General features: G+C 47.3%; 1 protein-coding gene across 1 annotated transcript; it reads left to right on the top strand.

The window, feature by feature from the left end:
* Positions 1-13,898: 13,898 nt before the first annotated feature.
* LOC139011548 (streptococcal hemagglutinin-like) lies at positions 13,899-50,926 on the top strand. Its single transcript, XM_070417044.1, has 5 exons — positions 13,899-13,950; positions 18,265-18,366; positions 18,525-18,748; positions 49,351-50,244; positions 50,888-50,926. Exons 1-5 carry the CDS (start codon positions 13,899-13,901, stop codon positions 50,924-50,926), a joined length of 1,311 nt encoding a protein of 436 aa, XP_070273145.1.
* Positions 50,927-72,089: the final 21,163 nt, after the last annotated feature.

The raw sequence follows: 72,089 nt of genomic DNA on the forward strand, positions 1-72,089 counted from the left end.
ATATTTTTATTGATTTCAGAGAAGAAGGGAGAAGGAGAGAGAGATAGAAACATCAATGATGAGAGAGAATCATTGATTGGCTGCCTCCTGCAAGCCCTACACTGGGGATCAAGCCGGCAACCCAGGCATGTGCCCTTGACTGGAGTCAATCCCAGGACCCTTCAGCCCACAGGCTTAAAAAAAGTTAGATGGCAACCTAATGCATAGGTCAACCTTTCTTACTAGTGAGCTATCACTTTATATCTATCCGTTTGATGGTTATCCCAGCTAGCACAGACCCTCACTAGTGAGAGACCACAGCTCCAAAGATGGCTTATAGCATGTGTGCACAGCAAGTTCAATATCCCCCTTCAAATTCATTCAAATATGCTTTACATCGATTTGTATTTACCTTTTAAAAGAAGGAGTAAATAAAATGCGAATAGTTTTATTTTGCATTTCAATGTGGAATTGGCATGTTGACACATCCCTATGTGCTAGGAATTTATGTCTAAACATAAAGAGGAAGTTTGGTGGAATACTTTATGCAAATGCCAGTAAAGGTAAAATATACCTAACAATCAGGTCAAATATTTAGGTGATATCTGACTTATTAGAGCAGAAAGTTGCCAATTAAGGTTTTAATTTTTTTTTCTATTTTGTTAATCTTCACCCAAGGATGTGTTTCCATTGATTTTTAGAGAGAGGGGAAGGGAGAGGGAGAGACACAGAGAGAGAAACATCGATGTGAGAAAGACACACCCATTGGTTGCCTCCCACATGTGCCCTGACCAGGGACTGACAGGGATGGTGTTTATAACTGGGGCATGTGCCCCTGACGGGAATCCAACCTGGGACCCTTCAGTCTGCAGGCTGATGCTCTATCCACAGAGCCAAACAGCTAGGCCAAGGTTTTGACCTTTTAACATAATAATCAACTCTAACTTATTATGTCAGATTCCCAAAGTTCAGTCTTCCAGTCATTTTATTTATTTATTTTTTAAATATATTTTTATTGATTTTTTACAGAGAGGAAGGGAGAGGGATAGAGAGTTAGAAACATCCATGAGAGAGAAACTTCCATCAGCTGCCTCCTGCACACCCCCTACTGGGGATGTGCTTACAACCAAGGTACATGCCCTTGACCAGAATCGAACCTGGGACTCTTCAGTCCACAGGCCAAACTGGTCAGGGCTCTTCCAGTCATTTTAAACAATTTGCAGATGCAGATTTATATGCAAGTTATAAAACAGTATTAAAGATTAGTTCAGAGATCAAATAATTAAATAGTATCCTACTAACGGTACTCAATATATATTTCAAAGTTTTTTTGCTCAGAAGATTAGAATATATGACTTATTTGTTACTACAAAGGCATACATTTAAAAATAAGATAACCTAATTCTATGAGGTGGTCAAAAATACTTTAGGGAAGTCATCTGAAATGCCTACAATAAATAAATAGCCTAAAACATATGTTATTTACAGTTATTTACAAGAAGATATAAGAAGAATCAACTGAGACCTATTGAAGGGAGTTGCCACGGGAATACAGAAACTGTCTTGCAGAGGACTTGAGTTAATTTTTGTTGCAATGTCACAATTATCACACACTGAATAGCTTAAACACCCTTAATCACAATTTTCTGAGGCCAGAATTCTGGTCACGACATAGTTGGGTTCTCTGCTCAGTGCCCTCAGAGCTGCAGTCCAGGCTGCCCCTGCGCTGCATTCCCATTGGCCCTCAGTCTAAGTCATCCAGGTTGTTGGCAGAATTCAGGTCCTTGTGGCTGCAGGACTGCGAACCCTGTCTCCTTGTTGGCTCTTGGCAAGGGGTGGCCGGTGGTGACATGTCCCCTAAGGAGGGTGGTAGTGAAGGCACACATGTCCACTGTAGCCCTGGGCCCAGGGCCCAAATGGAAGTTTTTTTGTGAAAGACAGCTGCCCACAACCACTTCTATCAAACACTGAATGGGCTTGAAAATTAGCTTTTGCCGCAGATTTGATGATGTTCTTGAGATATGGTCAACCTAACATCGCAGGCCAACGAGTGCGGCTATGCCAAACGCGTGCCTCTCTGAAGTCCTTGAATCACCAGGGATGTTTGAATCACCAGGGATGTCCGACCGCTTTACACACTGGCCGCCCTGTCCCGGGTTAGAGAGAAAAATGAGCTCCCGTCCCCCTCACCCCCGATGGGCAGCAAATCTGCTTCTCTGAGCTCAAGCTCCAATCCTCACAGCTTTCTCAGAGCCTCGTGCAAGTGCAGAGGGAATTACCATCTTTCAAAAGCATTTCAGGGGCCATAGAAGAGCTGCCACCTCACCTGCAGGTGGAGGGGATGAATCTGAAACATCGCTACGTGCAAAGAAGCACATGGCAGTAGAGAACCTAAGGGGATTCAGTGAGTGCCTGCGGGGCCTGAGGAGTGCCACTAACATCGTGTGCTCCCTGACCGATGTCAGCATGGACAGCGCCCAGCTTGTGCAAGGACATTCCCACAGATGGAACAGGAAACCACCTCACCCCGCGTGCGTCGTCACTGACAGCAGAGCAGCCGGAGTATTTGTGGTGAAAGGGAATCGAGCTGTCATGGCGCGACAGCTTCCTCTGTTTGGGTTGTCCAGGGCAGCCATACCACCTGCCACCAACTGAGACTCTACACAGCAGTTTAGGGTCTCCAGTTCTGGGGACTGGGAATTCAGGACCCAGTCTTTGCTGGGTTGGTCCTGTAGGAGCCCAGAGGAAGAATGCTCCAGGCCCTCCTCCCCGTGGTTGCCGCCAGCTGTGGTCCCTCTGCTGGTCCATGCTGATGCCACCCCATCTCCCAGGGATGGTCATGAGCCTGCTCCCTGGGCGTGTCTATCCCCAGAGATCCCCTTAGGTGAGGGCATCATTCCCTCCAGGCCAAGCCCCAGTGACCGCATTTAGTTAATGACTTCTGGAGAGATGCCACCCTCCAACGAGGTCACAGGTCAGGTACCGATGTCAGGGCCTCCCCCTAGGAACTTTCGGGGGACACTATCCAACCCCCAGATCCTTCTCCAGAAAAGGAACTTCATTCTAGTTAGTGGGGCTGCAGCACACAGCTGATCCGAGATGATGAAGGTGCTGCATCCATGCAATTGACAAGTTAGTGTGTACATGTTAGTGCTGGCCCCTCTCCCTGCTCGCTCTGGGATTCATGTCCCGGCGACTCTCTGTTTCAGTTTATCCACATCTGCAGGAAAGAATGAACGCCAGGCCAGGTTTTGCGGAGAAGGCGTGATGGGCTTGCTGTTCCCCGATGCTCCTCATTTTCTCAGATTTGAACTAAGTTACAGTTTCCAACGACTATCCTTGGGAATTGTGATTCTGGAGATTTTCTTGGGTTCTTATACACACACTAGAGGCCGGGTGCATGAAATTTATACACTGTGGGTGGGTTGGGGGGCGGTCCCCTCAGCTCAGCCTGCACCCTCTCCAATCCAGGACCCCTCAGGGGATGTCTGACTGCTGGTTTAAGCCGGATCCCACAGGGATCCCACAGCCTGCACCTTCTCACAATCCTGGACTGCTGGCTCCTAATCGCTCACCTGCCTGCCTGCCTGGTTGCCCCCAACTTCCCCCTCCCTGCCAGCCTGGTCACTCCTAACTGCCCCTCTTGTCAGCCTGGTTGACCCCAACTGCCCCCCCACTGGCCTAGTTTCCCTCACTGCCCCCCCTGCCAGCCTGGTCATCCCTCACTGTCCGCCCCCCCTCTCTGGCCTGGTCACCCCACACAACATGCTGTTCAGTCATTTGGTTGTCCCTCACTAACCCCCCTGCCAGCCTGGTCATAGGCAGCCATCTTGTGAGGGTGTGAGGGTTAATTTGCATATTACCTCTTTATTTTATTGGACTGCATCCACAGTTAGTTTTCAAAAACATTTTTTTCCCAAATATGTCATTCTGGAAAGGGCAAAAACTATGGAGATGATGCAAGGATTCATGGATTCCATGGGCCAGGGGGAGGGGCCAGAGAGAGGGGCCAGAGAGGGATGCATAGGCAGGGTGTGGGGGATTTTCAGGGCAGTGAAACCACATTGTACAGAACCAGAGTGATGGGCCCAGGTCATAGTGTGTTTACCCAAAACCATAGAATGTGCAGCAGCGAGCCTGACGGGTAGGGTAGACTGGGCCTTGGGAGATAACGACTTGTCAATGCAGGTGTATCATGTGACCACGGTCCCATCGGGTGAGGGTGCTGATGATGGAGGAGGTTGTGCGGGTGTGGGGGCGGGGGCTTAGGGGCATCTGTGTACCTTCCCTTCAGTTTTCTTGTGAACTTAACGCTGCTCTAGTTTTTTACATAAGAGTAAGAAATGTATTTCTTTTTTAAAAAAATATAAATGTTTATTGATTTCAGAGAGGAAGGGAGAGGGAGAAAGAGAGAAGTATCAATGATGAGAGAGGAACATCATTAATCCACTGCCTCCTGCACACCCCACACTGGGGATCAATTCTGCAACCCAGGCATGTGCCCTGACTGGGAATCGAACTGTGACCTCCTGCTTCATAGGTCAACACTCAACCCCTGAGCCATGCTGGCCTGGTGAGTCCTCATTTTATTTTTTATCACTGAACAATATTTCGTTGTGTAGATAGATCTACAACATTTTGTTCACCTACTGAAGGACATCTGGTCACTTCCAGTTTGGGGCACTTATACACAAACTAGAAGCCCAGTGCACGAAATTCATGCATTCGGGGTGGGGGGTCCTTCAGCCTGGCCTGAGCCCTCTTCCAGTCTGGGAGCCCTCAGGGGATGTCCCATTAAGCCAGCAGTTGGACATCCTTAGTGCTGCTGCGGAGGTGGGAGAGGCTCCCCCCACCGCCGCTGCACTTGCCAGCTGTGAGCCTGTCTTCTGGCTCAGCAGTGTTCCCCCTGTGGGAGCGCAATGACCACCAGGGGGCAGCTCCTGCATGGAGTCTCTTCCCCCTGGTGGTCAGTGTGCATCATAGCGACCAGTCATTCTGCCATTCGGTCGATTTGCATATTAGCCTTTTATTATATAGGATGTGCTCTAACGTGCAGCTGTCAGATACTGCGCACTGGCCTCCCAAGTGGCCACCCGCGTGCACCCAGCAGCTGCGCATGGGGCTCCCTGGCTCCCATCCTGCCAGACCGGTTGGGTTTGGGGGTGTTAGCGAGTCCAGATGTTAATATATGCGGCCTTTTATGTGCATCTTGGTTTTAATTTTCACTTTCCCGATGGCATCGCACAGTCAGCGTCCTTTAACAAGCTCATGTGTTACCCACTTATCTTCTTTGGCGAAGGCTCCGTTCAGAGGGATTGCCGAGTGTTTGTGGGATTGCTTTCGATTGTTAAGTTTTAGGAGTTCTTTGTATATTTTGGTGAGAAGTCTTTGTCCCCTGTGTCTTTTGCCAATGTCTTCTCCCTGTCTGTGCTCTGTCTTCTCATCCTCTTATGTCATGTTTAGCAAAGCAGATGCTTTCCTTTTAATCAAGTTCCATGCAGCTATTCTTGTCTCCGGTGTTTGTAGAAAAACTCATCAGATCTCCTCCTATGACTTATAGAAACTATCACTTTACATGTAGATTCACGTTTAGTTAATTTCTGTAGAAGATGTGAGATGTGTGTCGAGGCTTTTTTACATGTCATGTCCTGCCCGGCCAGCTTGCCTCAGTGGTGGAGTGTTGACCTATGAACCAGGAGGTCCCGGTTAGATTCCCGGTCAGGGCACGTGCCCGGGGTATAGGCTCGATCCCCAATAGAGAGCATGCAGGAGGCAGCCGATCCATGATTCGCTCTCATCATTGATGTTTCTACCTCTCTCTCTCTCCCTTCCTCTCTGAAACCAGTAAAAGTATGTTTAAAAAATAAAGTTTCCCTGCACCAACCGCCCTGACTCCTTTACTTACAGATCCTAAATTTATGCTTTTGCAGCAAATACCATTGACATATCTTTGTAATTCTTACTAACTCATGTGTTAAACCATTGCTCCTATATTCATGTTCTCTATTGTATCATTATTTATAACAGCAGGAGGCCCCCGAGTGTCGATTTTCTGTTCACGGTCTTGTTTGTGAGCAAATAGAAACCCAGCACGCGGTTGCATACATCACTCCTGTCGTGCGGAACTGCTTCGCGAGGCCTGGTGCAGTGCTCTCTGGACACATATTTAAGAAGACGTTAATATATGCGGCCTTTTATGTGCATCTTCGGTGAATCATTCATCAAATGATTGTGTGCACCTTCATAGAATCAAGAATCAGCATAAATTACAAAAAAAAAAACCAAAAAAAAAAACAACTGTTGACTAAGTCAACTTTACTTTGTGTTTTAAGCGCCGTGACCCATGACGGGAATAAACACGTCATAGTGGGCCCACTGTGGACGCCGGTGAGGTGGTGTTTGCAGCATCTGGCCTCGGCTGCGAACCCGGGCACCTCCGCATTGCGCTCCGGGCCCCCACTGAGCCCAACTCCCCGCATTTGCTGTTTCCTGTGGGTGCTGGTCACTGTCACCCTTTGAGCGGAGGGCCTCTGAGCTATTGTAGAGAGAGTTTTGACAAATAGGTGCATTGACGTGAAATAATCCGAAACGGACAGCTTGTCTATAAACAACTCCATCACTTCTGGGAGGAGGCAGCATGCCATCCTGCTAGCGCCAGCGCCACCCATTTCACAAGAAATGCCACAGTGTCCCCGCGATGAAGGGTGAGGTGCACTCTTCCACCTTGAAGGCCATCAGAAATGGTTTATATCCTCAGCGAGGTGAAAACAAGAGAGAGAAGATTAAAAACGGATTTACGGCCCTAGTTTGGCTCAGTGGATAGACGCAGCCGCCGGCAAGCCTGCAGGCCAGATCCAGCCCGTTTGAAATGAATAAAACTAAAAAAAAAAAAAAAAAAAAAAAGACCGTACCCTTTTATGTAATGATGTTTACTTTGAATTTATATTAGTTCACACAAACACTCCATCCATGCTTTTGTTCCGGCCCTCCGGTCCAGTTTAAGAACCCATTGTGGCCCTCGAGTCAAAAAGTTTGCCCACCCCTGGATAAAGCGTCGGCCTGCAGACGGAAGAGTTCCGGGTTCAATTCCATTCAAGGGCACATGCCCGGGTTTCAGGCTCTATCCCCAGTAGGGGGCATGCAGGAGGCAGCAGATCCATGATTCTCTCTCATCATTGATGTTTCTACCTCTCTCCCTTTCTCTCTGAAATCAATAAAAAATAATAAAGATAAATATGGACATGAGTCCCCTCCTATGCTGTTCCCACCTTCAAACTGAAGCCGTGACCTCCTGGGGCGCCGTGTGGCACCTCTGTCCTTGGTTCAGATATGGACATCCCATCGCCAGGGCTCCACCGAAAGCTGCAGGTCCACCCACATCCCAGGTGAAGGCCCACGGAGCCCTCTCGTTCTCGTTTGTATGAGGCTGACCTTGTGCGAATGGCCCAAGGCGTGGCCCAGCTGGGGTCTTGCTGAACTCTCAGACGCTGCTGTTCCTCGTTGCCCGACCCCCCGGGACATTGCGCACCTGCTCTGAGTGTTTCCCGCTCCCCGAGGCGTCACTGACCAGCGAGACGCATGAGTACAAAGTGTCCCCCATGGCGTTCTGATAGGTACATCGTCGCGCTAACAACACGTCCGTCACCTCCCACGGGGGAAAACGCTGTTCTCTTAGCGAATGGTCCACCCAGCGGCCTCCAGCCCTCTAACTTCTGTTTCCTAAGAGCTCCCCCCCGCCTCCCCACCCCGGCCCAGCCTCCCCACCCACATGCTCCCTGTACTTTCCGGCCCTCGGAGATGCGCCGTGGCCAGACCCCACCCGACCCCCGTGTCCTCCTTCTCGCTCCCCATCACCATTCTCAGCAGACAGATCACATGAGTTTCGTGTCCACTGTTGTCATTTAATAATTCATCAGCTTGATCTTAATCCGTGTGCTCGTTATCGGAGTAAGAGTTCAGTACGTTATTGCATCCGCTCATGGGCAGGCTCATGTGTTCACAGGATTGCAGAAGATTAATCCGTCCCTCTCGTACCATGAATACATGCTTTTGGAGAATTCAGATTCTAAAGAGCTAGTCACTGTCAAAATAAAGTCAACACAATGACACTGATAGAAATACTCGTTTGCATGACAAAGCAGTGTTTAATTAGCATAATGAGTTCCAGTCATTAGCACTGGTGGAAACATTTACTCGTGAGGGTTCCCCTCTCCTGTGGCTACTTATGCACGCAGCTGTGTAGTCTAATCCAGTCAATACTCACTCAGGGGCGGGGTGTGAAGATGGGCGGACCGGTCCTCCCAGCCACAACTGACCACCAATCGGGGGAGCACACATGGAGGCAGAACCCACACCCACAAAATACTACACCACCAGGTGCCGGGGCCACCCAGCAGGCCGGCTGCACCCAGGCGCTGCCCCCAGGGCTGAGGAACATCACACTGTGAAGGTTTCCCCAACGTAGCATCATAGTCCGCACGGGAGGCTGCCAGCTGGTGCCAGGCACCGAGACAGCTCTCAGAAAAAGGTTAGCCATCATCCATACTGTTCTTGCAAGCTCAGCAATGTGGGGGTTCAGGGAGCCCTCCCGGACATCGGAACGGGCATTGGGAACAAGTGCTGAGCGCGGTAAGCGTTTGTGAGGGGAGCCGACTGGGAGACTGAGAGATGCGGTTGCTGCCGGGAATGTGGCAAAGGCTGAGACGCCGAGTGCTATTTCTAATCCGGATGCGTGTCCTCATTAGAATTATGTCTGAGGACTTTAAATTGGATGCTGCTCTTAGAAATTGATGGAAGAGGAGAGACAGGAAATATGAGATGACCGCACACCGCGATTTCTACATCAGTCCAGGCGAAAGCGATGTGTCTGCTAGTAATGGAGAGAGAGAGGATGCCCAGAGAAAGTGTGAAAAGAAAGTGGTACCACACGGAGGCTGGGCCTTAGGAGGAAAGGATACATTCACACACATGTGCACACACGCACATGCACACACATGCACACACATTTATACACACGCACACACGTGTGTGCACACACACAAACACACACACAAACTAAGCCGATCCACAGTTGATGAAATAGTGAATAATGGAAAGAGGTGCTTCTAAGAAAAAAAGAAATGGGTGTACAGAACATCCATTATTTATTCCTTCTTAGGATGAATCTCCAAACTGAAGCTGTTTTTTCTATGACATTTCCTTTATAATGTTTTATGCTTCAGATAATTACACTGTAAATAGATGCCCTGTGGTATCTGCTACGAGGAATGTTGTGAGTGAGTGAACAAGTGGGTGTCGGGGTCTCTGTGCTCAGACTCATCCCTTGGTAAACGATGTCACTAATTTAGTTTCGAGTGCATTCTGTTTAAAATGTACGTGTTACTGCCTTGTCTCTGCCCTGGACTTTGTGCTGTCTACAACGTCTTCTCAGCAACTCTGTTTGGATGTCACAGACATCAGAGCGAGTCAGAAATCACCCTGTCGATGCCCTCATCTCAGTTGCTCTCCGTAAGAGGCTCTGTGTCTCAAGCCAGAGCATTAAATTAACTTCCAACTCTTTCTTTCCCGGACAACAGCTGGCCCGTGAACTCCATCCACTCCACCTTCAAAACCCCCCCCCCCCCCCCCCCCCTGCCGTGCGCCCTCCTTCCAAACCTTCACAATCCCTGCCCCGGCCTCACCTGCAGCCCAGAGGAGGGCATGGCCAGTGCAGTCTTCCTCTCGTCTTCTTGTCTCCTGTGGCTTATTTTGCACAAAAGAGAGAATGGGTTTTTCAAATATATTGCATCCTAAGCCCGTCAGCTCTTTTCTAAGACTCTTGTGGCTTCCGATAGCCACTGCACGGAGGCGCGTTTAATAGAAAAGACTTTGTATTTCCATGTGGTGTGACTCTGACTTCAGTTTTCCAACTAAGATCCAACACATTCCAGAGCATGGACAATGACATGACAACAGATAAGATGTCCTGCAGACAAGATAAACTCATGATCAAAGGAATCATCAATGTGAGTTTGCAATACGAAGATTCATAAGAATCTTAAAACTCAAAATACACAGCAGAAAGAGCAATGTTAAATACACATAACCCAGACATTTTAATATTAAGCTAGAGGCCCAGCACACGAAATTCATGCACAAGTACGGTCCCTAGGCCTAGCCTGTGATCAGGGCCATCTTCCCCGACTGCCCTCAGCCATCCCTTTCCCCGGTTCCCCATCCGCCACCAGGCGATCTGAGCCTGCTGGCTGGGGGAAGGGACGGAGATGTTGGCCACTCCCACCCACTCACCAGCCCCGCCCCCGCCACAGGTCACCTTCTATGTATGGGGCAACTGGCAGGACAGGGGCCTTGACCTGGTGCCACCCGCATACCCCGCCACACACCCCCGGTTCCCTATTCACCATCGGACATTAGAGTCAATTTGCATATTACCCTTTTATTATATAGGATAGAAAACCGGCACATGGATGGGGGCTGGCCGGGCTGCCCTGATGGGGGCCCCGGATCGGGGTGCGGGTCCCTGCTGGGGGGCAGGGCCAGTCTGGCCACAGTTGTTCCGGTCTCTGGTGATTCCAGTCATTCCGCCATTTCGGTCGCTGGGCTTTTATTATATAGGATGACCCAAAAGTGGTATAAACGTTCCACAAGAATCTTTGGGCACAAATACATATCCTGTAAGAGAAGAGTGTGCATGCAATTTTGCCTATTGCTGAAAAGTAAAGTCATTCCATATCTAGGTGTGCACACATTTCCTGCTGGGTGTGTGTGTGTGTGCGCACATGTGCATGAGTGAGTGTGTGTGTGTCTGTGTATGTGTTTGGGGAAACTCAGTTGAAAAGCAGAGACTCCTGAGGTATGTGAACGGAACCGAGCTTTATTTAACTTCTCCTGAGAGAACGTTTACTATTAACTTTCAGAGAGTGAAGTGCGGTGCACGCCGAGAATTGGGGCAGGTCTGAGACGTCCCCCACTTGGAAGCGGACAAGCCAACCGGCACCTGCCCTAAATGTGGGCAGAGGACAGAAACCCTGTGTCAGAGGCAGGATGTTTTGTGCTCACTGTCCGGCCACCAACACCATCTTCACGGCCACAGGGCTCCTGGGCCACCTGCGCCCCCAGGGTGACCCAGAGAGGACCTGGGGCTCTGAACACAGTGGCGTGGGTTTTGGCTGCTAATTCCTTGCCTGAGGAACCACCACACCTATGAGACAGCCGCCAGCCAGGCTGTGTGAACACACCTCCTCGGAGATACTCTATTTCTGGTCAGGAAACCACCTGCCCTGTCCCTCCAGGAGGGCCCTACATGATACATGCCACACCCGTGTGCTATTCAAACGCCCTTGGAACTGCAGGCAGGACCAAAGCTATTATAACTCAAACGTCATGGAGAAAGGCCTTCCAACAACTCAAAACGTTTTCTTCTTTCTTGACAGCCATTGGGAAACATCTTGGCAGTTGTTTCTAGGAAAGAACGCATCTCTAGTCTAAGCTACAATTCAAGTCATGTCGCCCCCTGGTGGCCCCCGCTGTTTGATGCGTTGATCACTACTTTGTTGCATAGAACGCCACGTGTGTGCCACAGAAAGAGGGGGTGACCTAGTGATTAAAAATGCATGTTTACATTTGCAGCTATAGGCCTATGGCAGTGGCCGGCAAACCGCGGCTCTCTAGCCACATGCGGCTCTTTGGCCCCTTGAGTGTGACTCTTCCACAAAATACCACGTGCGGATGCGCATGTACAGTGCAAAGTCGACTTAAAACTTTAACTAAAGTTTATTAAGTTAATTTTAGGGAAAGTTGTGGAGTGAAAGAAGATGTAGTGTCAAGGATTGAGGAAGGTACATTGAGATGGTTTAGACATATAGAGAGGATGAACGAAAGGAGATAGACGAAACAAGTATACAAGACGCATGTGGATGGGAGAGTTGGAAGGGGTCGACCACGGCGAACTTACCTCCATCAGATTGAGGACGTTTTTAGCAAAGGCCAGCTTAGGAGCACCCTAATTAAGTTAATAACAATGTACTTACCTATATAGTTTAAGTTTAAAAAATTTGGCTCTCAAAAGAAATTTCAATCGTTGTACTGTTGGTATTTGGCTCTGTTGACTAATGAGTTTGCCGACCACGGGCCTATGGGAACAGGAAGCCCAGTTTCCCGTGAAATAGGACATTCTGTGGCAGCGGTTCTCAACCTGTGGGTCAAGACCCCTGTGGCAGTCAAACGACCCTTTCACAGGGGTCTAAGACCATCCTGCATATCCGATATTTACATGACGATTCATAACAGTAGCAACATTACAGTTATGAAATAGCAACAAAAATAATTTTAGGGTTGGGGGTCACCACAACATGAGGAACTGTATTTAAAGAGCCAGAAGGTTGAGAACCAATGTGGGAAAAGGCCCTGAAAGCATTTAGTTGACAGGTTGCTTCTATAGCCTTTGTTCTTGTTGGGGAGAAAGGTGTACATGGCGAGGTTTCTAAACTCTGCAAACCAGTATGCGCACACCCAATCAACATGAGCAAGACAGACTGGTCTTCGTAACCAGTGGCGTGCTCATGCACTGTCGATTCTTCCTCGGCTGCTTCGCTGCAAATCATCGTGCAAACAGCAGGGAGCCCTTTCCTGGCTGATGCAGAGAAACACGATGGTGAGGCAGCGAACACAGAAACTTCTCAAGCAGGTTTCCACGTAAAATGTACATATTTAAAACCATGTGTTTGACAGGTTCAGTAAGTGGTTTTAAGGACGAGACTGACTGTGGGAGAATTACAAGGCGAGTTTCGGTGTGGATCTTCCCCTGCAGGATCAGGGACGTACCCTTCATATCAGGCCAACCAGTGAAAGCATTTTGAATTTTCTCTTCTTATCCTAAAGCAGCGGTTCTCAACCTGTGAGTCGCAACCCCTTTGGGGGTCAAATGACCCTTTCCGATCGCCTAAGACCATCGGAAAACACATCTATAATTACATATTGTGTTTGTGATTAATCACTATGCTTTAATGATGTTCAATTTGTAACAGTGAAATTGGGGGTCACCACAACATGAGAAACTATATTAAAGGGTCACGGCATTAGGAAGGTTGAGAACCACTGTCCTAAAGTGTTCCAAGTCTGTTACAAAATGTTTACATTGGCTTCTTAGAGACGGATAAGATATGGGGAAAATAAAGTTCTCCCAACCACAGTGCAATCATGTATGTAGTAGTGCTACAATCCTGGTATCCGGTGTAATGACTTTATTCACATTTGCCTACTGTTCAATGATGTTACTCATCGGCAAAGGATAAAAAAAAATCTGGTCCCAGATCCGACCCAGGATTTTGCATTGCATTGAGTGATTTGTCTTTACTCTCCCTTAATCTGATGGTTCTTCAGTCTTGCTTTTTTTTTTTTAACGTATTTTATTGATTTTTTACAGAGAGGAAATGAGAGGGATAGAGAGTTAGAAACATCGATGAGAGAGAAACAACAGTCAGCTGCCTCCTCCATACTCCCTACTGGGGATGTGCCCGCAACCAGGGTACATGCCCTTGACCAGAATCGAACCTGGGACCCTTCAGTACCGCCACTCTATCCACTGAGCCAAACCGGCCAGGGCCTCCGTCTTGCTTTTGATGCCATTGGTATTTGGGAGTGTCCCTCCATTTACACGTGTCTGACCTTTCTCGTGGTTGGATTCAGGTTAGGTTTTGGGGCGGGACCACCCGAGGTGTGAGGTTTTGTCCCCTGTGAACGCAATCGCAGGGAGAGCAGGGTTCCCGTGTGTCCCCCTCCTGAGGGTGACTTTTCCTCTTAGTTGAGATGGTGTCTGTCTGGCTCCTACTCTGTCTTTCTCCTTCTAATCAGCCCCTGTTTGGGGGAAGCTCGGTCGTGAACGTGTGACCAAGAAGCCCATTACACAGTTATCCGCGGAGATGCCGAGCCGCGTGCTGAGGAGAGACGAAGAGGAATCTGAGACGAGTGCGAGTGGGTCGGCAGCTCTTCGGAAGAAAATGCGTTTGTTTTCCTCTGTTAGTCTCTTGCTGTAAAATAGAGGCAGGACATCAGCTTGATAAAGGAAGGGAGGAGACGTTGGAAATTGAATGGGAGGAAGTGGCTGCCCTGGACATTTTTGAGGTTCACTGACTGGGGAATCATTCGTCGGGCTGCCCACCCTCTGAGATGCCTCTATTCACTTAGAACAAGAAGAGTGCGCAGAGCTGATGTATTTTTTTTCTCCAATCACATTCTTTTCCGTGGGTATGATAACTGAGTATGAAATGATGTGCTGTCCATCAGAGTTCGGAACTGGACAGTCAGGTGTGGAAAATGTGGGGAAGGGCAGGAGAATTGTGCACCCCTGTCTCTATGCTGCTTGATGAGAAAGGGAGGGACAGACAGGACAGGTGAGCAAAGAGGGGAAGGCGGTGGTGACAGTGACGCTGACGCTCCCGAGTAGCGGTGGGACAATATCCAGAGAACGAGGACTAGAGGATAGATGAAGTGACGGTGAACAATGAAAGAAGGGAGTCAGTACCTAAATGTTTTAAGTAATGGCCTTGAAAGTGATACAGTTATTGACCTAATATGCTAAGTGTCTGACCATTCGACCGTTCGACCAGTCGCTATCATGCTCACTGACCACCAGGGTGCAGATGTTCCAACCGGTAAGTTAGCTTGCTGCTGGAGTCCAGCCAATCGGGACGAGGCGAGATGGGCTGGACATGCCCTGGAGCCCTCCCAAGGTCCTTCTCAGACCCCAATCATGCACCAGTGGGATGCCTCAGCCTGGCCTGTGCCTTCTCACAATCCGTGACCCCTCAGGGCAGCGGTTCTCAACCTGTGGGTTGCGACCCCTTTGGTGGTCTAAGACCATCCTGCATATCAGATATTTACATGACGATTCATAACAGTTGCAACATTAGAGTTATGAAGTAGCAACGAAAATAATTTTATGTCCTGCTCACACCCGCTGCTGGTGCCGGCCCCAATTGCTCTGCGCTGTCAGCAAGTGGAAGCAGCGGAGGGGAGAGAGGGGCTGCTGGCAGACAGGGGACCAGGGTCCTCCGCAGGAGGGGCCAGACAGGGGTGCAGAGGATGGGCTGAGACCTGCCCCTGTGCCCACCACAGCTTTGCGACCCACAGTTTCTTTCAAGGTGCACAAATTCGTGCACTGGGCCCCTAGTGTATATATATAATGGATTGCATATGCACACACATCCATATAGATACACACACATGCACTTCACTACCGTGTGTCAGCAGTAAACACTCAGCCTGGCCGTCTCCGTGAGGAGGAAAAGGAAGCAAGTAGGAAACTACCCTCACTAGCACCTGCAGGTCCTGTGTTCAACAGGGTGGGTACATACACCCAACATTTTAGAGGCATTTCCTGCTTATTTTTGTTTTGCCTTTGTTTTCAGTATCAAATCCAAAAATAAAAAACCATGCCAAGACCAATGTCAAGGTGTTTACCCAGGTTTTCTTCCAGGAGGTGGAGGGTTTCATGTCTTCCCTTCAAGCCTTTTTTTAAAAATATATTTTATTGATTTTTTTACAGAGAGACATGGAGAGGGATAGAGAGTTAGAAACATCAATGAGAGAAAAACTTCGATCAACCCGCAACCAAGGTACATACCCTTGACCAGAATTGAACCTGGGACCCTTCAGTCTGCAGGCCAACACTCTATTCACTGAGCCAAACCAGTTAGGGACCCTTCAAGCCTTTGATGGATATTCTCTTAACTTTGGGGTGTGGTGTAAGATATGGGCCCGGCCGCGTTTCTCGGCATGTGGCCGTGCAGTTTTCCCAGCAGCACTTGCTGCAGAGGCTGTAAGTTCCCCAGGGTGTCTATCTACCTTTTTTGTCAGAGTGACTGACTGCATTCAGGTGCGTTATTCCTGGGCTCTCTGCTGTGCCTCCATGGGTCGACGTGCTGGTTTTGGTGCCAGCCCCACACTGTGCTGATTACTATCCTATATAATAAAACCCTAATATGCAAATGAACTGAATGGTGGAAGGACCGGCCGCTATGGTGCACACTGACCACCAGGGGGCAGACACTCAACACAGGAGCTTCCCACAGCGGGAGCATCGCTCGGCCAGAAGCCGGGCTCACAGCTGGTGAGTGCAGTGGCAGTGGCGGGAGCCTCTCCTGCCTCCACTGCAGGAAGGCAGTAAGGAGCAAGGGGTCCCGGTTTGCTAGAGGGCGCAGGCTGGGCTGAGGGACTCCCCGCCCCCAGTGCACAAATTTCGTGCACCGGGCCGCAAGTAGCTTTATACTATAGTTTGAAATCAGGAAGTGTGATGCCTCCGGCCTTGTTCCTCTTTTTCAAGATTGCTTTGGCTATTGTTTGGGTCCTCTGTGGCTCTATATAAATGTTAGGATTTTTTTTTTTCTTTTCTGTGAAAGATGCCATAGGAGTTTTGGCAGGGATGACACTGAATCTACAGATCACCTTGGGTGGTGTAGGCATTTGAATTGCATGGAAGATAAAAGAAAACTTGTTGTTAGGAGGCCTAGTTTGTAGTTTGGAAACAATTATAATTCAGACATATTAACTTTTTTAGGCCTCTTTTCTTTTACAGTAAAATAGACTTTAAAAAACCACAGGTTTGAGTTGGAGAGCCTTTGGAGTTCTTGAACCATCTGCACTGGTGTCCACTGGGGATGCAAGAAACACAGAGTCTAGAACCCCACGCAGTTCTATGGAAACAGAGCCCCTCCCCTCCCCAATCCGTGTCTCACCAAGCTCCCAGGTGGTTCTGATGTTGCTAGAATATAAGTACTAAGCAAAGTAATCTCAAAGTTTTCTTTTTAAAAAAATATATTTTATTGATTTTTTACAGAGAGGAAGGGAGAGGGATAGAGAGTTAGAAACATCGATGAGAGAGAAACACCAATCAGCCGCCTCCTGCACACTCCCCACCGGGGATGCGCCCTCAACCAAGGTACATGCCCTTGACCGGAATCGAACCTGGGACCCTTGAGTCCGCAGGCCAATGCTCTATCCACTGAGCCAAACCGTTCAGGGCCACAAAGTTTTCTTTAAAAAATAGGTACCTAAAATCATATAATATGTAAATACACGTATCAGTTCATATAAAATGTATTATGTATATTATTATAATATTTAAATGGAATTGACAGTTGATTTTATTTACTGAATTCAATGTTTAGCTCTTACTAGTGGTCTAATATGTGGTCTAATAAATATATTCTATAACTTTATTTTGCTGATCATTTTGATAAAATGAGGTGTATGTTAATAAAACAAGAAAATATATGTGCTATACATATTTTATTGTTGGTTCTAAGCCATAAATATGTCTCCAATACAAAATTAAATAACAGGAAGCTGAAATACACCCAAACAAAAGATTCCCCAGTGTTTTGTGGGGCACAATCTTAGAAATGAATTGGAATTGGTCTCTTTTTCCGTTTTTATTTTTCAAAAGAACGGGATGCAGTATACAGATGATATATCATGGAACTGTACCCTTGGCATCAATATCACTTCATGAACCCATGTCACCCTGACACATTTGATTTAAACAGAAGGCAGGCCTCTGTGCGAGAGGGCGTGGCCTACGCCAGACGTGAAGGAGTGAGGCTGAGACAGAGCGGGGTGTGCAGACAGCAGGAGGCCTCCGGGGCTGCCCCGGGCGTGGTCACACGTTTGGGGAGGGTTGTCCTCTTACCACTTCCGGTCCCGTTAGCACCTTTCTACGGCATCAGCCTTCGCCATGCAGCTGGGTGTGCGATGCCTGCCAGCCGTGTGAGTACCCACGCTGCAGGTTATTCAGCGTCTGTGAACACGTGCAGCTCATCCTGCTGGCCGTGCAGGCAGCGGTCCCTGGAGGGAGGTGCTCAGGGTGCCTGTGAGGCACTGTGTGAAGAGCTCGGTGCATTCACGTCCGCCCTGGGAAAGGCTGAATAGCAGGACCTCAAAACCCTCAGGGCTTGAACGCTGGGACTGGCTGCGGGTCCCCCCTGCTCTGCTCAGCTCACCCGGTCCTCTCCTCAGTCTCCTGCCTAAAGGAGGAGCAGCCCTGAGTCACAGGTAAAAGGTGGGAGATGGCAGAAACACGCCCTGGCTGGGGGAGCTGTTGTCTTTATCCCCTCTGCTTCCCTGCCATTGGCCAGGTCAGGTCACATGGCCACACCCACCACAAATGCAGGAAGGAAGCTGAGTCACATGATGACAGACAGGAGGCTCAGCCTTCTGTAGAGACGTAAGTGGGAACAATAATACAGTTCACCTTCCACAGTGACCTGACCACGCCCCCTACACTCTCAGCTGTGATGCTGACCAAGACCCTCACACTGTCAGCTGTGATGCTGACCAAGACCCTCACACTGTCAGCTGTGATGCTGACCACACCCCCCCACACTGTCAGCTGTGATGCTGACCACACCCCTCCCACTCTCTGCTGTGATGCTGACCATGCCCCACACTGTCGGCTGTGATGCTGACCACACCCCCACACTGTCAGCTGTGATGCTGACCACACCCCCACACTGTCAGCTATGATGCTGACCACGCCCCCACATTCTCAGCTGTGATGCTGACCATGCCCCCCACTGTCAGCCGTGATGCTGACCACGCCCCCCACACTGTCAGCTGTAATGCTGACCACACCCACCACACTGTCAGCTGTGATGATGACCACACCCACCACACTGTCAGCTGTGATGCTGACCACACCCACCACACTGTCAGCTGTGATGCTGACCACACCCACCACACTGTCAGCTGTGATGATGACCACGCCCCCCACACTGTCAGCTGTGATGCTGACCACACCCACCACACTGTCAGCTGTGACCCTGACCACCCCCCCCACACAGTCAGCTGTGATGCTGACCACGCCCCCCACACTGTCAGCTGTGACACTGACCACCCCCCCCACACAGTCAGCTGTGATGCTGACCACGCCCCCCACACTGTCAGCTGTGACACTGACCACCCCCCCACACAGTCAGCTGTGATGCTGACCATGCCCACCTTGTTATCACCAGTGACTTTTACCACGTCGGCATGGCAGTTCAAATGCTTCACATGTGTTTGGAGGAGGTCTTTCCCTTGTCAGAGTAAGGTATAATTTAAGATAATTATTCCTGAATTATTATTATTTTTTTAAATATTTATTGATTTCAGAGAGGAAGGAAGAAGGATAGAGGGAAACATCAATGATGATAGAGAATCATTGATCAGCTGCCTCCTGCACACCCTCTCCTGGGGATTGAGCCTGCAACCCAGGCATGTGCCCTGACTGGGAATCGAACCATGCTAGCCAGGCATTCCTGAATTATTTTATTAATTTAACTTGTGCCCGAGATTATTGTTTATATCAGCAATTTGCACCATAAAATGCATAAACTACTTAGAGATTTTCAAATATGTGCATTCACCAGGGAAGCTCATACTTATTACAGTTCTGCTAAGATTCTTGCTCCCACCTTTAATATCCTGACATTGACATGATATACATCAATGACAAAATAAACCAAAAGTCTTGGGATTCCAGTAGGTGTGGTGGCCTATGGGAATGAATAAGGATGCTGAAGTTTGTAAGATGTCCTATTTCCTTTATGAATCCACATTTGCACTATTACTACAGTAACATAAAGGAACATTAACAGAATCATCAGATGACATATCATAATACATTTATACTTAAATGTCTGATAATATAATCTGATTATCTATACCAATAAAAGGGTAATATGCTAATTAGACCAGGAGACCTTCTGGGATACCTTCCGGATGTCCTTCTGGACAAAGCTGTGGTGGCGGGGCCGGGGCAGAGGCAGTTAGGGGCTATCAGACCAGGAGGGGAGGGCAGCTGGGGGTGATCAGGTCCGCAGGTGGGGCAGTTGGGGCTGAGCAGGCCAGCGGGGGGGGGGGCCAGTTGGGGGCGAGCAGCCTGGCAGGCAGAGTGGTTAGGGGCAATCAGGCAGGCAGGCAGGTGAGTGGTTAGGAGCCAGCAGTCCTGTATTGCAAGGGGGCTGTCCGACTGCCGGTTTGGGCCTGATCCACAGGGATTGGGCCTAAACCGGCAGTCGGACATCCCCTGAGAGGTCCCAGATTGGAGGGGGTGCATGCCGGGCTGAGGGACACCGCCCCGTGCACGAATTTTGTGCACCGGGCCACTAGTGTATGAATAACAGAGGATTTTTCTTCTCTTTCTGTGGATTTTTTCCTATCACTCTGCACCCACATTGATGATTCCAATTCCACCAACCCTTCCATCGAGTCAAATTAACTTCACTGTGGCTCAAGGTGAGCATTTGTCTGAATGTTCTCTACTGGAGAAGGTTCCTACGTCTGGCAGCTTCTAACTTAACTCCTAAGTAACCCCCGGATTCTCCTGATCCAAGAAAAATATCCTGCGTGATAAGGGTCACTCTCCGATGGCTTCAGAGCGGTCTGTCTCGGTCAAATCAGGTCCCTCTGCTTTCAGAATCACACCTGGACGTGGCTGGCGGGGAGAAGGGGTCACCGTTGGTCTATGGCCCTGAGTTTCACGAGGATGAATCCGTTCGGGGGACTATGACAGCCGAGGCAGCCCGCAGCAGGACGCTCTGCCAGGCTCTGATAAGAGGCTAATTATAACATCAGCCGGCATCTTGGTTTTCTTGGATGAGCCTGGAACCATGTTATAGGCACGTGAACAGAGTCTGCGCAGCAGCAAGGCAGGCAGAAGTCAGGAGACAGGAAGGCAGCCTGAGCAACACACACAGGACTCTTGTCAGGCCATGTCCCACGCTGACCCAGATCCTCAACAACACTCACGTTAACCATGACCTGACGTCCTCTCGGGGAGCTGAGGCGACGGCCGTCCTTCTCTGAGGGCCCCCGATGTGAACGTGAGCAGGGAGCGTGTCCTTCGCTGCACATAGGGCTTCGGGCAGCCACATTTTTAATCTTGAAACACTGGCCAAGAAAACACCAGGGAAAGGAAAGTGAGCCCGAATGCAGGAGGAGCAGGGAGAAAAGTGAGCCAATAGCTCCGTAGTCACCGCTTACCAAGTCGCTCCGTCCATTGCAAACACTGCACCGCAGGCCTGTGTCCGCTGCCTCAGGAATGACCACTCGGGGAAGATGAACTCCGAGGACTGAAGACGACACGCATGTCTGTGGGCATGCTCAGCCTGGCGGAGGCCACGGTGCAGAGCTGGCAAGGTTGCCCGGTCACCGAGTGGTGACCAGCGTGCGGTCAGCGGCGACCCAAGAAAAGACTTGATGAAGCAGAAGACACTGCACTCCTCTTTAGAATGAGCCGAAACGCGTGCATCTTTTTAAATGTTTGACGTTTGGGATTCCATCATTTGCTTCCCGCCTTTGATCCCTGCAGCAGCCGTTTAGCCGGGAGCCCTGCTGGGCGCTGCTTCTGCAGGGAGAGGCGGCTTCGAAGAGAAAGGACTTTTCCCAAGTTCATTGTTGGGAACATGCTCTACCAAGGCCGCAGGAGCACCGACTACGGTTTTACATTTTATGCAAAATGAGTATGTTTGGAGAGTCAGCCCTTGAATCTCAGTACCAATCCCACCTTGCCCGCTGTGGCCGTGCCCACGGTGGCCGTGCCCGCAGTGGCTGTGCCCGGGGAAGACATCCGAGAGGATGCATCTTCCTGGCAAAGACACAGGGACTGATGTGCTCCAGACAGATGCTGCCCCAGATGGTGGGCGGGACTGGGGGTGCGCTCTGGCCCGGCCACACAAATTATTCTCGTGGGCGATAAGCTCGTAGACCAAGCCCAGGCACGGCCTCGTATTTCTGTGTAACAGATCGTGGAAAGCCATCTGCCGTTGCTGGCATCGCCAGGGGATACATCGCTGCCCTGTAGTTAAAAATGAAAAGAGCAGTGCTTCTTCCCAAGGTCTGTGTTTTCCAGTGAGAACCTGGGGAAGCCGAGATGCGCTGTGTGCGAGGCCTGTCTGTGGACTTGAAACCCATGAGGGTGAAGGGTGGTGTGAGCTGGGTCCACGAACACCCTCTGTGCTGGTCATGCTTTGCCTTTCATTAATGTCCAGATGGCTTTGTAATGAAGATGGAGCGTGGACATATCGGGTACATGATCAACAATCACATTTGATTTATGTGACGGTTACTATTACGCCACTTGGCTGGGCCGTGGGGCCCAGATACGTGGTCAAACATGATTTTGGACGTCCCCGAGAGGGTGTTTTTGACTGGGATTCGTGTGGAAAGTAAGTCTGTGGACTGTGAGAGAGCAGTGTGGCCTCCACAATGTGGGGGGCCTCATCCAGCAGCCGAACCCCAGAACAGAACAAGACTGACCTCCCTGAGCAGAGGGGCTTCTGCGGGCAGGTGACCTTCTGTGACCTGCGGCACCGGCTCGTCCCCACGTCTCCAGCCTTCTGGCCTTTGGACCTGAATTGCAGATGTTGATCCTGGCAACTCCATGATCATGCCCGCCAATCCCTGCAAATACACCTTTATTTACAGCCACATCCTGGTGGGGTTGCTTCTGGGGAGAACCCAGACAGATACAACTTGTATTTACAAATTAACTAGAGGCCCGATGCACGAAATTCATGCAAGGGACGGCTGCCTCATGGCCCTGCCCCCCTGCCCCCACCTGCCTTGGCCTGGTGCTGCCAGCACCCCCACCACACCCCTCTGGTTCCCCAATTCTGCAAAGTGTCCCCCCAATCAATTGCTCCTCAGAGGGTGGCCTGGGCCTCTGTCTTTGGGGCCATCATGGGGCAATGCAGCCCCCCCACCCCGACCAATCACATTGCACCTGCCTTGGCTGGCCTGGCGCCAGTGCATATCATAGTGTGGTTGTCTGGACGTTCCGCTGTTCAGCAATTTGGTCAATTTGCATATTACACTTTTATTATGTAGGATTCCATAGTGCCCTGCATTATACCATACGTCATGGTTCTTTCTATCAGTAACGGCTGATTGGTAGGTGCTAGTAATGTCATGTGAGAGGGTAGTTCTTGTTTTTATTGAAAGACTCCCAGCTCTTGTCCAAATGCAATGGGATGTCACCTTTAAAACGTCAAAGTGCTTAAAATGTGCACTGCACTGTAGTCCTTGAGGGTCGCACTGTGGGCAGATGGAGATGTTGGCGATGGAAGGTCAGAAGTTTCTGGACTGGGCCATGGAGCTGGATTTTGCTACTTATAGTTTGAGTTCACACCCCTGCCTTCCAGGTCATGGGTCTGTCCACGTGGTGGTATTGTCTCTTTGTTTAACTCCAGTAGAGAAATGGGATGTAAAAACTATTCCCTGTGGGGAAATGCCTGTGCTGTTTAATCTTGGCGTCTATTTTGCCTATTTTTAGAGAATCGCCTGAAGGTACTAGGTTTCCTCACATGATATTTCCTTAAAATGAAATGTGCCTTTCAGAAATGTCCTATAATCTCTAATATTCTATTTAGTGTATTCATGAGCACTTTCATCATGCAATTTTAATTCTTTTCAACTCTGGTGGTGACCTTATTACCTGTATTCATATTCTTGGATCCCTCTCTTTTAATCACCTATGTATGGACCATTTACAGGTAAGAATAGAGAATATGATTTTGACATGTCATTATGCAGTGCTCCCAAGGTGTTCATAATACATCAATTCATCCAGCTGCACTAGTTAACCTTTGAATTGGTTCTCAAAAGTTTTGTAGGGGAGTGACGACAAGGTAATCATTTTTTATGACATTACAATATATTTCTCTGAAACCAGCAAAGTACTGTTTTCTCTGTCTATTTACAAAGGTAATGCTTTTCCTCCCAGAATGCACAGGGATCGACACGGGTTTACACTAGCGGCAGCAACGAGTAGTAAGAGGTGTTCTTCCAAGCGTGTATCATTTTTATTTAATATCTTATACTTTATTGAATTACATTTACCTAATTGTTAGCTGTAAGACAAGACACATAATACAAGACAAGGGAGAATGTATTGCTACCCTAAGCATTACATTGATACAGGGTGCGTGGGATTGATAGGTAGCCAATTATGTTCCTTTGTATGAATGCCCAAGACTTTAAGGGTGTTTGTAGTTGATTTACATTCTGGCATATAGTCATTGATATAACTCATGACTCAATAACGTGTATATTTCATGCTGAGCCAGTGGTTGGGCTGGGCGGAACGGAAAGTGTCGGGGGATTGGCAACATTTTCACCCAAAATAGTGTGTCTTTGGCCAGAGATATGAAAGGCTAAGTATAATCCCTTCCTCTTAGGAGAGTCCCATGTGTGTAAATCTGTGAAGCCCAAGGGAGGAGATAGAAATTTCACCTAGAGTTTGGGCAATCCTGTATAATGGCTAATATGCAAATTGTCCCCTCAGGAGTTCTACCAACAGGGTGTTCGACCGCTGGCTATGACATGCGCTGACCACCAGGCAGCCATGTGGAATGAAGGAAGGCCCCAATCGGCCCTGATCGCTGGCCTAGGGACCCTGCCCCTGCACAGATTTCGTGCACCGGGCCTCTAGTAGTATATAATTATACACCTTTTCATCCAAAGAAGACTTCCTGCGTATCTCACCTGAAAGCTCCATTCTTCTTTGATGAACCTGTGCAGCTTAATCCTCCCTCTTCTGTGGTCAGAGTCAGCTCAGCCTTCCCTCCAGTCACGACCTGTTGACCTCTCACCGGTCGGGGCACCTGACTGCGTCTGTTCAGGCCTGGGCGCATCCAGTCTCACTAACTCACTAGAGTTTACGCATGACTGTTTATATTATCTTCTGCCCCAACCCTACGGTACTTGTATCCATGGTAATGGGCTGAAACAAAATACATTTGTGTTTTTTTTCTTTTAATTTTTATTGATTTCAGAGAGGAAGGGAGAGGGAGAGAGAGAAAAAAAACACATCAATAATAAGAGAGAATCATGGATTGGCTGCCTCCTGCACGCTCCACACTGGGGACCAAGCCCGCAACCTGGGCCTGGGCCCTGACTGGGAATCAAACCATGTAGACAAATTTTCATATAAAAATTAATATAAACATTTGTACTAAGTACAAAAAACAAACTACTAGAGTAAATATTTTGAGATTGCTTTTTAAGAGTTTAAGATGCACCAAGTCTTTTTCACGTTTTAAAGGAATTTCTTTTACCTTTTTGGGGGGGTGCCATCTGAGTTTTCAGCCAGGAGGTTAACTTGGATAGTTTTTTTTTCTTTTTTCCCCAAATCAGGTTGATCCTTTTGCAAACCGAGATTTCAATTTATTGGCTGAAAGTTCCAGGATGTTTCTGTGGCACCTCAGGAGCTGGAGGCAAAGAGCCTTTGATGAAGAATAAGGTGAATGTCAGGCCTCACCTCTGCTCTCTCACCAGAGATCCCCCCCCCCCCCCCCCCCCCGCTCCCTCAGAACTTCCCCTGGCCTCCTCTGCCCACTGTCGTCCTCTTCCTTTTCTGTAATTGTGCCTAACTCCCATTTATTCTTGAAAATAGAATGACTTAGGCCAGTGACGGCGAACCTATGACACGCGTGTCAGAGGTGACACGCGAACTCATTTTTTTGGTTGATTTTTCTTTGTTAAATGGCATTTAAACATATAAAATAAATATCAAAAATATAAATCTTTGTTTTACTATGGTTGCAAATATCAAAAAATTTCTCTATGTGACAGGGCACCAGAGTTAGGTTAGGGTTTTTCAAAATGCTGACAGGCCAAGCTCAAAAGGTTCACCATTACAGTCTTAGGCACATTGCACGCTCCTTGCATATTTTAATGTGGAAAACAACAGAGGAAAAAAGATGAAAGCTGGCCACGGCATAGGAGAAAGTTACACATAGGGTGTCCCCCCAAAATGTGTACCCACTTTGAATGATTATAAAATCAGTGTTTACTAATAGACGGCTCATTTCCAGAATTTAAAAGAATCTACAGAAATGAATACTCTTTTTGTCAACGCCTGTTTTAAAACGGACGACGTTCTGGTCCAGGCCCCGCTTATAACCCGAAGCGATGGAATCGCAAACATCAAGAATCATTCTGTTCGGTATTTGTGTGTCTTCAGTTCTTCAGCTGTTGCCGGTTTTGTGCCGTAAGCATTACCTTTTGTGCACCCTCATAAAAACATCCAGTGGGTAAATCTTTGTTTAAAGCATAGTCTGGCTTCACACATTAGTTCAAATCAGTTAAACCTGAAGAGGAGTGAAAAATTAAGTTAGTTATCAGCTGTTAAAGTGTGTATACATTTTTCAGGTCATCCTATATATAAGTTTCTTCCATGCCTTGGCCAACTGTCATCTTTTTCCATTGTCTCCCACATTAAAATGTATAATAATTTTTTTTTAAAAAGAATAATTTGTAAAACAGGGTTTGTACTTCAGCTGTGTTTTCAAATTTCCAGGAGCGCTTTAGGATGAATTTCCTGTGTTCTAAGCTTAGTCTGGCTGAAAAGAAATATCAACTGAGCCATCAGCTCTTAAAGTGTGTAGACATGTTTGGGGGACAGCCTGTATTTACAAATGTGTAATTAAATAAGAAAAAGCATCGCATATGATATTAAATGTCAAATAATTGAACATTTAAAACAAAGACCCTGGTTCTTTTATCCTATACCAGCGCAAACATATGACGCAATAAACTAAACATTCAGCTTCCTTGTATTTTTTTAGGTGGTCTCTCTCTCTCTCTCTCTCTCTCTCTCTCTCTCTCTCTTGTCCAGCCATGAAGAATGGCCACATAACCCAATGTAAAGGAAATCGATGAGTCCAGATTGCTCATTTTTTAAAGTAGAATAAGTTTTGGAAACTAATCAAGGGCATAAATCATCAGGGAATAAATATTTAACAACTATTCATCACCCTGAGAATTTAAAGTACAAAGTATTAGCCCCATAATTTCCATATCACCATATTGATTCCTTAGATGCAATGCCTAGCTTGTTTTAAGGGTCTATAAATAACATATTGAAAAAGTCTTACCATATCAATATTCATTTATTTCATATCGATTAGTTGTCACTACTTAGTCCTGGAACCAAATTAACGTATGCAGGGTCATACTTTAAATTCGAGCATTCAAAATTATTTTTGTGAAATACACCAGGACTTGTTTCTACAACCCTGGGGGACAACTCATATTTTTCATCACCCCTATTAATAATGCAGTGTATTTCTACTCTCCCAATGGAGATTTAAAATATTAATGTACCACAATGATTCTATTTCAACATATTCAATTTTAATCCACTCTCATAATTCCATACAAAATTATCTGGTGGGATCAAATAAATTATTTTTATACTCACTCACAGTCACCTCTCTCAGTAAGAAAAACACTTCCATAAGCAATATGGTTGAAGATCGCCATGGCTGTCTGTTCGCTGCTGATGTGAGAGTGTCGTGGGTGTGTGTGTGTGTGTGTGTGTGTGTGTGTGTGTGTGTTTCCCGTGGAGCTCGGAGTGGCGGGTACGGAGCCAGCCTCTACCCCCTCTCTCCCTGAGATCCTTCCTCCTCTGATAAAAGCTGTTTTTGCTAAGACTGGTTTTCTTTTTGAAAGCTGTGTACCCTCTCTGGCTCTGCATTGCACCCACCAGGGTGTCCCTCGCTGTGGCTCTGGCCCGGGGTGTTGAAAGGAGGTGGGAATGGAATACCCTGAGCTCTGACTCTCCCTCCGAGGCAGGGGGTTCTTTCACGATCCCCGGGACAGAGCTGGGCTGGAGGCCCTGCTGTCGGGGAGAAACTCAGACCTGGGTACCTGCCCATGGTCTGCGTTTGGGAACCTAAGTCACCGTGGCTAAGGCCCAACTGTGAACTCACATGGTCTCCACTGACGTAGACATGGGGCATAAGAGGACACTTCTCAGAATATTCTTTTTTTTAAATATATTTTTATTGATTTCAGAGAGAAAGGGAGAGGGAGAGAGAGATAGAAACATCAATGATGAGAAAGAATCATGGATTGGCTGCCTCCTGCATGCCCCACGCTGGGGTTGGAGCCCACAAACAGGGCTTGTGCCCTGACCAGGAATTGAACCCTGACCTTCTGGTTCATAGGTCGACGTTCAACCACTGAGCCACGCCGGCCGGGCTAGAATATTCTTGTGAGAATATGTGTGTCACAATCTCAAGTGTATCCAAACTTTTCTTCTCAAGGGCCCCCCGAGTAGGTGAGCTCCCCCCATTTCGGAAGCCGTGAGAGACCTGATTCCCATCCTCAGTCCCGGGTCAGGTGCCTGGAACGTGGCTGCACGGCTTTTCATTTTAGGGAGGAAAACAGCACCAGGAGGTTTCCCCATGTACCTCTGTCCCGGGCCCCGGGCACAGCTAAGTGACACACACTCCCTTCGGGGCGGCCCCGTGCGGTGACTGCCGGCCTGGTTCTCATGGGACATTTTGGGGTGACGCTGCTTAGTGAAACCTACAGGTTTCAGGGGAACAATTTGCAGGCCTCATCCACATGTGGGGGGCGACTGGGCTCTCAGGCCCCCATGGGCCCCGCTGCCAGGCCAGCGCCCCCTGACCTGGGAGCAGATGCAACTACCGCCCCCCACAGCACTGGCCCACAGAGAGGCGTAGAGGTGGCAGGTGGGGAGCAGGGCACCTGGGGGGAAAGCCCTGTGTGGTGGTCGAGCCTGTCTGGCCCCGTGTGGTCGTGTAGCACCTCCTGGGCTGGGCCCCCCCAGAGCATGGCCTGTGCACAGGTGGCTCTGTTCACACATCTTGTCTTCTTTCCTCTCGTTATTTTTTCCTGTTCCTGTCACCTCCTTTCTTCCCTGAGGCCACGCCCCAGGTACCCAATCGTGGGAAGGTGGGACCAGGGACCCACATGCTAGAGACCCCGGGGCCCCCTGAACCACGTGGTGGGAAACGCCCTCCTTGTAAACACTCACGTCATCGAAAAATCATCCCATCCTTCGTTTCTCCTGGCTTCCTCGGTGTTTATTGACGCAGTTATTCATGTTCTAAGGTTTGTTTGACCTCCCTGTGCTCGTACCCCTGGCAGAGGCCTTGGGTCCCTGACTGATGGTGGCCAGAGGCCCTGGGGGGGGGCCGGAGGAGGACCCATGGCCCTGAGGGGGCCTCCCGGTGGGGAACTGCACCCTTACAGCCACACCTGGGCTTCCTTCTAGGGGACGCAGCTGCCCCTCCTGGGATGAGCTCCACAGGCGGTGGCTGAGGCTCAGGGCGTCTCCCAGGTCCCCCCACAAGGCCTGTCCTGGGAGCCGCCCTCCGGATCGCAGTGATCGGGCCACACGGGCTGTCTCCTGGGGTCCTGGCTCCCTGACATCTCACATCAGGCACCAGCGTGCATGTCACTCAGTGCCCCGGCCCCCAGGGTCAGACACCCCCAAATCTGACCTGCACGCAGAGCTGACAACCAAGCGAGCTGTGCTTGGGACCAGCCTCCCAATGTCCCTCATGTCCTCCCTCGTTATTAACTGGTCCTGGGAATCTCTTTGCTCCCAGCAGCGCCACTGGCTGTATGAAATCTGTGTTGCAAACCGTTGTTCATTCTAGGAGCAGACGGAGTGTCGAGTTTTGCTGTGTCATCCCGCTCCCTCCGGCCTTCCGGAAGCCGAGAGGTCTGGGGTGGCTCCTGGCCACGGGGTGGCCTGGTGGGTATGGTGGCCCATGCTTCCCACGCGGCTCCCTCCCGTGCCTCATGGGCCTTTGCCCCCCGGGTGGCCTCGGGAACGGTTCTACTCGCAGTTCACGGCGAAGTCGGGGCCTTGCTCCGCGGCTTCTGCAGGGCTCTGCGTGGAAGCCGAGATGTGTAAGACCCGGGACCCCAAGGGTGCTGCCTGGCCTGGTTCCCAAGGCACGTGTCCTGAGGGGCGTCAGCGTGTTATTTTTGTCCCGTTCATCTGCTTTCAGACAGGAGATGGTGTTGGAAATGTCTTCATTTTATTACTTTACTCAGAAATACTTTTGACTTGCAGTTTTGAACAGAGCAATGAACGCATTTAAAAATAGCGGTAAAATTCTGTAATGGTTTCCTGCTCATGTACGTTGAATAGGAATGCTGATTATCCAGGTATCTTTTCTTTTTTTTATTTTAGGCATCAAGACAGGCAAGCAATGAAACATCATTTATAACGTATTTTTAGAAATGAACAATGAAATTTATTGTAAAATGCATGCGTATCTATTGTCAGCTTGACAGCTAACTAACCCGTATTCTTCTCACAATTCAACACAGTTTACTTAAATTTTGACAGACTATTATTGCTATTTCATATTAGAGAATTTAATGATCTTCTCCATCAATATGTACTTCCAACCTTAATCTAAATGCAGCGTTTTATTCTGGATACAATACAAGATGTTTCTTTCGAATGCATAGTTGAGTTGTTGTCCATTCATCATCATTAAAGTGAAATTTTCTAGTTGGCAGACATTAAACGGGGAGAATGAAACACCTTAGATTTTCAAACTTACTTGTAGTTGAAACAAACATTGTTAATATGAAACCATATTGTTAGCAATTTAAAATCAATGCTCAATAATACCCCAGAAAACCTATTATCCTTGGAGAGTGTATTTTTCAAAATAAGATTCAGTTAACATGTTGCAAAAATAATATTTGCCAGTGCTTACAAGGGATTTAAAGCACACTTACTTTTTTTTTACTTCAAGTTAATGACTTTTTGTTACTATTGAAACCTACAAAAGGCAAATAAATTACCAGTAGAGTTGTTGTGAAATTTAAATAATCCAACACATTCTTAAGCCAGAACAACAATATCACAACTAAAATAGGCCCTAATTCCTAATCAGTGATTCGAAAGTAATAATTTTAAACTGAACACTGCATTTACTCATAAAAATTAGTTAGTAGATGCTGGGCCATCTCAAAATCTATTGTTTTTAAGCCTTTAATGTACACGGTTTCCATTATACTCTTAAGGCCATCTTAATCATAATTTAACAATAATGCCCCTTATTAATCATATTGATTTTAATAAATACCTAAAGTAGCCACTATACCTGGAGTGGAATCTCAGAATGCGATTGTGCGCTGCATGTCCCTGGATTTCCCACTAGAAACATGATGAAATTATTGTGTATCACAGTATTGGTCTAGATCTACCCAGCGGCAGCTTAAGTATCTTATTTTTATATTTCTAGAGTGTTCTTAGATGCCTGGTATGTAACAAGATCTCATAAAAAGGGCTTTTTTTTTGGTAAGTGAAATAATGAAAAAAATAATTGCTCAATTGTCTAATCATTTTTTCAGGCTCATGATAGGTGGTTTAGCTCCAAATTGGTGCAGATGGCTGCACAACCTCCCCTTTATTTATTTAATTTTTAAGTATGTGCTTATGTATTTTAGAGAGAGGAAGGGAGAGGGGGAGAGAAAGAGAAACATCGGTCGGCTGCCTCCTGCATGCCTCCTACCAGGGCTCCAGCCCCAAACCCACGCGTGCCTTGACCAGGAATCGAACCAGTGACACACAACCAGTGGAGCCACCTGGTCAGGGCTTCCCCTTGTTCCTTATCTTGTGTTTTCCTGTGTCCTTGCAGCATTGTGTACCCTCTCTGTGCCGTTACCTTTCATCCCCCCTCTCTGCCTTTGGCTACTAAGAGCGCCACGTCTGAGCAGTCTCTCTGGTGAAGAACCTATGTGTGCAAGACGCCTCTACAATCGCCACGTGTAAGTCATCACCAACGCCGCTTCATTTCCCTGTCTCTTACCGCGCTTTTCTTTCTCTCTTCTATTTTATCCATTTTTTTACACTATCAACCTTCACATCTTTTTAATTTTTAAGCACATGCACTTTAAATATCATATGGACAAGGCCTGCCCCCTTCCCCAGCTGCTGGGATCCATCCTGGGTCCTGCAGCTTCTCTCCCGTGGGGCTTAGTGGGGGGTGGGCCGCGCAGGGTTGCTCAGGCGCAGGACTGGTCTCCGGAGCAGCCCTCCCAGAGCCCACACGCGTGTCCAACTCTACGGCGTCGTCCTCTTACCGGGAGAGGCTGTCCATGCTCATCTCACGGCCTCTGTGCTGACCCCTCACCCCGGATCCAGGGCTTCCGGAAGGCCCAGCCACCAGACATGATGCGCTGCATTCTGTAGAAGTGAGTTCATCATTGACTCATCACTTCACCGGAGAAAAATTATGGGAATCGATCAGATCTCATTACATAGCAACTCTGAACTTCACCAAGCAACCTTTTTACGGTTCAGCACTTTGTAAAACCAAATTCTTGAGTGTGCCTGGGGAGAGGGGGCCCATCGTATTGGTGGGGATGGCTTTTAAAAGTCTTAATGGGGTCTAGTCAATATAAATCATCTTTTTCCTACTTCTCTTAAATGCACTGGGTTACCTCAGATGATGGCATCATCTACTGGCACAACAGTTTCTGGCCATTTACATTGATTTTTTTTTTTTTGTATAATAGAAACTTTACTATTAATAGCAAACGTCTTTATAGCCCTTAGTCATTTTCAGGGGCATTCAGCATAATCCATCTCGTTTTATTCTCAGCATGATATGCATAGCCGTAATGCATGATTACACACACGGAGACTGACCTTCATACTGTTTAAGGTCAGAATTGAACATTTTAGTCCAACCAGCAGACGATCCGTAAATGAGAGGTAGGGTCTTTAACTGAGAGAACTTCTTGCTTTCTGCAACACTGGTCTTATGACTTTAAGGATTTAGATTACTTGAATATAAATAAACTATATGTATTAAAACATTTTTCTTGGGTACCACAAAATTACTTATAAAGAAGAAATGCCAAGAGACAAAAATCAACCTTTCTTCATAGAATTTAACATACGTCGTTGCATAATTATTTGTTCATTCAAGAACCTAGATTTCGCTCATTTGTCAGAACGGTCATCAGCATGAGCAGCATTTTTTTTTTAAAAAAAGATGAGTTACAGCCTCAGGCGTCCCTCATAGGATCAGGCGAAACATGTGTTTAGGGGAAAGGAAGCAGGTTATAATAGTGGGCTAGGTCCATGGACTTCACTGGCTGTTCAATAACAGGAACTTTCCCTTAAAAACTTCGCTGGTGGAGCGCAGATTTGGGCGAAGAGGAAAGCGCTCACACAGAGGGGGCGGCTGGGGAAGCAGCGATGGGACAACGCCTTCAGGCTGTGGGAACACGGCTCCCTCGTCTCCGCCTTAGACTTTACATCACGATGCTTTCAGCTCAGCCTGGCGAAAACCAAGGGTGCTCATCTGACACAGGCGGCAGTATCCATCCCTAAGTTATAACATTGCGAGTGGGCCTTCTAACATGTGGTGAGGTCTGCGGTTAAATCAGTGGCTGGGATGTCATTATACCCGGTTCTCTTTACTTTTACTTCTCGGTCAACTGTGTTCGATCAGTGTCTCCTTAGGCGATGAAAACTCTACATTTTTATTTTTTTAAAAAATTTTGTTTTGTTTTGTTTTATTTCAGAGAGGAAGGGACAGAGAGTAGAGATAGAAACATCAGTGATGAGAGAGAATCATGGGTTGTCTGCCTCCTGTACACCCCCTACTGGGGATCCAGCCCACAAACTGGGCATATTGCCTGACCAGGAATCGAACCGGTGACCTCTTGGTTCCTGGGTGAAAGCTCAACCGCTAGGCCACACCCGGGTGGGCGAAAACTCCCCGTTTTCAGACATCGCATCCATAAAAGGCAAGAAGACTAAAGGCTGTCCGCCTCCTGTGTCTGCCCCAGAAGGAAGGGACTCCTTTCCCAGAAACAGAGGCTCCTTCGTCACTAATGCGCTTCGGATCCAGAGCAGATGCAGATCCCAGTGGGCTGACGGCACCGCTCCATTGAGCTCCATCAGCCGGGACCTGCGCTCTGGGGACCTGGGCGGGGGAGCCTCCCTAAAGCACATGGTCCCGGGGAGGCGGGCAGGCATCTTAATAAATCAACACTATATTCAGGAGAGAGAGGGGATTTTAAAAATATATATTTTATTGATTTCAAAGAGGAAAGGAGAGGGAGAGAGAGAGAGAGAGAGAGAGAGAGAGAGAGAGAAAATTCAGTGATGAGAGAGAATCATCATGGATCGGCTGCCTCCTGCACGCCCCACACTGGGGATGGAGCCCACAGCCTGGGCACATCCGGGAATCGAACCATGACCTCCTGGTTCATAGGCTGACGCTCAACCACTGAGCCACGCCAGCTGGGTGAACAGGAATTTCTTTAAAGCAGTGGTTCTCAACCATGGCTGCACATTAGAATCACCTGGGAATCTTTTTAAAATCCTGATTTCTTGGCCTCATCCTCCGGAAATTCTGTTTCTTTGTTACTCATGTTGTGGCCTCACCCCATCACAAAGAAACAGAATTTCCGGAGGATGAGGCCCAGAAATCAGGATTTTATTTATTTATTTTTTAAAAGGAGGAGGAGGTAATTTTTTTTTTAAATATTTTATTGATTTTTTACAGAGAGGAAGGGAGAGAGATAGAGAGTCAGAAACATCGATGAGAGAGAAACATCGATCAGCCGCCTCCCGCACATCCCCCGCAACCCAGGCACATGCCCTTGACCGGAATCGAACCTGGGACCTTTCAGTCCGCAGGCCGACGCTCTATCCACTGAGCCAAACCGGCTTCGGCCAGAAATCAGGATTTTAAAAAGATTCCCAGGTGATTTTAATGTGCAGCCAAGGTTGAGAACCACTGCTTTAAAGGATGTTTTGTAGCCGATCCATAAGGTCCCCTTATCAAACCACTTGTCGACGGTGCTGCTGTTTTTGACACGTGTGGCTGGTTTTGAAGGCGAGGATGGTAACTTGTGGTCTGAGAAGGTGGGTATTCAGCTTTCTAACAGTTTGCAAGGGAGTGCAAAGCGGGTCTGGAACTCTAGGACGTGGTTTGGTTTAGCTACAGAGATGTTCGGTGAAGCCATAATCATCAACTATTCACCCGAGGAGAGTGGAGAGGGCAGGGGGAGAGGACGGGACGTAGTGACGTAGGAACAGGAGCCCTTACATGAGAGGACGCCGGGGAGGATTCTGGGAAGCAGCCAGAAAAGAAACAGACGGGCCTCAGGACTGTTCTGTTCCTATGACTTCGGGAGCTTGGTGGGGAGGCACAAGGGCTGATGGACTAGCACCACTTTTTAATGTTGAAACGGGAAGTTACAAGACACTGTATTATCCTAATTAAACTAAGTAAAGTAGTGAAACATATGGACTTCTTCCTCCTGTGATGCATGGTGATCTGAAAGCTAGCCAGTCCCCGGCCGCAGGGGGAAGACAACCCGGTTGTAGCTCATCCGTTCTGACTCCTGCGCAGACTCTCTGCTCGGTAACCGACAGGGACATCCCAGTCGGGGTCCTGGCTGTGTTAAGCGTCCATAAGTGATGAACTGGAGTCTTCCATGAAGAGAGAAATGGTACGTGGGCATCACCCCTTGTTTGCAGATTGTTAGATGATATAATCACATTGAGTATCCTTTACAGAAAAACGCTTACAAATCAGTTATAAAGACAAAAATAATCCTGGAACTAACCTAGTTTATCAGCGTTATGTGCATCAACCCTGCCAGCTGCTAAGGGACGGCCATTGAGCTGTTGGTGCCCCGCTGGCCCATGGGAAGTTCAGCTTGCATGACTCTGTGATTAAACCATCGAGCCTCTGACCTTCACATTCCTGCAGGAACCATGTGGAATGGCGAATGTGTTCCTCGGTTTGGGTGTATTTTACATTAAAAAGATTTATGCGGCATCAGCTGCAATCTTCACGTGACTATTTTCCTATTGGCCGGGATCTGTGGTTCTACATTACCCTTTGTCCCATGTCACCCTGTCTCTGAGATGTCGTCATATTTACCGCCTGTACCAGCTCCCGGAGGCCCTGCCCCGTCTGAGGGCAAGTGTTGGATCTGCGCTCAGTGATTGTGAAAAACAGAGAGAAGATGTAGACACGTTAGAACACAAGGTTTTCCTGCCAACACCGCAGCGCTCGGTAATGGAAACACGGGAGAGACACGATATCTTGTCAGCCACCAGGATTTCACGCGTGACCTGCACCTGGTGGCTGGAGGGGGTGGGACTCCTCTGTGTGGCTTGGGCGTGGCAGCGGTGGCAGTTTCTCAGGTTTCCATGGGAACCGTGAACACCAGGGCATCTGCGGGGAGCACCTCACACAAGGGGCAAGGCGGAGACAGAGAACCGCTATTGGAAAGTGGCTCATCAGGTGAACGTAAGGGACTGTCCAGGATCACCATGGTCTTGTGTGACGGATGTAACATAGATGGCATGGGATGGACAGCGTGGCTAACTCCTCGGCAGTGGTGGAGAGGTGGGAGGTCTGTGGGGACCGTCGCACTATGCCCCCCACACGGGAGGAGCACAGCCAGTCTGGGGATGGAAGCGGAAGTGAGGGTGCAGGAACCTGAAGTTGGAGTATTTGACTCCATGACATGTTTGTCTCTGAAATTCTGCACTAACCAAAGAAACTGCTAGAACTAAGTGAGTCTAATGACGCGAGTGCAGATTTAATCAACCCCCTGCGTGCGTCTGCGCCATCAAGAGCGAGAGCATTATTCGAAGGAAAACAAACCCAAACCAAAAGTGCATGGACATCCCTCCAGCGACTCATCATTAGAGTCCTTTCCATAACGGGGGGCCAGGGACCCTGCGGGGACAGGCCCACAGCCCAGAGCCCTGACCCAGCAGGCAGGACCCCCAAAGACCCAGGCCCTGACCCCCAAACCCGTGATCACGGTATCTCCTGGCGAGAGAGTCTTTGGGGATGCGATGAGGTCGAGGCTGTTGGGATGGAGAGGTGTCCCTGCCTCACCCCCCAGGTCCCTTGGAGAGAGGCGGGTGGCCAGGCCAGAGCTCAGGCCTGGATGGGAAGGCGCAGTGGATGCCTTGGAGCTGGAGGGAAGCAACTTCAGAACAGACAACGGAATCATTTTGGTTTTTTCCTCCAGAAGGAGCACGGCCCTGGGAACACATTCTAGCCTTCAGTCTCCACAGCGTAAGTGATGCACGTGTAGCGCGTTGTGATTAAGTCTGTGGCCATGTGTTTCGGTAGCCATAGGCACCGACACAACAGGTCTAGAGATAGTTTTCAGTTCCTATCTGAGCCACACAGAGGGCACAGCTAGGGGTCAGGGGTCAGGGGTCAAGACAAGGGGCAAAAAATTATATTTCACATATTATTCCACCAGCAACATATGCCGATCGCTTGGATTTATAGTGATTTAACTGTTGGACCGTGTTTATAAAACTCTCGTAGATGACTTCAGTTGTGACTGGCATATGATTGACAGTTGTTCCCTGCCTCTGAAAATGTCTAATTTGTAACAGCATTTTAACAAGCATCTGGACATGAAAGAGGGGCCTGGGTCCGCGATCCCAGTCCGCCACGTGCCGTTTCATCCTGATTAGCGGGGTCGTGCTTCCTCAGAGAAAAAGCGGGACCTACGGTGTTGGAAAGTGTAAACCAGATCTTAAGCAAAACCGTGTCCAAAAATACCGGTTATTCACTTTTATATATTTAAGGAAAAAAAAAAAACAGTTTCTGCTGGTAAAGTTAGAAAACAAGTTTGTCACATGCCCCATTGACCTGCTTTGTGTTCTAACCACCACGTTTTGGCTGAGTGGTTGGTGCTGATGCCGCTAACACAGGGTTTGAGTCTGAGCATTTAACTTACTCCCTGGTCTTTCATTCCTGAGTCATGTACATGTGCAGGTTGGCATCTATATATATAAAAGCCTAAGCAACCACCCAACCGTCTGAACAGTAGCTATGATGAGCAATGACCACCAGGGGGCGGACACTCCAACTCGTAGCTATGATGCACACTGACCATCAGGGGGCAGACGCTCAACAGAGGAGCTGCTGAGCTGTGGTGACTTGGCAGCTGCGGTTCTTGGGTGTCGCACCCAGAACCAGAGAGGAAGGAGCCCGATTCCAGGGTGTATTACCAGAGAACCACCCTCTCACAATCCAGGACCACTTGGGGGATGTTGGAGAGCTGGTTTCAGCCCGATCCCTACAGGCCAGACTGAGGGACCCCACCGGTGCACGAATTCGTGCACTGGGCCTCTAGTTATAAAATGATCCATAGATCATATTCAATGCTCTTAGAAGTATTCCAAGAAATTTATTTTTCCAAAATAGGGACATTTGTATCCATACACATATGCAAATATGCACATTTCCGTATGACTTTCCCTGTAATGTTTCAATGCTTGGAAATAATACATCTGTAGAGTAAATGTATGTGACTTTTTCACGCAAGTGCATTTGTAACAGTGAGGCAAAATCACTGTTTTGCAACCGTAAAGATATAATTTACACTTTTGCTCTAGAAAGTAATACACGATATTTACTATAATGTGAAGTCCTTAGGGGGAAAAAGAAATCAGAGGAGATCAATCATTTTTTAAGCAAACCCACGTTTAAAAGACAAAGGGACTTACTATAACGTCACTCCGTGCCACCTTGTGACTGAGGGTTGTCAGTGGTGTTTACGTCGCTGAGCGTAACCCTCTGTCCAGGTGTCTGAATCCCTCGCAGGCCATTTCCATGAGCTCTGACATCCCTGCCAACTTTAAGAGAATGTCAGTGATTAAAAAGTAAGATGGCTTGTTTTCCCTCTACTTACATATGCATAAATTTTAAATCAAATGCAGCTTTGCACACTAGAGAAGCTGTTAGAGACTTTTGGAACTTTTATACACAGATGTGTTGCAGTTTTAAAGCACCTGTACCCGTGTGCTGCAGACCGACGCTGGGTCACGCACAGACCACGCATCCAGGCGGTCCCAGGAGATGACCACGGAGTGGGAAACTCCTCCGGCCTGGAGACGTCACAGCTGCCCAGCCTGTGGTGGTCCCAGCATCGTAGCTCAATGCATCGCTCTCGTGTTGTGTGATGCTGCTGTGAGCAAACCCGTGTGAGGCCGTGTATAACAGTACAGCACGTGCAGCTATGCACAGCACACAGAGCTTGCTGATGATACTGCGAGCCTGTGCCTCTGGTCAGTGTGTCCTAGGCTGTAATGTCACCGTTATTCTAGTGCACGCTTCCTACTTATAAGAGAGTTTGCTGTGAGGCAGCCTCGCACATCTCCTCTCTGAGTCTTGTTCTGGCACCGCTTTCTCCTGCGGGAGTTACTCTGTGTTGTCTGGGACAGTGAGGAGCTGTGCAGGCTGCAGCCTGGAGCCATCGGCTGCACCATGTGACCTGGGCGGTGGCTGCACCAGTGAGGTCTGTGTCCTTACACTCTGATGTACACACAGCAGCGAGCTCGCGTAACAACACGTCCTCAGAACTGCGTCCCCGTGGTGAAGCTGTGGTGACTGTCGGTAAAAATTCCTCAATAACAAAGCGTCCCAAACAGGAACATTTAGAATTAAATCACTCAGTCTGAATTATTACTTGCCTACAATGTACTTGTTTATATGACGTAAATAAATATAGCTCTGGCCAGCTAGCTCATAACTTAGAGTCTCATCCTGATACGCCAAGGTTGCGGGTTTGATCACCAGTCAGGGCACATGCAAGAACCACCCAAGGTAAGCAGACCAACAAACAATCTTTCTTTCTCTCTCTCTTTCTCTGTCTCTCTCTCTCTCCATTCTTTTCTTTTTCAAATCAATAAAAATTTAAAAATAATAACGCCCTGACTGGTGTTGCTAAGTGGTTAGAGTGCCAGCTGGCCCAATAAAGGGTAACGGGTTCAATTCTTGGTCTGGGGCATGTATCTGGGTTGCAGGTTTGCTCCCTGCTCCTGGTCAGGGCACATGTGGGAGACAACCAGTCCATGTGCCTCTCTCACATCACTGTTTCTCTCTCTCTTTTTCTTTCTCTCTCTCTCTCCCTCCCTTCTACTCTCTCTGAAAAGCAAGAAAAATATACTCAGGTGTGAATTAACAAAAAATAAAATAATAGTAAATAAATATAGCCAAATATAATAAATACTAGAGGCCTGGTGCATGAAATTCAATGCACGGGAGGGGGGTCCCTCAGCCCGGCCTGCACTCTCTCGCAATCTGGGACCCCTCGGAGGATGTCAGACTGTGGGATCAGGCCTAAACTGGCAGTCGGACATCCCTATAGCAATCTGGGACTGCTGGCTCTTAACTGCTGGCTGCCTGCCTTCCTGATCACCCCTAACCACTCACCTGCCTGCCTGATCACCCCTAACCACTCTGCCTGCCTGATTGCCCCTAACCACTCTGCCTGCCTGCCTGATCATCCCTAACTGCTTGCCTGCCTGCCTGATCATCCCTAACAGCCTCTTCTGTCCTGATAGCCCCTAACCCCTCTGCCTGCCTGATCACCCCTCACCCCTCTACCTGCCTGCCTGATCACCCCTAACTGTTCACCTGCCTGCCTGATCACCCCTAACCATTCTGCCTGATCACCCCTAACTTTTCACCTGCCTGCCTGATCACCCCTAACCACTCTGCCTGCCTGCCTGATCACCCTTAACTGCTTGCCTGCCTGCCTGATCACCTCTAACCACCTCTGCCTCAGCCCTCACCACTGCTGCTTTGTCTGGAAGGACATCCGGAAGGACTTCCGGAAGGTCATTCAGCTGTCCAGTCTAATTAACATATTATGCTCTTATTATTATACATGATCAGGTGCTTACTCGATTTGTTATTTTATTCAAGGGAACGTCTTTCGTTGATATTTTGCTGGGCAGATGAGTGGCAGGTGTGAGGAGCCAGGGGATCCGTAGTCCATCTTTCTGCGTTAGGTGCAGGTGGGCTGCTGTGGATGACCTGCCCAGGCTCCAGGCTCCTCACACAGATGCAGGCGTTCCAGGCACGCCCGGACCCCTTCACTCTTCCTAATCACCGAATGACTGCAGCCCTGACAAAAACTCATTTGAGCCCACTTATTCCCTTAGAAGTGGGGGAACTCTGGCAGGATTGAAGGAGAGCCCCTTTCAACGCAGAATAATCAGACCCATCTACGCTGTGGCGTTGGCGGGATTTATTTACTGGCGCTGATGATTTTTTAAAGGAACTCTGTCAGGAAGACTGCGAGATCAATGCCAGTGAAATATTTTGTTTACAATTCAACCTCCATTTCCCCTCGACTTGGGGACTTTAATACCTGTGGCAGCTCCTTCTACCTCTATTGATCTTGTTGGAAATTAAAAGGGCAACTAAAAGCAATTGAGTGAGGTCGCCCAATATTCCCATCCAGGGCTGCGTGGTTAATTACATCACGGTGCGCTGTTTGCACAAAATGAAACTTCACCTCGATACTTGCCTTTATTTAAATTAGAATCCCATTGGAAAATATTAATAAATCCTGATAGGAGCTGGTTATGTTTGATGCTGTAGGTCTCCACAGTCCTCTGACGTGTAAGTCGTAAATTACTTCTGCGAATAATTCAGCCAGCAAGTGAGTGAGGGGGCGTCACAGGCCCCTGTGCCCCTTGCAAAGCAAGGGCACCGATGCCAATTCTCTGTGGAAAGAACTTCCCTGTAGTGGTTGGTCTTCTATTAGAGCTCTGGTACTCTCAGGGCGTGCTGTGCGTCCTGAATATTTCACACGCCAGTGAGAGGCAAAGACAATCTAGTTTTGCCTAAACTTGTGTATCTTCCTTAACAAGATCCATTTCCAGTCTCTAAATGTTTCCATTTAGTGCAGATCCTAGCGCATAGTTGACAATCATCTTGCCTCAAACAACTTGCCATTTAATGAGCACTTATTATGTGCCAGGCACGTTATACATTAAAATAGAGGCCGAGTGCGTGAAATCACACGAGACCCAGGCCCAGCATGCCGCGGGACCCAGCGTCAAGTTCCTCCTGGTGACCGGTCTTTGGTCGTTATGGCATTATGACCACTGGGTTTTTATTATATAGACTAGAGGCCAGATGCACAAAATTCATCCCTCAGCCCAGCCTGCACCCTCTCCAATCCAGGATCCCTCTCATAATCCGGAACCACTGGCTCCTAACTGCTCACCTACCTGCCTGCCTGATGCCCCTAACTGCTCCCCTGCCTGCCTGATGCCCCTAACTTCTCTCCCCTGCTGGCTTGATGGCCCTAACTGCCTAACTGCTCTCCCCTGCTGGTCTGATACCCCAAACTTCCCAACTGCTCCCCCCTCCTGGCCTGATCCCCCTAGCTGCCTATCTGCTCTCCCCTCCTGGCCTGATCACCCTGCCTAACTGCCACCTTCTTCCTTCTGCCTTCTCATGCACGGCACCAGCCTTCTCACCTCCCTTCTGCCTTCTCGTGCATGGCGCCTGCCTTCTCCCATGACACCGGCCTTCTCACCTTCTCCCTTCTGCCTTCTCCCATGGCGCAGCCCACCCTCAAGTTGCCTCAGGCTAGTCCCACCTTCTCCTGGCACCTCCCTGCTTCCCCCTGGTCTCCGGAGCAATGCCCCCCAGCACGCATAGAAGCTAATAAAAAGCCAATATGCTAATGGTCCAGTCGTGACCCATTATGGCATCCCAGCTCATTTGCATATTATATATATATTTTATTTGCAAAATATCATGTCAAACGGGTGTTATTATCTGTATAGTCCAGGTGAGGGACTTAGATTATGGTGTGTGTCCCAAGTGACAGAAAAGTATGTCAATGAACTGGTTTGTGTGAAGCTTGACCGGCCACTCAGCCAGGATATCGCGGTTGCATCTGTCTAGCCACACATTGTTTTCATATTCTTTACGGTTCTTTCGAATAGAAGGCTGCTCCATGCCAGGCACAATCTGCCAAAACTTTGTAGAGAAAGCAGTGATTGGGGTTGAGGTTGCTGAGCTCAGGGTCAGAGTTCTATGATCAAAGAGACAAAAAAAAATTTCCTCGTTTGCCTGGCTGGCTGGTGTGGCTCAGTGGGTGAGTGACTCCCTATGAACCAGGGTTCACTTCCCGGTCAGGGCACATGTCCAGGTTGCAGACTTGATCCCCAGCGTGGGGCATGCAGGAGGCAGCTGATCAATGACATTTCTCTCACATCATTGATGTTTCTCTCCCTCTCCCTTCCTCTCTGAATTCAATAAAAATATCTTTAAAATTTCCCTCTCTTCTTTTTTTAACTTTGCTGTTAAACATTAAATGCACAAGTAAGTGCAATTTAAAAAGACAACCTATATTTTGGTTAAAGTGGTTTCTTTGAACGTATAGATCATTTTGGGTCCAGAACGTCTTAAAAATTGGGTAATGTTCTTTATATAAACGCCGTTTGCCACCCGTTGTGCCCCATATATGTCCTCTACGAATTCTACTTGCCTCCGAGCTCTGTTAATGTCCATCATACTCTATATCTTGCACTAACAGCTGCCAGGCCGGGAATTGTAGACTTTTTAACATCGTGGGGACAGGCACTTACTTACTCAGTGAAATATGCACTGATAAGACAGTGAGCTCTGATTGTGCCGTGAATAGCCCGTTTGTCCCGACATGTTACTGAGAAATCCTGGGAATGAGTAAATCAAGCCCAAAGTGAACGTCTTTAAGATACACAATCTTGCTGTTCAATTTAATGCAAGGCAATTATTAAAACAAAGCATTCAGCCCTAACCGGTTTGGCTCAGTGGATAGAGCGTCGGCCTGCGGACTGCAGGGTCCCAGGTTCGATTCCGGTCAAGGGCATGTACCTTGGTTGTGGGCACATCCCCAGTAGGGGGTGTGCAGGAAGCAGCTGATCGATGTTTTTCTCTCATCGATGTTTCTAACTCTCTATCCCTCCCATTTCCTCTCTGTAAAAAAAATCAATATAATATATTTTAAAAAAATAAAACAAAGCATCCATTATACATTACACATACTCAAGGGCGTGTTTATAACAGTCAGGATGTTCCCCTCCCCAGTACATCCGTGCAGTGCTGCACACAAAATATTCTCACTTTCTTTAAACGATGACGATTTAGCACCTGCAGGAAGCGAGATGCAGTAGCGTGTGCGTCTGTTATTTAATCTGCGGAGTCGTCAAATATGTTCGTTCTTCATTTTCTGTGACTTTAAAGAAGGGATGATATTTGTTTCCTCCCAGATTTAAATGGATACGAAACCATAATATTGAAAACCAAGCTCAGCAAAATGCTAAGTGCTGGGAAAACACCCACAGAAATCACTGCAAAGCACAACCCAGCTGCTCAGGAGGCCTCGCCTTGCTCTCCCCTCCGCATGCTCCTCCAGCTGAAATCCCTGCACGTGCAGCCTGAAACACTGGGAACCCCGCCTTCCGGGGAGACACCTCGCTGTCACTCAAACGCTGCATCTATTTTTAGTACACGGCACTAATTTTTTTGCGGGAAGTTATCAGGACAAACTACTGGTGTGTAACAACAAAATACCTAGCGAGGAGTGAAAGAAGCTGTTTGAAGGGCATTGATGTTTGTTTCTGGAGCGAATAGAAAAGGTTTGGTGCCCAGGCTCCTGGTGCCGCCCGGTCCCGGGATCTGCTCTGATGGCCCTGCCTCCGCTGGTATAGGGCCCCTGCTCTGTGCACAGCCAGTCCAGCTCTGCATGACAATCTCTCCCAGCAGCACGAGCCACTGGCTCAGAGATGAAACATAATAGAATGACTAGGAAATGAGCAATACGGAGCAAATTGTTTTTTTTTTTTTAAAGATATTTTTATTAGTTCCAGAGAGGAAGGGAGAGGGAGAGAGAGATAGAAACATCAATGATAAGAGAGACTCATTGATCAGCTGCCTCCTGCATGCCCCACACTGGGGATTGAGCCAGGAATGTGCCCTGACCAGAATCAAACCCAGGACCCTTCAGTCCGCAGGCCGATGCTCTATCCACTGAGCCAAACCAGCTAGGACTTCATTTTATTTTTATTTTTTTAAATATATTTTTATTGATGTCAGAGAGGAAGGGAAAGGGAGAGAGACTGAGAAACATCAATGATGAGAGAGAATAATGGATCGGCTGCCTCCTGCACGCCCCACACCGGGGATTGAGCTGGCAACCCAGGCCTGTGCCCTGACCAGGAATCAAACCCTGACCTCCTGGTTCATGGGTTGACGCTCACCCACTGAGCCAGGCCGGCCAGGCTGGTTTTTCACTCCAGAGGCCACGTTCCCGGTTGCATGTGGCCACATTCGGCAGCGTCCCACCTAGAGAGGCCCTGGCGCCTGGACGGGGCAAGTCCAGCTCCCTGGGGCCATCTCATGTCCAGAAGCTCGGACCCTGCTCCCTGAGGCGTGGGGTTCATGGTCTCCCTGTGTCAGAGCAGGTCCCAGACCACGGCTCCAGCCTCTCCTCCTGCCACACACAGGGCAGGGCAGGGGGCCCGCTGAAGGAGCAGGTGCCCCCGAGAGCAGCTGGGACGGGAGGAGCTGGGGCCCTGAGGCCTGGGCTCAGCTCCTGTGGCCTCAGCTCAAGGCTCCCACCTGAAGGCCAACGCCCGGCTCCTGGTCCAAGAGGGGGCAGCACAGCCGGCCCCGAAACGAGAGAGAATTCACAGCGATTCCGCAGGGAGGAGCTGAGGCTGCTGGTTAGAACATGGAGCCGGGTTTCCCGGTGGTTTCCCGTTTCCTTCCCCCTTAGACCTGGCCATGGAGTCTCATTTTCCTCAGAAGCCCCTTCCCTAGCGGAGCTGGTTTCTGCTTCTATCGCTAGTGACTCCTGATGTGGATTCAACACGGTCAACGCCTCGTGTTCCTTTCTGAAAGGAGCGTGTGGGGCCTCTCTCTGCCCCTGGTGGCAGCTGTGAGCGCGGGGAGCCTGCTTTCCCTACTCACCCCGAGCTCCACGCGTGGCCCTGGATGCGAGAGGGGAGAGATGCTTTGGGAGCTGAGGAGAGTAGCTCTTCCCTCGCCTGAAGCTGGGAGGATATGATTCGAAGCTTCAAAAGGTAAATCCGGCCCTGGCTGGTGTTGCTCAGTGGCTAGAGCATCAGCCAGCAGGCTGAAGGGTCCCGGGTTCGATTCCAGTCAAGAACGCCTGCCTGGGTTGCGGGCTCGATCCCCAGTGTGGGGCGTGCAGGAGGAAGTCGATCCATGATTCTCTCCTCATTGATGTTTCTCTCTCTCTCCCTCTCCCTTCCTCTCTGAAATCAATAGAAACATATTAAAAAACAGAACAAAACGGTAAATCTGATAAAGTGCTAAACTGAGAATGTTATCCAACTCCCAACTTTATATCTTGTTTAGAAAAAGGCATGTACAAAAACATGCAATATTGTTCTGTTTCATTACTACAACATTTCCTTTAGAAGTATTGTTTTATCAAAATATTTTAAAGAGCCCCAGCTGGTTTGGCTCAGTGGATAGAGCGTCAGCCTGTGGACTGAAGGATCCCAGGTTCGATTCCGGTCAAGGGTACATGCCTGGATTGTGGGCTCGATCCCTGGTAGGGGCCGTGCAGGAGGCAGCCGATCAATGATTCCCTCTCATCATTGATGTTTCTATCTCTCCCTCTCCATTCCTCTCTGAAATCAATAATATATATTTTTAAAAAATATTTTAAAGGCTTGAACTTGAGAATGCTAGTCCCTATAGATTAGAACATTTAAGTTTGATAAGCTGTGATTGAACTGTGTGCCCTGCCTGACAATGTACCACGATGCTGATACACTTTTAATGGACAACTATTTCCGTCTAAAGAGGAGGAGTACTTGCAAATGTCCATTGTTGCAATAAAGATCATTGATGTTCCCTGTCTTTCTCCATTCTTAAAGGTACAGTAAACCATATAACCATCTTGGCTTCCTTTCTTCTAACTGAAATAAGGAGTTTTAAAGGTTTGCTTTTGTATAAATGATCATTTCCTACAGCGGTTCCTATAATTTATGATACTTACAAAGAAAACTTTCAATTATTTTATGTTCCTCTGAGAGGAACATTTAGTTTTGAGTGTTGTAAATCCCATGTAAATGTTTTGGTTGTAATGTGAGCGAAATTCATCTTATAAAGTAATTGGTGAGAACTCTCACTTATCTTTTTTAAAAATGTATTTTTATTGATTTCAGAGAGGAAGGGAAAGGGAGAGAGAGAGAGAAACATCAATGATGAGAGAGAATCATGGATCAGTTGCCTCCTGCACGCCCTTCACTGGGGATCAAGCCTGCAACCCAGGCATGTGCCCTTGACAAGAATCAAACCCAGACCCTTCAGTTCACATGCAATGCTCTATCCACTGAGCAACACCAGCCAGGGTGGAACCCACTTATCTTAAACTACATACACTGTGCCCTGGGAAAGAGATCGCTTTCTTCTCAAAGGACAGCCTTTAAGGCACCTGCAGATGGTTTCCTGTGCCCGCTTCCCCACAGCTGGCGGGTTTCCTGGATCCCACATCCATCTTCTCCTGGCTCCGCGGGCCTGTTGGAAACACCCCCCCCCCCCCCCCCCGACAGTGCATCTCAGACATGTCCCCGAAGCTTCCCTCTCACCTCGGTGTAAATATCCTATTTGCTCAAGTGCTTTTTCTAAAATATATCTCTATAATAATAAAAGAGTACTATGCTAATTAGACCGGACGTCCTTCCGGATGACTTTCCAGATGAAGCCCGGGTTCCGGGTGCCAGAGGGAAGCCAGTGCCAGCAGCCAGGGAACGGAAGCCTACTTTTGCATGAATTTTGTGCACCAGGCCTCTAGTATATATATATATTTATTGATTCCAGAGAGGAAGGTAGAGAGAGAGAAATAGAAACAACAATGATGAGAGAATCACTGATTGGCTGCCTCCTGCACGCCCCCTACTGGGGATCAAGCCAGTACCTGGGCATGTGCCCCAACCGGGAATCGAACTGTGACCTCCTGGTTCCTAGGTCCACGCTCTACCACTGAACCACGCCAGCCGGGCTGTTCAAGTGTCCTTTAGGTGAGGGTAGGATAACTGCGTTATCCTGAACACAAAAGCATGCTCGGTTGGAAACGCCCGAGTAGAACCACCCTGACCCACCACCCTCCCTTGGCTTGGGCTCTGCCCTGGGAGAGGTGCTCTGTGTCTCTGACAATTGTGGGAGGGACCAGACCAGAGACAAAGAGCCCCTGCTCCTCCCTGGGCCGCCCCACCCTCACACCGAGTTTCACTGCCCTTCGCCTGCCCCCTCAGGAGGCAGCCTGCGCCTGCCTTTGTGTATGAAGCTCAGCTGTCTCCTCCTTTCCAGGCTCCTGCAGGCAGTGGCCACCTGTTCTGCAAAAGCCACCACTTACTGGACTGTTTCTCAGAGAGTCGAGTTTTCTTTGTGTAGTTGTGTGTGTGCATGTGCATGTGTGTGTGTGTGTGTGTGTGTATTTCTGGTTACAGGGTCTTCTTGTCTCCATTCCTATTTTTAGTCACAGATATATTTTTAAAGGAGCAATATTTTCCACTGATGCATCTATAGTATTCAAGGAGAAATGTCTCTCTTCATATTATTTTAATATGTTGAATATTAAAGCTGCAGAACAAATATCACAAAGAATATAAAATTTAAAAAAGAGAGGTACTGCATACACACATTCATTCCAAACTTGGTAATTTATTCAGAATAACAGACGATGGCCCTGCAGTGACTAAATGTACATAAGCTCCCTCAGTGCCCACTGGGCCCGGGCTTACCCTCGTGGCCCTGATACAGGGAACATAAGAAAAAAACCCACAGGGAGTTTGTTTTAATAGTTACAGAGCATTGAGCCCCCCTACGTTATCTATCAAGAAATAAAATTAATTTTACATGATGGACGCTTTTTTAGAGTTTTGTGGGGTTTTTTTATTTTATGAGAATTCCAGGTCGAGGGAGAGAGGATTTAAAAAGATATGGGACAGGCAAGCAGGGAGCACGGCCACCAAATCAATAGGCTTTAAAAACCAATTAGTTCTTCAATCTGAACCACGCAGAGGGGTGAACAGGGCTGTGACAGCCAGAAGTGATGAAAGTAGAGAGAATGATTGCGTCCAGCAGAGCCTTAGAGGTGGAACGTGAGACCGGCGCGAAGAAAATCCTGCAGCTCACAAAATGATTTGTCATCGGGGCGATTAATTTCTAGTTTCTAATGGGTTTTGTTCCCACGCCTTTGCAGTAATACATTCATTTCATGCCCAATTTGCATCGGAGCTGGCCACAGAATGCCTGAGGAGATAACGCGGGGCCGTATTTCATCTCATCTCGTGCGCCCTGTCCCGTGACACTCTGTAAACCTGCAGGGACACAGCCAATATCACGATAAAGAGCGACTGGCAAAGGGTGCGCCGCGAGAATGTTTAAAACACACGTCGCCAAAACCGGTTTGGCTCAGTGGATAGAGCGTCGGCCTGCGGACTGAAGGGTCCCAGGTTCGATCCCATCAAGGGCATGTACCTGGGTTGCGGGCACATCCCTGGTGGGAGATATGCAGGAGGCGGCTGATCGATGTTTCTCTCTCATCGATGTTTCTAACTCTCTATCTCTCTCCCTTCCACTCTGTAAAAAATCAATAAAATAAATTAAAAAAATAAATAAATAAATAAAATAAAAATAAAAAATAAATAAAACACACACCTGACTTTGTGGACAGGGGACCTGGTCTCTTTCCCCTCAGACTGTCACATAGAAAATCACCACAGCCTGCACAGCAGCCGACACAGCAGCCAACACCACAGCCAACACCACAGCCAGCACAGCAGCCAACACCACAGCCAACACAACAGCCAGCACAACAGCCAGCACAACAGCCAACACCACAGCCAGCACAACAGCCAACACCACAGCCAACACAACAGCCAGCACAGCAGCCAGCACAGCAGCTAACACCACAGCCAACACCACAGCCAACACAACAGCCAACACAACAGGCAGCACAACAGCCAACACCACAGCCAACACAACAGCCAGCACAGCAGCCAGCACAGCAGCTAACACCACAGCCAACACCACAGCCAACACAACAGCCAACACAACAGGCAGCACAACAGCCAACACCACAGCCAACACAACAGCCAACACAGCAGCCAGCACCACAGCCAGCACAGCAGCCAGCACAGCAGCCGACACAGCAGCCAGCACAGCAGCTAACACCACAGCCAACACCACAGCCAACACAACAGCCAGCACAACAGCCAACAACAGCCAACACCACACCCAACACAACAGCCAGCATAACAGCCAGCACAGCAGCCAGCACAACAGCCAACACCACAGCCAACACAGCAGCCAGCACCACAGCCAGCACAACAGGCAGCACAACAGCCAGCACAGCAGCCAGCACAACAGGCAACACAACAGCCAGCACAACAGCCAGAACAGCAGCCAACAGAACAGCCAGCACAGCAGCCAGCACAGCAGCCAGAACAGCAGCCAACAGAACAGCCAGCACAGCAGCCAGCACAACAGCCAGCACAGCAGCCAGCACAGCAGCCACACAGCAGCCAGCACAACAGCCAGCACAGCAGCCAGCACAGCAGCCACACAGCAGCCAGCACAGCAGCCAGCACAACAGCCGTGCTGTGTGAATGAATCAAATGATGCCTATTTTTGTTATATCAGCAAAATAACATATATATTTTTGTGGTTCCCCAGAATTTTAGTAATTAGTTTATGTGCCATGAGATGAAAAATGTTAAAGATTGCTGCAATAACTCGGCCAGTGTTGCTCAGTGGTTGAACATCTACTTATGAACACGCCTGGGTTGCAGGCTCAGTCCCCAGTAGGGGGTGTGCAGGATGCAGCTGACCAGTGATTCTCATCATTGATGTTTCTATCACTCTCTCCCTCTCCCTTCCTCTCTGAAATCAATTAAATTAAATACATTTTTTAAAAAGAAAAAGAAAATTGCTGCAGTAAAGCATGGGCGAGAGCTGCTGTAGGCTTTCACCAAAGAGGGCCGTTGCTTTCACACACTTAGCTGGACCTGCTCAGAGAGGGTAGATCTGCGTTACTCGTCTCAGTTTGAATCAGTCCCCAAACATCAGGGAGGCGACCGTCGCTGCTGTTACGCACATCACTGAGTGGCCCACAGTAGAGAACATGGCACCAAACTTCCTCCTCTTTCCGGTGTATTCCATCTGTCAGAGCGCGTTCCTCCTTGAACCCTGCTCACTGTACTATTGTTGGAAGCACTCGCTGTTCCATCCTGCCTACTCATCCACAGACCCTGATCCTGCCCTACTACGCCAACTGCTGGATCTGAGCCCCTCTGCCAGGGGCTGGACCTTCTTGGATGCCGCATGGTAGACAGAAAAACCATGAGAGGTCATCCTATATAATAAAAGCCTAACATGCTAAGTGTCCGGCCATCTCATCATCCATTCAACCAATCAAAGCATAATATGCTAATGATATGCTAAGGACGCTCAACCCCATGTGCCAGGGGGCAGATGCTCCGACCAGGATGTTAGCTTGCTGCTGGGGTCTGGCTGACCGGGACCGAGTAAGACAGGCCGGACACGCCCTGGAGCCCTCCCGTGGCCCCTCCCTGGCTGGCCAACCTCCTGTGTCTCTCCCAGGCCCCGATAGTGCACCGGTGGGGTCCCTCAGCCTGGCCTGTGCCCTCTCACAATCTTGGGCCCCTTCAGGGGATGTTGGAGAGCTGATTTTGGCCCGATCCTGCAGGCCAGGCCAAGGGACCCCACTGGTGCATGAATTCGTGCACCAGGCTTCTAGTGGATATATAAGAGAGTCTGTAATGTGGAAGCCAGTAGCCATGTAGCCATTGCTAACAAGGAGCCATTAGACGAAGCCATTCTCCAAAGTAAAGTCCTATTTAGTAGGTAGCCACACACCAGCTAGTTAACAAATTATCTTTCCCAAATAGCAGCAGCCTCTGAACCCACAGCCATTATCTGAGCAGCCATGCACTGCCTCTGGACCCACAGCCTCTCCTAGTAGCTGCAGCTGAGCTCTCTTCTGCATAGTAACCGCATCTGAGCTCCCCTTATACTACTCAGACTAAAGAGGCTCCCTTCCAATAGCGACCTCAGTCTTTGGATTACAGAAGGGCATGCTGGTGCCATGTGCCAGGAGATTGCTGCGCCCTTGCTGTGTACCTGCGCACAGTCCTTGGACACCCTGATTAAGATGCCCAAGCTCAGAGTGGCCCTGGACATCCGGTGTACTCTGGCATGGTTCCCACACCATCACACGCCTGTTTTAAAGGGGGGAAAGTTATAAGAGAGGAAAAAAATTGGACTTTGTGAGTGCATCGTGATCATCACAGCGGGGGAAGGGTTTTTCTTTAGGAAAACCAGGCTGTGTGTGGGAATAGTGCCGAGTCTGGTTTAGTGCAGAGTCTTCCTTAAATCGCCTGAATGTTTAAGTACTGATCAAAAAAAATCATTTGCTTTTTAGCAGATTTGGGATATAAAATACATTTAATGATTCTGCTTACATGACAAAAATCTAATACTTCTAATTAATCTTTATAAGTTTTAAAAACTTAGCCCATTATTATTCCTAGCTTTACTCATTTTTTTTTTAATTCTTCATTGTTTAAAGTATTACAAATATCTCCTTTTTTCCCCATTGACCTCTCCCAGGTCGGTCCCCACCCACCTCCGACCCCCGCACATGCCCTCACCCCGCTACTGTCTGTTTTTGAATGAGTTCAAATAGATGAATGTTCCTAGTGTAACAGGAAATTGTGAATTTGGATAAGACTTGTATTTTCCTGGGAAGAAATTATGCTAGGCATTCACTGTGTGATGTGGCAGCACAGGCTTGTTGCTGTTACTCTGCAGCTAAAACTGATGAAATACTCCATTAAAGTTGTTAGTCAGATCAATAGAAGCATCAGAGAAACACATCCAATTATGTTGCTTAGGTAAGTATTTCATTTGCATGTAAACCGTTAGTGTTAGGTAATTAAGTGTCAATTGGTACTTCAGCATAAACTATTGCTATTTCTCTGTACTTAACTCAGAAACATGTGGCAAGAATTTCGAGAGGACCCTAACCGGTTTGGCTCAGTGGGTAGAGCGTCAGCCTGCAGACTGAAGGGTCCCAGGTTCGATTCTGGTCAAGGGCATCTCCAATAGGGGGTGTGCAAGAGGCAGCTGATCGATGTTTCTAACTCTCTATCCCTTTCCCTTCCTCTCTGTAAAAAAAAAATCAATAAAATATATTCTTTTAAAAAAAGAATTTTCAGAGGTTTTTGTTTCAACATTACTTAAGTCAACTGGGTCTTTTCAACCTACATGATGATGTATATTTAATTTAGCTAACAGCGAATCAAAACGGCCCCTGCTATTTAATTCTGATTAAATATTTAATTGTAATTTAGTATCATCATCGTGCAAGCTAATTGTATGTGATACAACATTTAAATCAGCAATAATAACTACATTTCATTGCCTAACAAAATACATTGCTATTGACGGTTTCCAAATATTTATTAAATGTAAGAAAGAGTAGGATTGGTATTTCTATGGCATTTTGAGTGAGCAAAAATTATTTTAGGAAAGAATACTGAAAATTTCCGTTTCATAAGGAGGTAAAATATTCATTCGCTACTTAAGAGGCCTAAATAGAACTCTTAAGAATACAAATCAATGCTAGAGAATTTTAGATGTTGAAAAAATACCTCATCTTGAACACCGTTCTATTTTCTGAATATAATTACCCCATGAGTATTGATCTTGCAACCCTTAAAATAAATAATGTTAATAATGTTATAAAGTCCATCGCATTCGGAGTAGAGATTTGCTAAGCACTTTGAGATGTAAAGCTCACTGGCCCGGCGTAATTGCAAACCAATTCTTCCCGTGACCTTTCACAGGACTTGCATCTGTCTCGGTTAGAGCAACCTCATTTCCCGCCTTTAATCACTTGGCCCTGGGGTAGTGGGTGATTAATTTCCATAGCTGGGAACAACGAGTGGCAGCTTTTCCTCCCTCCACGCATGAGTGCTTCTCAGTATTTCTTTAGGGACCAGACCTTCAGGTAACTAATCTCTGCCTCTATCATTAATTAGGCCATTCAACAGATGTTTAGAGAACATCAATGACGGCAAAAGTCTAGGATGGCATCTATTGGGAGTTAAGATTTATAAATGTTTATGATGGTAAATATGAGGCAAAATTCTAAAAATAAAATAAATAAATGTTAAAACCTATTAATATAGGGTAAAAATATTATAAAATTCATTAATTAAGAAAATTCTGTCCTCTATTGTGTTGCTCTGTCCCTGCCTTATGTATGTATGTATGTATGTATGTATGTATGTACATATGCAGGTACCTATAGCTAGGTAGATAGGCATGTGTGTAGGTAAATGGGTGTAGGTATGTGTGTACATATGTAGATATGTGTTTACATGTGTAGGTAGGCAGACATGTATACATGTGTGTGTATGTATGAATGGAGACATTTTACTGAGTGAGTCTAGGGTCAGAGGGAGCAGATATACTCGCTAATATAAATGTTATACAGTGAGGCCTTGACTTACGAGTGTCCCGACTAACGAGTTTTTTGAGATACCAGCTGTCTCTCGGCCGATTTTTTGCATTGAGTTGATAGAGTAATTTGAGTAAACGAGCTCCTTAACGAGTTTGGTCATGGAATGAATTAAACTTGTAAGTCAAGGCCCCACTGTATTGGTAATATTGTTGAGTTATTTTAATCTTTAACATTTACACAGTAACTAGAGGCCCAGTGCATGAAATTTGTGCACTGGGGGGTGTCCCTCAGCCCAGCCTGCACCCTCTCCAATCTGGGACCCCTTGGGGGATGTCCAACTGCTGGCTTAGGCCCAATCACATACTGGCAGTCGGACATCCCTCTTACAATCCGGGACTGCTCGCTCCCAACTGCTCGCCTGTCTGCCTGTCTGATTGCCCCTAACCACTTCTGCTTGCCAGCCTGCTCACCCCTAGCCACTCCCCTGCCAGCCTGATCAACGCCTAACTGCTCCCCTGCTGGCCCAATTTCCCCCAACTGCCCTCCCCTGCCAGCCTGGTCACCCCTAACTGCCCTCCCCTGCAGGCCATCTTGTGGCTGTGGGTGCCACCATCTTTGAGTGTGGGAAGTCAATTAGCATATTCCCCCCTTATTGGCTGTGGGTGCTGCCATCTTTGTGACAGTGTGAGGGCTAATTAGCATATTCCCTCTTTATTAGATAGGATTATTGGAAGTTTCTCATATGTGTGAGTCTCTATCAAGCACACTGCAAATAACAGAAAATTAGAAAAACTATGGTGGTTGATATCCTGAGGGATTTCTGAGAATAGTGTCCGTGTGTGTGTGTATGTGTATGCGTGTGCATGTGCATATGTGTATGTGTGTGTTTGTGTGTGTGTGTGTGTGTGTGTGTGTGTGTGATTGAATATGTGGAGGTTGTTTGCTGGTGTTTGCGTCTCAGAACTCACCAGGGACTGTTTTCCTAGATGAGCTTTCTTACTTACAATGTTCTGGGCACCACCATCGTGTTTCCTCAGAGAAAATGGTTTTGTTAATAAACAAGCATTTTCATGTTGATAAACAATAGGGACAGGTTCGATATTTACTTCATGCTACTTTTAATTTAGAAGTGAAAACATTTCCCCAAAGGACCACCTTTATATAAAGTATGTGTTTATCATTAACAGTCATAATTCTGTGCTTTTCCGAGATGCTCACAGGGAATGGTGATAGAGAACCCTACTTGCGACGGCTCTGAAACTGCAGCGGGGTCAGGATTCCTAAGGAGAGAATCAGTGATGGCGGCACCGTTCCTGTGGAATTTCCCACGGGGCCTCTCCACGGCAGGTTTATGATGTCCTGAAACCAGACGCCTCCATCGCATTAGTGATAAAGGAGTGTTGGACACAACAGCGTCGCAAGGCCGCTCCCAGGGTGAGTGAAGACACATGCTGATGTGGCCATGAATAGTCACAAACAAGGGGCTCGAGTGGCCTTGCCAGGGAAGCACCGCCTCCCGTTTATTTCATGGCCAGTGGAGCCTCGTGGTTCATGGCTGGTAGTTCGCACTCAGATGTGCCAACAATTCCATGTGCAGCCACTCCATGCCAGGGAGTGACTGGAGCGTGAGACAGGGTTGTGCCTGGGGAGTCAGCTTCTCCATCTAGAGTTTCATCTTATTACTAGAGGCCTGGTGCATGAAATTCATGCACGGGAGGGGGATGTCCCTCAGCCCAGCCTGCGTCCTCTTGCAGCAATCCGGGAGCCCTCAGGGGATGTTGGGCCTAAACCGGCAGTCGGACATCCCTCTCGCAGTCCGGGACGCTGCATGCACCAGTGACCATACTTTTCATACAGGTGAAAGGCATCTTGCTGTTGTATGGGCAGCTGCATTTTTTGCCCTGATTATAAAAAGTAGTACATTACATGATCCGTCTAAGGCAGTAGTACCATTTTCCCCATCTTATAGGTGGGAAAACGGAAGCAGAGAGAAGTTAAGTAATTGGCTTTATCACCCAGTTATAAGTGTCAGAATCAGGGCTGACCACAAAATGTGCAAGCCAGAGTCCATGCATGTCATCGCTGCAGCATCCTGTTTTTTCAGTGTTAGAGTAGCCTTACCAGGTTTTAATTTTTAAATCTAAGAGACTGTTCCCAATATATAGGGTAGGGTCCCTAGGCCTGGCCGGTGATCAGGGCCATCTGTGGGGAGGCTGGCAGGCAGAGCGATCGGGGGGCCTCCACTGGCACCCACCTTGGCTGGCGGTCTGGTGTCACCCACTGGCCCACCCCACCCCACCCCCATTGCTGCTGCCTGTCACCTCCCTCTGGGGGGCAGACGCTCAACTCAGAAGCTGACCCTGGTCAGTGTTGAGTGTCTGCCCCCAGTGGTCAGTGCGCATCATAGCAACCAGTTGTTCCACCCACTGTTCCACCGTTCGGTCGCTTTATATATTAGAGTTTTATTATGTAGGATATTTTTAAATTTAATATGTAAATTGAGATTTATTTCTTTAGAGCCCAATTTAATGGATCTGGGATGAATGAGAATTTAATAGCCAATGTGTCAATCTGAAATAGAAAATACAAATATTCTCTCTAGGAATCTTGAAATTCTACCCTTTTTTTCTGGGGTCTGAAACTGAAGCTTTTCTTAAAGTATTTTTTTAATAAACAAAGGGAAACTTCACCTATTAAAAATATTTGGATTATTAAAACTTCATTGAGAGGAAATTTTTTATGAATCAGATCCTTGTGGAGAGGACTGTTTCACTGAATGAAGAATATAACAGTAGAAGCCAGGACGAGTATTATATTTTCAGAAATATAATTTAAACTTTTAATTCTTCAGAATGCAGAGATTTTAATTTTACATGAAAATTTCTATTTACTCTTATAGTCAGAAAAGAGAAAATAAAACATTTTCAGCTCTAAATACATGACATTTACATCAAGAGCTACTTGTTCACATAAAGAATTCTATTTGTAAACATTTGAAAAACATGTCACTGAGTTACTTTGTCTAAAAAAATATTAATATTGTTTGCTATTCATTTAATTATGATTATAAATATGGTTTTATTCACCTCAAAATTGCACATCTAGCCCCAGCCGGTTTGGCTCAGTGGTTAGAGCATCAGCCTGCGGACCGAAGGGTCCCAGGTTGATTCTGGCCAAGGGCACATGCCTGGGTTGCGGGCTTGATCCCCAGTTGGGGGCATGCAGGAGGCAGCCAATCAATGATTCTCTCTCGTCGTTGATGTTTCTATCTCTTTATCCCTCTCTCTTCCTCTCTGAAATCAATAAAAATATATATTTTTTTAAATTGCATATCCATAAATGGAAGTGGATTTGTTAGAACTAAATGCAACAAACTTACCAATACTCCAGTAGAAACATAATAAAGAAGCGACAGAAATGAGATTCTTGGGCTTAAGTATGTAAAGTACAGTATCCATTTTAAGGAAAAGAGAGGGAATGTGCTGAAATGCAGCAGGTCAAGCATAACATTTCTTGTTATTACACCAACGATGAAGCACAGAGGCAGTGCTTACGATGGCACGTCTACCCCACGTGCTATGAAGATTTTATCGCATTAACACAAGTCTGAGAGGGTGGCCACCTCCCCGGGGACAGGGGGCAGCACTGAGGTGTGAGAGGAAAGGGGCATCTCTGTGAGGCAGGGAGGAGTCCAGCCGGGGAGAGCTACCAGGAGTGCCATGGAGAGAGGGTTCCCTGGAGGAGGGAGACGAAGCAATTTGGGGGACTGTCAGAGTATGTGCCAGGGCTGCGGCTCTGAGTCTGGTGACAGGCCTGGACCTGAAGTCAGCGGGTAGCCAGGACCACAAGCTGGGCGTGAGCACCTGGGGCACGGGGCACTGGACAGCAGGGGACAAACTAGGACGTGCTGGGCAGCGGGGACCTAAGTTAAGGGCAGGGCAGGGCTGGGAAGCCTGCTGCCTCTCAGAGAGGAGCATCAGCGCACAGGAACCATGTGTCTCAACTCCGGCGGTGTTTGCTGCGCTGAATCGACCTGCAGAGCGAAATGTGGCTTCAACCCTACCTCCAAGATATCTATCCTACAGAATTATCTTGTCCTAATCTTAGCATGAAGACTATAGGGAAAGGAATCCTGGGAAATGTAGTTCCGGGAGGCCACCGTACTCTCTTCATATTTACTCGTGTCTAAACATTCATTTTGTTCTGTTTTTCCTGCCTCCCTGAGCACAAAGTTGAGATGGATTTTTCCTTTCACGTTCTGTAGAACTTAATTGTATAGATTTTACTAAAATAGAACAGTTGTTCAGAATTATGAAATACTAGAGACCTGGTGCATGAAATCCGTACACTCAGGGGTTGGGGTTCCCCAGCCTGGCCTGTGCCCTCTCACAGTGAGGGAGCCCATGATTGGTCTCCCCAAAGAGGTAGGCCCCACCCACTGATCTGGGGCTCCTTGATGGATTGCCCCAAAAAGGTAGGCCAGAGCCAGGGGTCCTGCCCTGCGGCTCCACACAAGCACACACAGCATCAAGTCCCCGGCCAGCCGCATGCGCCCGCTGCCTCCTGGTGATGGATTGTTATGGTGTAAGGGCATCACGGCGTGAGGGAGTGATGACCACATAGGCTTTTATTAGTATAGATGCTATTTTTGGACAGTGAATTTTAAAATTACCCAATAGATATAAGGGACTACAGCCCAGCTGGTATGGCTCAGTGGTTGAGTGTTGACCTATGAAACAGGAGGTCACACTTTGATTCCTGGTCAGGGCACATGCCAAGGTTGTGGGCTTGATCCCCAGGGTTGGTCATGCAGGAGGCAGCCAATCAATAATTCTCTCTCATCATTGATGTTTCTATCTTCCTTTCCTTCCTTCCTGTCTGATATCAATAAAAATATATTTTAAAAAAGAAATAAGGGGCTATAATAAAGTTAATTTTTCCCCTAAATACATTTCATTTTAATGTGTCTCAGGAATCTTTGGGAAAATGTATGATGAGATGCTAAACTGTTTACAGGAAGAGAACACATTACTTAATTCTGATATTAAAGAAATAAAATTAAAACAAAAAATTACATCTTCGTAATGGCTAGATCTATTTGACTGTAACAATATAAAGCTATTTTGTTATATCTGGAAATATTGCTGTAAATGCTAAATTATATCATACATAATTTTGGGAAAAAAGTAGAATATCTAAAGATAAAAACTCTAATATCTGAAATTTTTTAAATAACTAAAGTAGGGTTAACTATTGATTAGATATTGCAGAAGAAAATATTAGTGAGTTTGAAGACACAACAGAATATTGTGAAAATGAAACACATTGAGAAAAAATAAATGAATAAAATTAATAGATTAAGTAACCTGTAAAATAATAACAAGCAATCTAATAAAAGTTTATTTGGAAATTTGCAGAAGGGAGAGGAGTTAGTGTACATGAATATTTGAAAAATTTATAGGTAAGTTTTTTCTAGGTAAAATGAAATTATAGATCCACAAATCAAGGGAACTCAAGAAAATCCCATTAAGATAAACATAGAAAATAACATTAAGTCACCTTATAATCAATTTACAAAACCTTTGGTAAAAAGAGATCTTAAAGCACAAAATGAAATAGACATTATATACAAAAGAACAGAAACACATAGAAACTGCACAGAGCAGAAAATGATGCGAGTGCCCCTCCAAATGCTGAAAATAAAAAACATTCCAGCCAAAAAGCCTATGTACAGTATCTCCATACACACTGCGCAAAATGTTAACTAATATTTTCAATCTGATGCAAAAATAATATAGGATAAAAGGGAGATTATCTTCATTATGTATATACTAGAGGCCTGGTGCATGAATTCATGCACGGGTGGGGTCCCTTGGCCTGGCCACCAATCGGGCCAATTGGGGCCACGGGAGGTTGGCTGAGGGAGCGCACTGACCACCAGGGGACAACTCCTGCATTGTGCATCTGCCCCCTGGTGGTCAGTACGCATCATAGCGATCAGTCGGTTGTTCCCTTAGGGTTTTATATATATAGACTAGAGGCCTGTTGCACGAAGAGCTTCCTGCAATAGGCTTTCCCTTCCCCTGGCTGCCAGCACCGGTTTTCCTCCAGCACCCAGGACCCAGGCCTTCACTCCAGCAGGAGCCGCCTTCAAGCCTTCGCTGCCCTACCCAGCCTCCCTGGGTCGGGTCGCACACGGGATGCTCGCCGCCTCGGGTGGCAAATAGCAGGCCTGGATGGCAGCGGGGCAGGCGGGATGGTGCTGACCCACCCTACCTGCAGTATGCAAATTAGCCACCATCTTAGTTGACGATTAATTTCCATATTGTGCTGATTAGCCTATGGGAGGCGTAACGAAGGTACGGTCAATTACCATGTTTGTCTATTATTACATAGGATGTACATATATATAATCTATATCCTATCTAATAATAGACAAACATGGTAATTAGCCATACCTCCGCTACGCTTCCCATTGGCTAATCAGGGTGATATGCAAATTAACTGCCAACCAAGATGGCGGCCAGCAGCCACGCAGCTGAAGCGAACATGAGGCTTGGTTGCCCCAGCGATGGAGGAAGCCAAGGTTCCCCGCCTGCCGAGGCCCAGCTCTGAGCTCCGGATGCAACAATGTTGCAATTATAGAAGCTAAACAAACCCCAGATACCTGCTTTCAGTCAGCCAGCCTCGGAGCTGGAGCTACAACAAAGTTTCAATTACAGAAGGTAAATAAATCCCAGAATAAAAAAAAGAGAGAGAGAGAAAGGAGAGACTGGGAGCTTCAGTTGCAGGCTTGGCCTGCCTGAAAACAGCCCTCAGCCCCTCATTCAGGCTGGCCAGGCACCCCAGTGGGGACCACCACCCTGAAGGGGTGCAGTCAGCCTGAAAACAGCCATCAGCCCCTCATCCAGTCTGGCCAGGCACCCCAGTTGGGAACCCCACCCTGATGGGGGTGCAGACAGCCTGAAAACAGCCATCAGCCCCTCATCCAGTCTGGCCAGGCACCCCAGTGGGGACCCCTACCCTAAAGGGGGTGCAGGCAGCCTGAAAACAGCCATCAGCCCCTCACCCAGGCTGGCCAGGCACCCAAGCGGGACCCCCACCTGATCTGGGACACCATTCAGGGAAAGCCAGCCGGCCCCCACCAGTGTACCAGGCCTCTTTCCTATATAGTAAAAGGGTAATATGCAAACTGACACTAACAGCAGAAAGACTGGGAATGACTGGTCACTATGACACACACTGACCATCAGGGGGCAGACGCTCAATGCAGGAGCTGCCCTCTGGTGGTCAGTGAGCTCCCATATGGAGGAGCTCTGCTCAGCCACAAGCCAGGCTGACGGCTGCCAGTACAGCGGTGGTGGTGGGAGCCTCTCCTGCCTCCTCAGCAGTGCTAAGGATGTCCGACTGCAGCTTAGGTCTGCTCCCTGCTGGCAAGTGGACATCCCCCGAGGGCTGCCGGGCTGCCAGAGGGATGTCTGACTGCCATCTTAGGCCCAATCCCCTGGGGAGCAGGCCTAAGCCAGCAGGTGGTCATCCCCCGAGGGGTCCCAGACTGTGAGAGGGCACAGGACGGGCTGAGGGACCTCCCCACCCCCCGAATGCACAAATTTTTGTGCACCAGGCCTCTAGTATATATATAAAAACCTAAGCAACTGAATGACCCATTAACCAGTGGCTATGATGTGCACTGACCACAGATGCTCAATGCAGGAGCTGCCCCCTAGTGGTCAGTGCACTTGCTCAGCCAGCCTCCTGCAGCCGGCCGGCCCCCCTGATCAGCTCCAATCAGGGGTGGGGGGAAGCTGGCTGGCCAACCTCCCGTGGTCCCTCCCCCCGCCAGCCAACCTCCCAGGGCCCCAATTGGCCCAATTGCCGGCCAGACTGAGGGATCCAACCCATGCACAAATTTGTGCACTAGGCCTCTAGTCTATCTATACTAATAAAAGGGTAATATTCTAATTAGACCAGATAGACCAGATGTCCTTCCAATGTCCTTCCGGATAAAGCCACAGTGGCAGGGGCTGAGGCAAAGGTGGTTAGGGGCGATCAGGCTGGCAGGGGAGAGCAATTACGGGCATCAGGCAGGCAGGCAGAGGTGGTTAGGGGTGATCAGGCTGGCAGGGGAGAGCAGTTACGGGCATCAGGCAGGCAGGCAGAGGTGATTAGGGGTGATCAGGCAGGCAGGCAGATGTGCGGTTAAGAGTCAGGGGTCCCGGATTGTGATTTGGATCTCCCCCGAGGGGTCCTGGATTGGAGCGGGTACAGGCCGGGCTGAGGGACCGCCCCCCATGCACAAATTTCATGCACCGGGCCTCTAGTTTATATATAAAAGGCTAAGTGACCAACTGTATGTCTGTCCGACCATCTGACAGACCGATTGGTTGGTACATATGACACGCACTGGCAATTTAAAAATAAGCATTGACTCACGCGTGTGCAATACATATAAAGCTCTCGCTGGCACCAATCACACCTGTGTGTTTCTATCTGTCATTGTCAATTGTAGTTGTTCTGGTTCCAAGAATTGATTTGTCCCCGTCTGACACTGGCCTCCCATTTAAATTAATTCGAAGATAGTTTCCCATGATGTCAGCATTTGCGATGACAATTAATAAATCACAAGGACAAACTCTAGTCAGAGTAGGTATATTCAGACCTGAACCCGTTTTCGCACATGGTCAGTTATATGTTGCTTTCTCTCAAGTTCAAAGAGCATGTGATGTTAAAGTTCTAAATACTTCATCACAAGGGAAATTAGTCAAGCACTCTGAAAGTGTTTTTACTCTTCATGTGGTGTACAGGGAGATATTAGAATAAGTTTAATCAATTTATCAGTCTTTGTTTTTATCAATGTTGTTTTTATATCATGTTTTTGTTGTTTTTATATTATGTCTTTGTTGTTGTTATAATATATTGTTATTGTTTATTTATTAATCAATTTATAAATCATTTTCATATACATTTTGCTAATTTTCTTTCATCTCTGACACTTCCATTATAGAGAAAGGGCGAATAGAAGTATTAAAATATTTCTTCTAATTAATTTCCTTTCAATGCGCAGGAATCTGTAAACAGGGCCACTAGTATATATATAAATGGAAGTATCGGGAAATGATAAATACAAGGGTAAATACTTTTTAACATCATTTCTCATTTTTATTGGAAATAGTTGACTATATTTAACTCCATTGGTGTTACATTAGGGTAGGATTTGGCCTCAAAATATTAAAAATGTGCTTGAGAAATGTGAAAATGCAGTAAAGACCTTCAAGTCACTTTTAAACTCTTCCAACAGCTCACCAAAATTATTAAGAGGAAGGCCTTTTAAAAATGTATTTTAGGTCTGCTGACAGTTACTAAAAGAAACCTCCCTACGATCAAATGTGCACAAAAATAGACTAAGCAGAGCTTGAAAACAACGTTTCATTGTTTATAAATCCTGTGGAGGTCTGGGAAGTTAAATTTAAACATATTCAAATTTGCGTGCATTTTCTTTAAAAGAATCGCTCAAGAGCATCTTGTTCCCCCCGATCTTGATGTTTTCAGGAGGTCATACACTCAATCTCCAAAAGTAATAGTGATTTGAAATCATTGGACCACATCGGGAATGTAACAGACGATTTGTTTTGCGTATGCCTTAGAAGGGTTCTCAGCCTCTGGCCACCACGCCTTTAGCTTCTGCATGCGTGATACTCCAGGTGGTTTTATTTGCTCATTTGCTTGCTTGCTTTTGTGGCAAGAGTCTGGGCTGAATATACAAACATTCATTTACAAACACCAGACAGCTGGCCTTAAACTGTCCCTCCATAGATGGCTGTATAAGGAAGATTGGTATATACACACAATTATTGCCATTTGCAACAGTATGCATGGACCTTGAGAATATGCTAAGTGAAACAAGTCAGGCAGGAAAAGTCAAGGACCATGTGACTTCACTCATATGTGGGATATAAAACTGACAACAACAAATGGACAAACAGAACAAACAAACAAAACCTCATAGACACAGACAACAGTGCGATGGTTACCAGAAGGGGGGATGAGGGGTAGTAAAGGGTTAAGGGGGGGGTCGAATACATGGTGATGGAAGAAGATTTGACTTTGGGTGGTAAACACAGAATTTAGTATCATATCTTGTACACTTGTAGCCTATATAATTTTATTAACCATTGTCACCCCAATACATTTTTTCAAAATATATTTTATTGATTCTTTACAGAGAGGAAGGAAGAGGGATAGAGAGTTAGAAACATCGATGAGAGAGAAACATCGATCAGCTGCCTCCTGCACACTCCCCACTGGGTATGTGCCCGCAACCAAGGTACATGCCCTTGACCGGAATCGAACCTGGGACCCTTAAGTCCGCAGGCGGATGCTCTATCCACTGAGCCAAACCGGTTAGGGCCATTTTTTAAAATGTATGTGGTTTGCATAAGAAATCTGTCTTCAAGATTTCTCTTAGTCTAAACAAAAACTGTGAACATATTAAGGATACTGACCGTTTAATTAATGCTAATGATGATATATTTAGAGAATCACATAGACAGACTAATCTGGATAATTCAATACTAAGGAAATTGCTATTTAGTATGGGACCAATTTAGCAATCGGTAGTTAAAGGACACAGAATCCACTGAATTCTAAGCTGTTTGAAATAATGCTAAGGGCTTGCCTTTTCTGTGGATTTATTATATCATGAATTTTAAGTTAGCTAAGGTGGTTGAAAATAAGTTACTCATAAATAATAGTTTTATTTTTAAAATATGATCATTATAATTTTTGTTCAACTCTCCATACCCTTAAAACAAAATTTATGAAATAAAGTAACTTCATAGTATCATAAATATCAACAAATTTATTGCACTTTTTCTGCATGTAACTCCTAAGTAATATGAATAGCGAGTCATATGCATGTTGGTAATACTTTATGGACAGTTACATTATTTGCTGCTATTCTCCACAGAAATAGAAAGTTAAATATAAATAATATGCACTGAGCCCAGCCAGTGTGGCTCAGTGGTTGAGTGTTGACCTATGAACCAGAGGTCACGAGTTCTGTTCTGGTCAGGATACAGGCCCAGGTTGCAGGATCGATCACAAGTGGACTTGCAGGAGTCAGCCGATTAATGATTCTCTCTCATCATTGATGCTTCTATTTCTCCCTCTCCCTTCCTCTCTGAAACCAATAAAAATATATTTAAAAAATAAGAATATGCACTGATATTATTTCAATTGAATACTTTTTAAAATGCACTGAAGGTGGATTGAGATATAACATTATAAAAGTTTCAGGTGTACAACATTGTAATTCAACATCTGTGAATACAACAGCACATCCGCAATCTGTTGTCTGCGTCTATTAACTTGGTTTCCTTTTTCTGTTTTTCATTTTTTATATTTTGCATGTGAGTGAAATCCCATGGTATTTGTCTTTCTCCTCCTGACTTATTTCACTTAGCATGCAATCCTCAGGTTCCATCCACATTGTCACAAACGGCCAGATTTCCAAGGAACCCACCCACAAAACCAAAAGGCAACCTACCGAACGGGAAGAGGTATTTGCAAAACGTACACCCAATGAGAACCTAAGAGCCAAAATAAATAAATAACACATTCAAGTTAACAACCAAAAATAAGCAAGATGATTTAAAAACGGGCAGAGGATCTGAACACTTTTTCCTTTTTTATTAATTAATTAACTTTTTATTGATTTCAGAGATGATGGGAGAGAGAGAAAGAAACATCAATGATGAGAGAGAATCATTGACCGGCTGCCTCCTGCACGCCCCACACTGGGGATCCAGTCTGAAACCCGGACATGTGCCCTGACCGGGAATCTAACCATGACCTCCTGGTTCATAGGTTGATGCTCAACCACTGAGCCACGCCAACCGGGCCAGACACTTTTCCAAAGAAGACACAGGGATGGCCAGCAGGCACAGAGCAGATGCTGAGCGTCACTGGTCATCAGGGAAATGCCAATCAAACCACAGCAGGACACTGCCTCACCACGACAAGGAGTGAGTGCCCTTGGGGAGGGTGTGGAGAGAGGGGCGCCCGTGCCCTGTGTGCGGGGTGGTAAACGGGCTCGCCAGGGTGGCAGTCAGCTGAACCCCAGGGCAAGGTGCTTGCAGCCAGACCCCGAAGGAATGAATTACAGAAGTCTGCCCAGGGCCGAAACCTGCTGTTTGAAATGGACTTGAGTTAATATTGATTAATGGGAAAAAACAAGAAAAACCTGGTAGGCCACTCTAAACAGTGACTCCGAATGGACTTGGTGAAACAGAAAACTGGACTCCAGCCCGGATGTGTGACCGTTTCACACATTTCTCCCTCTTCTGGCCCCACTTCTGCTCTTCCGCCCGCAGGTCTTGATTCTTTCTCGGCAAGACCGGAGGTGCTGGGTCCCCCCCCCCCCCCCCGCCGCACCCCCCAAGGGCAATGCCTCCTTCAGCAGAATATGGGGGACCCAAGAAAAATCATCTTTGCTGTATGTTCCCAGTTAAACCTCAGCTAACGTTACTTGCCATCTATTTTTCAAAAAACGGAGGCCTGGGCTATGCAAGACCCTGGGTCAACGCCAGGAACCAGAAGACACGGTTGGCAGGTTTAAGCACCTCTAAGCTTCAGTAAGAAAAACTTATTAAAATGAGCCCCGGACAGGGCCACGCCCCGGGCGAATTGGTGCCTCGCACCCTTTTCTCAAAGTCTGACCTTGGTCTCCGTAGTTGCTACTCTGGTTGGTGGCCTCTGCACCTGCTTTTGTAAAATCAAATTGTAAAACCCTTTCCTAACGGCTCCTGTATGTTTGAGTCATAAAGATAACGTTCCTCCTCTGGACTATGTTTCAAATGCTCGTTAATAAGAACTAAACAAAAAGGCAGCATTCCTGTTTGAATGCCGGCCTCTGATGCTTCCTGGGAAATTTGTTCCGGCCAACGCCACGCAAAACCCTTTCCCTGGATTCTCCTGTGGATTTTCACAGGAAAGTCATAGGCTGATTCTTTTTGTTTCTTTCCCATCTTACGCAGGAATAACGAAAGGCTCAAAGATTTCTGTGGCCCCAGAAATAGATCCGGGTAAGAAATGGCAGAGTTGGAATTTAAGAACTTGCACCTGCACAGCCCACGTGCAAAACCACGCCCGCTGCCCGGCTGCCTCTGAAAACGGTGGTTCCGGCCACAGCAGCCACGCCTGCCTCCCCCAGACCTGGGCTGGACTGAGAACAGCGCCTCACACCCGCCTGCTGCTCCGTGTCTGACAGGACTCCTGCCTCCCCTTGCGTCCCGTGTGGGGTAAGCGATGACTTGGTCACTAGCACACAGATATCCCCAACCACCACGCTTCCCTCTGTGCTGCGGACTTGACGGAGTGAGTCTTCCCTGGGTTGGTAGACACCCAGTCCTGCTTCCTGGTTCTTCAGTGTTGCCGGGTGTGTCTGGCTGTAGCTGCCTCCTGTCCAGCTTCTATGAATCGCGTGTGTGTCCGCTGCTTTGTAAGTTATCAGTGACTACGTTAGTCACCCAGGAAAAGGCTGGCAGGGCCTTGCAACTTGGGGGAGTAAAATTCTTTGCTCACCTGGGCCTACTCATCTATTCTTCCCAGCAGTTAAGGGTTCCCCTTCTCTTTTTCTTCTTTAATTCTCTCAGTCCCTGCCTGTCATCCCAATGTGATGCTCACAAAAGCCGTTTATGGAGACAAAGAATGCATTTTAAGTTAAAGAAGTTCCCTGAATAGTATATACATTTGGAGTGTTATCAGCACAAAGCAGTAATTGTCTCTGAAATTATAGCACAGTTGAAAGTTCTCCTTTTATTATTCTTAGCTTTCAAAAAGTCGGCACATGTGTCTCACACAATGCCTAGTACCATGCCCTGAAATTTAAGTGTCATATACTCACAATAGAGCTGTCAGTGTCAATGTGCTAACTTTAACCACGTCAGGAAGTGTGTCAAAACATACTTTATATATATACTAGAGGGCCGGTGCATGAAATTTGTGCATGGAGGGGGGTTCCCTCAGTCCAGCCTGCACCCTCTCCAATCTGGGACCCCTCGGGGGATGTCTGACTGCCCCCAGGGGATGTCCCCTGTAGGACCCGGCCTAAACCGGCAGTCAGACATCCCTTTCACAATCTGGGATGGCTGACTCCTAACCGCTTGCCTACCTGCCTGCCTGATCACCCCTAACCGCTTCTGCCTGCCAGCCTGATCGCCCCCTAACCAATCACCTGCTTGCCTGATCGCCCCCAACTGCCCTCCCCTGCCAGCCTGATCACCCACAACTGCCCTCCCCTGCCATGACCTGCTGCCTCCAGTGTGCAAGCAGACATCTTGTGAGGACATTAGGACGTGATGTGTGAGGGCATGATGACCACCTAGGCTATTATTAGTATAGATGTATACAGTATATGTAGATATAGATATAGATTAGATATAGATATAGATATAGATATAGATATAGATATAGATATAGATATAGATATAGATATAGATAGATATATTAATTGACTATACTCAATAAGTTGTGAAAATAGTCTACACTATTTTTTTCATAACAATAGATTGATCAATTCTCACTAAATTTAATAAGATTATTATATTGCATTGAATGCTTATTTAAATGTGGTCAATCTGACTGCAAAATGTAGTCTATATTCATCAAGAACCGTAAGAAATGCACGCATGTCCTTCTGTTATAGTAAATGCCACGGGGACTGTGTTTCTCACACGGCGTTCTTGCGTTTCTCTGTGTTGTGTCGATGCAGACCTCCTCTCCGCTGCTTGTAGACGGCGATGGTGTTGGATTCAGCAGCAGGTGAAGGAGATGCAGGAAGAGGACGCAAAGCATCCAGTTTCCCCTTTTCCTTTCTGCCTGAAGTGTTTGCCGTCACAGACACAGACACAATGTGAAAGCAGCACCAAGGCTGACGATCAATCCATTGTTGTTACACAGAAAGCATCAGCAGCAGCTTAAATAGATGAAGTTTTGTTCAGATGGCAAACTGTCCTCCGAGCTTGGACTGCTCTTTTAAAATATATATATTTTATTGATTTCAGAGAGGAAAGGAGAGGGAGAGAGAGATAAACATCAATGATGAGAGGGAATCATTGATCAGCTACCTCCTGCACTCCCCCTACTGGGGATGGAGCCCGCAACCCAGGAATTGAACCATGACCTCCTGGTTCATAAGTCAATGCTCAACCACTGAGCCATGCGGGCCTGGCTGGACTGCTCTTGATATAATTATTCAGCTAAACATAGTGCCTGTCTGTGAAGAGAATTTAAGCAGAATTTGCATTAGCCAGTTTCCACCTCCCATGCAGGGGTTTGGCCACAGCCATAGAAAGTAATTGATTTATAGCTGCTCTGATTGATCTGCAAGTTAGCAGCCAAGTCATAGGCCAACAAAGAAAACCTAGTCCTTTAACTGTCAATGGGAACAAAAATCCGTGTGCTCAACTTTTACCATTTTTTTTAAAATTATAATTAACCTAAGATATACACTCGGGATACGAAAGCCCTCTGAGCACCTTAAAGAGCTCCATATAGCACGACATACATTTCATCTACATGAATATTACACGTTATTTTCTTTTTGCTTCATTTGTATCTAGGCGATACACATTATTAGAGTATTTCACAACTCATGTTGGAACACGTTCTTGTAATATTGAAATCTTAACAGACAGGTTAAGCGTTTTTATTTTATTGCATTTGCTTTCTTTTTACTTTGGGGGGAGACTTTAATATTATGAAATGTTAATACTAGGAAACAATAAAACAAAATATCTGTTATTTGGTTTTGTATTCCTACACAGACAAACGTAGGGAACTGTTGTTCCAGGAACAATTGAAGCATCCAACACATTCCTCTCCATGTGCAGACATGATGTTGGTGTGAACTTCCCCCTAAATTCTGATGGTCCCTGGAATCTCACAGCTACTCACCAAAACTCCTCCACTTTGGAAACCAGAAAGCCATGAGAAAGTCTGAGATGTCCAGCTGAGACTTGAAAAACTAACTCAACAGTTTCTCTAAAAATTAAAACATGGCCCGGCTGTGTGGCTCAGTGGTTGAGCCTCAACCTATGAACTAGGCGGTCACGGTTCAACTCCCTGCCAGGGCACATGCCCGGGTTGTGGGCTCGATCACCAGTGTGGGGCGTGCTGGAGGCAGCCGGTCAGTGATTCTCTCTCCTCATTGTTATTTCTATCTCTCCCTCTCCCTTCCTCTCTGGAATAAGTAACACTATATTAAAAAAAATAAAATGTATGAAAAATAAGTAAATAAAAATAAAAACATGACTAAGACTTCGAAGAAAGGCAGTAGATGAAGCACAGAGTGACACTCTGAGTCAGTGTGAGAAATAGGGAAGCATCCAGGATTTATCACATTCATAATTATTTCATCAGCTTACTGCTTACCCAGCTCCGTCTCTCTTTTTCACCGAGAATGTAAGGCAATGAGAAAAAGAGACTTTGTGTGATGGGCATTGAATAGCCAGTTCCTGGCAATATATAATTATGTTTGATTTTGTGACTCATTGACCACCACCTCTTCCATTTCCATTATGTGCAGGAAACTAATGCTTGATGCACTGTTGCTCAGCAGAATTTCAGTAGCTCACTTTTAGGAATGTTTTTTTTAATCTCTTTTAGCCTGTAAAATGTTGAATTTATGAAATAGATCTTTTACAAAAACAGGGGGGGAGAGAGAGAGAGAGAGAGAGAGAGAGAGAGAGAGAGAGAGATTTTGTGTATTGGCATCATCTGGAGATAGAAATATCCTTCCGTGTATCTTGCTAAATTTACTAAATCAAAACCATAATAATTAGACCCTTTTCCTCTCAATGGGCCTTGAAGGAATAAATCAATGAGAATCAGCCCCCATATTAAAGACACCTCTGTGTGCATGCATTCCTCCACCCTTCCCTCTTTTCTCTTGCCTGAAACTTAACATAATCATTGTTTTAAATAGACCTTGTAAATTGATTTTTATCCACTAACACATCTGAAGCTACAGAAGGGAAGGTGTACCACTCCAGCACAGCCAAGGGTGATCCTGAGTGGGGGTGATGAAAGGATTAAGAAAAGACAGACAAGAGAATGAAAGCTGGGTTTCGGTGGGACGCTGCTCCCTGACGAGGAGACAGTGCCCGTGCCCACAAGCCGTGTCTTTATTTTATATCAGATGCCACGAGGCAAACTAGGGGCGTGATCACGTTATTTACAGCATTCTCGTGAGTTTCAACTCAACTCAACTACATGCACCTGAACTCTATCACAAGGCACGTGGGGCCACGTGTTCGGACCACAGGTTCAAGCTTAAAACTATAGCTGTTGGCTGTATTTGTGCTGGGAGGGCCCTGCCCTCCAGCTGGGACTTGCACGTGGCCACGAGAGGACTGTGCCCTCTCATTAGTCCAAGGCTTGAACCTGTCCAAACACTGTAGCCACGCCCCATAGGAAGGGACTTGGCGATCCTGTCTGACTTGTTCTCTCTACACCTCCACGCGTGGGGGCCTAGGGCAGTGAGGTGCCCAGTAGATGTTACTGAGTGGATGGCCTAGGAGGTGAGGGATCGTTAAGTCCATAGCAGCCTTGCTCCCAATGGACACGTTGAAATGACAGAGGGCGGGGAAGGGACACGATGGTCAGTCAGGTACGTGGAGAGCAGGCAGGGTGAACTGCTCTGTGGGGCATCCAGCCCACGCAATGGCCTCTCCTCCGCGTGTCCACTAGTCAGACGCAATGGAACCCACGTGGCCGGTGGTCCCGCTGAAGGAACCATTGACACCACGAACCCTGGGAGTTTATTCCTCTTGAGAAATGTCTGCCCCGTCCATTCCTCTGTTCTGGGACCAGACAGGACGTTGGAGGGGATGATGAGAAGCAGTTTCCATGGCTACCGCATCTTTGTCCTCTGGGCACGCAGTGTCACCCTCCCAAGCTGT

The sequence above is a fragment of the Myotis yumanensis genome, unplaced genomic scaffold (genome assembly GCF_028538775.1).
Source record: "Myotis yumanensis isolate MYYU_CA2020_CCGP unplaced genomic scaffold, mMyoYum1.0.hap1 SCAF_5, whole genome shotgun sequence".
NCBI classification, from domain to species: Eukaryota; Metazoa; Chordata; class Mammalia; order Chiroptera; family Vespertilionidae; genus Myotis; species Myotis yumanensis.

Bases quoted from the DNA above. Each gene is read 5' to 3' on its own strand.
- LOC139011548 (XM_070417044.1), top strand. From the start codon at position 13,899: ATGCCGAGCCGCGTGCTGAGGAGAGACGAAGAGGAATCTGAGACGAGT. The intron at 18,367-18,524 runs GTGATGCTGACC...CCACATTCTCAG, and splicing joins ACCCCCCCACACTGTCAGCT to CTGTGATGCTGACCATGCCC. The intron at 18,749-49,350 runs GTCAGCTGTGAT...ACTGTCACATAG, and splicing joins ATGACCACGCCCCCCACACT to AAAATCACCACAGCCTGCAC.